The sequence below is a fragment of the Chamaea fasciata genome, unplaced genomic scaffold (assembly GCF_029207755.1).
Source record: "Chamaea fasciata isolate MVZ Bird 193981 ecotype frontalis unplaced genomic scaffold, bChaFas1.0.hap1 SCAF_3, whole genome shotgun sequence".
NCBI lineage: Eukaryota > Metazoa > Chordata > Aves > Passeriformes > Sylviidae > Chamaea > Chamaea fasciata.
The window spans coordinates 12,209,940-12,282,028 of NW_027094088.1; the positions used below are offsets into that span (position 1 = coordinate 12,209,940).

The 72,089-nt window shown below is 44.5% G+C and overlaps 1 protein-coding gene and 1 long non-coding RNA gene across 3 annotated transcripts; both read right to left on the reverse strand.

Annotated features, from left to right (window-relative positions):
• Window positions 1–7,609: 7,609 nt before the first annotated feature.
• Window positions 7,610–36,755, reverse strand: LOC136286452 (uncharacterized). 2 transcript variants are annotated; one of them, XR_010719922.1, is made up of 4 exons: window positions 36,650–36,755; window positions 11,699–11,818; window positions 11,410–11,492; window positions 7,610–10,717 (listed from the first exon to the last, which is right to left on the reverse strand). It is a non-coding gene; the product is annotated as an uncharacterized lncRNA (long non-coding RNA). The 2 variants fall into 2 exon arrangements; XR_010719921.1 differs by having other exon boundaries at window positions 11,410–11,818.
• Window positions 36,756–41,368: 4,613 nt separating this feature from the next.
• On the reverse strand, window positions 41,369–43,691 carry LOC136286456 (cystatin-like). The gene is made up of 3 exons (XM_066178045.1): window positions 43,392–43,691; window positions 42,804–42,917; window positions 41,369–41,773 (listed from the first exon to the last, which is right to left on the reverse strand). The coding sequence occupies exons 1-3, from the start codon at window positions 43,668–43,670 to the stop codon at window positions 41,696–41,698; spliced, it is 471 nt and encodes a 156-aa protein (XP_066034142.1). The 5' UTR covers window positions 43,671–43,691; the 3' UTR covers window positions 41,369–41,695.
• Between the last annotated feature and the right edge of the window lie 28,398 nt (window positions 43,692–72,089).

Consider the following 72,089-nt stretch of genomic DNA (forward strand, 5'->3'; position numbering starts at 1 on the left):
ATTCTGCTGACCTGAGATATTCTAGAATACATGGTTTTATTGCAAGGGTCGTGGATAAAGAGGGCCTTGCCTTCAGCCATCAGCCTCGGCTGAAGGGAAGTCCCAGAAAGAGAGGGAGAAAGAACAAGAGGGTAAAAGTTAAGAGAGAGAGGAGCGAGGGATAGAGAGGAAGAAGAGAGCGAGGTCCTTCTTACAATGCATTATATCTCTTTTTGTGATGAATATTCTACTTTACAGTGACCAACCAATACAAGACACAAAATCCTTTAGAATCTACATATAGCCTATAAGAACTACTACATTACCGTACCATCTTATATTTTAAGCTCTAAAAACTACTCTTTAGACTTTTCTGTTTTTCTGCATTGACCTTTGGTTTCTTAGCCAGCAGAAAGGTATCGTTCCTTTAAAAGGAATTCTTCTTCAGGTAGCTAGGCTATTGTTTTCAGGTTATATAGCAACTAAGACTCGGTATCCCACAACTCAGAGTAAGCTTCCATTTCTATTTCGATTCCAGGTTTCATATTTTCAGAATCTTTTGCTAAACAATCATATTTATAAGGTTTCCCTGATTCATCTTCCCCACAAATCTGGTTTCATAAATACCTTTGTAACCCAGCCTTTTTTTGCCCTTCCTATAAAATGTTTTTATGATGACAACTTTATTGGTGCCAAAATTGCTCCTTTCCTGATGTTCAGATCACAAGAACTTTGTTTGCCTTTCGTGTATTATCCATTATTATTTTGTCTCCTTATCATAATGCTATCCATTATTTCCCCTTTTCTATACAGATTATTTTTCCACAGTCATGTCTCCCCTGTCTAGTGGAGGGGCATGGCTGGGGTGGTTGTGCAGTAGCAATTATAAGACCAACACACCTCAGCCTCATCCCTGAGGAAGAGGTAATAGCATAGGGTTAAAATGTTTCTAAAATCGTGGCAAGTGCATACAATAGATTCAGGGGAGGTGGTAAAAGGTTGGGCCTGGATAGGCCTGGGAAGAGAACCAAAACTATGTAGGCCCTGAAAACAAAGGTAAGGTTTTGTCTTTACTAGATCATGTACAGAAGAAACTGCACCTGCATAATCATCATATGATCAGTGATATGATTGCTAACTGTAATGATCGGTGATAGAATATGATTATTAACTTAAACAAAAATCCTGAGAAACTATATTTGGGGGGTCTAATGGAAACTACAAGAATCCATGCTTGGATAAGATCAATATATTCAATTGAACAATATGGGTTTAATAATTAATATGTAGCTATATAACGAAAGGGTATAAAAACATTTCCATTTGGAATCCATGTCGGAGTCAGATTTGGGTCTGTATCCTGTACCCCTGATTCCCAGAGCTCTTCAATAAAAGCACCTGAACATAATCATTCTGTGAGTATGTGTTTCAACGGTAACAGAGGTGATGAGCTGCTGGGACCATCCCTTCCAGGATCTTTGTCTGATATCAGTTGATATAAAAGGTCTGTTTGTTTTGGGGCAGCTCCATAGGTGCCACCACCAATACATCAATGAAGCTGCTTTTTTGTCCAATGTGTTTCTTTTTTTCCTTCCTGACCTTTCCTTTGGAACCGTTGTGTTGGAAATCAGTGGCAAGTTTTATGTTCTGGTTTTTTAGCTTTGGTGTCACAGCCCAAAATTGGCAAGAGAGGGAAAACAGACAAAAGCCTTAAGAGGCAAAACAAAATTAACCCATGTGTTGTTTTTTAAAAAAATCTCACAAGCCATTTTGTGGCAGAAGTCTGGGCTCATATTACTGCTCTGGTAGTTTATTAAATTGCTCCTGTAAGCAGTGAGCTTCCCTCTGTATTTAGTGTGACGTGGTTGAAATCACAGAACGGAAACCAAGCAGAGGTGATGCTCCAGACCCTTGTAAGGAAATGTCTGTGTGCTGCTAATACAGCTCAAGCACTTCTAAGATATTGGACATTGCTCATGTTTGGCAAGTAAGAAGAAAAGCACTTCCTGAGCCATTATCTGCCAAGCTGCTGGGTTCACATATACCAATTTTCTGTAGCTACGTCTGTGAGCAGTTCTGACATCTCTTTCCTGTCTCCAGTATATCTCCTTGATCACATCTTTAAGAGACCCAAGGAATGCTTAAAAAGCGAATGTGACTGTGTCTCATCTCAGATTTTGGGCATCGTTGTGCTCAAATCATTAGCAGATAAGGAAGCTGTTTGCATCCCCTTTGGCAGTAAGGGATCAGTCTTTTCCAGCAGCTTCTTTGTGAGTGTACTAGTTGAGAGGTTGGAAGAGAATTATTCCTATTTAGGGCAGTATAGGTGCTTAGTGCACATTTTCCAAAGAAATAGCACTGCAAACCAAAATAGGAAAAGACCTGGTTAAAGAATATTTAGAGAAGTTATGACATCCTGAGGAATAGCTGAAGTTTTTCCTCCTGCACTTTATAGTCAGGTGAGAAGATCCCTACACCTTTAGAAGTTATCTCTGTAAATTCTCTGTGCCTGAGGAATTGAGGAAGGCAAGAAGAGGAGTTCATCTTTCATGAAAGAATGTAGAACCAAGGAAATTGCAGTAATATAATACCCAGAAAGCAAGGAGATAAAATTACTAAACAATATCTTAGTAGTCATCTAGGGAATAAACTAATAAAAACAGCCTGCATGGATTACTCAAGAACCTACTTTCTCAAACCATTTCTAATTTCATTCCTTGTCAGAGCAACCAGCCAAGTGGATAAAGAGGAGACAGCAGATGAGATATGTCTTGAATTTATTAAGAGTATGACATTGTCTTGCATGACATTCTCTTAAGGAAAGAGAGAAATATGGTCCAGTGGGTGCACTCATAAAACTTGTGGATGGCTCTGTGTTGAGAACAGCACTAAGAGCTTTGGAAGACAGGATTAGCAAACACTGGATTAGCTGGAAAAATAGTAGAAATCAGTGTAGATGACTTCAGTAAAGATAAGAGCAAAGGAATTCAGGCAGCTGTGAATGATTTCTTCGGGGGTATCTACCACTGCAACATGAGAGTTTTTTGCCATAGGAGTTCTTTAGAAAATGTTTGCCCTTCACCAAAATGAATTGTGTACTTTCTTTCCATGAGGGTCACTGGAAAAGTAAAAAGGTATCATTTCTCAAAACAAGCTGAAATTTTCCATGCAGGTTTGCTCCTCAGTTATTCCGGCCCCAAACTGACCACTGACCAATTCTTAGTTTAGATGGTGTATTCAGACATCTAGGTCTGTTATTTTTCAGCTAGACAGACTTCATGGAAAAGAGCACCACTAACAAAACCCACATTTCCTGTGGCAGAGGAAAAGATGTTCCCTTGGGATTAATCTTTTGGAGTAATTAATTAATTAACCATAGCTTTCTTCAGTGCTGACTCCCCAGTTCTGATTGAAAAGTAGAGGAAAGAGCACTGCTGTGGAGTTAAATGCTTTGGCTTTATATTGCAGTGGATATTACCTTTACCCTTTATGAGGGATGCAGCTGAACAGTACTACTGGAATAAAGGATGTTGTGAAATTAATATAGCAGATAATAACAAATTGCTTGGATTGAGTAGTATGTGCCAAAGCATGTGCCAAAGCATATACCAAAGACTTTTCATTCCAAAAACACTAAGCTGCTACCAAAGCTGTATAACCTCTTATTAAAACATGCTACAAGAGTTTAGGATATCTAAGAAAAATCCAAACCAAATCTGCTAGATTTGGTTATCAGTAATGCAGGGACCATCTTGCCCTGTTTCAACAGCAGGAGTTACCACAGCATGAAGTGAGCCTAGGGTCAGGGACAGGGAACAACAATCACAGACTCATCCCTTTCTTCACTTTATATATATGTAACATAGCTCACACATGAAATACACCACTGATGTTTACAGAGATAGAAGACAAAAAAAAATAGAATTGATTGGAGGAATTGATACTTTTTGAGGAAATACTTAGGTAGAAATTATTTTTTTTTTCATTACATGTTGAGCACAGCAGGAAGGAGAGAGGAGAAAGAGTACTGGGGAAAAAAAACTGCATGAAAACTCGTTGTTTGGTGTTCAGTATATATTCGTTCACTGACATTAAAAAAAATTAAAAATATAAGTAAGAAAGCCTAATTAAATCAAAACCCATTTTCCACTAAAAAATACCAAGTAATTCTTCAAGAAAGTAACAATGCCTTAACTGAAGAGTTTTTCTGTGAGGTCTGCAGGGTTCATTTCCATGTTGTCCAATGCAGACATACATTTTGGTCACTGCACTACCACATGCTCTTAGCTTTTCTTTTGCAGGGAAGGTAAAAGCCCTGAAAATTGATAGTACAGCAGTATAGATAACCCTTGCAATCCAACGCGGAAATGTTCTGTGCTAACCACTTACAAACAGTCTGAAAAGCATGAAAATCAAGTTGTGTTTCAAGACAACGTTTAGATACAAAACCTGAGAGCACATTTATGCATTTCCAAGAAATGTGTATCCTGGAGCTCAGGTTAAACACAAACTTTGCCTGTTATTTCTAGTATAAATTATAAACTTGCTTTTGTCTTTTTCCCTTGAGGGCCTTTGCAAAATTGATTGTCCCTGACTCCTTGCCAGCATTACCTCAGAAAATACAATAAATGTGCATTGGCAAATGCCTTGCACTGTGCACGTGTCAATTTTAATAGATCAATAAATTATTTTCCTGTAATCTCCAATCTAAGATATATTCTACAGAGTTTGCAGAGAGCATATCACTCTATGGAGGTGCTGATGTATCACCACATCTATAAACATATTAAAATATTCAGAAAGATGTAAAAATATTTTTAGCTGGATAGACTTCTGTATTGGCTGTCTCTGGTAAAGGTGGATGACTTCTTTCCTCAGGAACTCTGTCCAAGGCATGGCTAGTTGTGTTTCCCAGACAAAGAAAAGCACATTGTTATAAATGATTAGCCAAATGCATAAAATAAAATATTAATAAATATTTATTAAGAATTTACAAATAGAAAAACCCAGATAAAACCACAACCAAAGTACAGTTCTGATCCTGGGAATCGGCACTGGATGAACTGCAGATCCTGCCCCCTATGGCACAGAATCCTCCTCTGGTTCATAAATTCAGAGCGTGCAGGGGCCATTTTTATACAGTTTTTGGTCTTGTGCAACCAATTACTTCATCGATTCTTTGTGTATATGGTCCTTGATTCACATTCGTCTGGTTTCTTTTCTGGATGAATTTCTGGTGAGTTCGGTGAATAGTTTTTCAGGGGAGACATAAGCATATGTCTGGGTTTACTGGAACCAGGTATTGAGATGTATGTCCTTGATGAGATTGGGATGATAGATATGGGGTGCCGAGTGCTCGGCCGGCCGATGGTCGATGGTCGGATGGTCGCTGATGGCGGTGCTCAGCTCCATCACCCATGGGTGGCACTCTCCTTTCTTTCGAAGATGGGTGATTTTCTTCTTCTTGGCAGAGGATTGTCTTTCTGGAACCCTGCATTCCTTAGGCTTAAGAATGTTATTCAGTAAAACACGAACTAACTCTCAAACCACTCTTACATAGGCTTATAAAGAAATATAAAAAGAAAAAAAACACGAATTAATCTTACAATATTTATCACAACATCATAAGCTTAGTGCAGTTATTTCCTCTGGATCTTGAGGTGCACTGTCTCTCCCAGGCAGAAATTCCACTGTACAGCCCAAGCTACACAGCCATTTGTTTCTTGACTTCCAACTGTGTGCTCATTTCATCACACTCCACACCCTGTCAGGAGTGTCCTAGGGTCTCCAGCTGCTTTCCCATAGTAGGCTAGAGCAGTAACATCCTTCAAGTCTTTAATATCAGTGCCTGTATCATCACAGGCTCACTCCAATGTAAGTCAGAAGATAACTTGATCCATTGCAAAATTATGGCTGACTTAGATCATAATTTCTCCCTTTCACAGCTGCATTCATTGCTCCTTCCCATTTGTCAGTTTTGCAATTTCTTTGCCAAAATTCTCTACCCATTTTGAGGTCAGAAGTTTCCCACTACTGTGGCAGGGGTTTTGGGTCCAATTAGAGTTGAATTGCTCATCAGAAAGATGTCATAATTACTGAAGCGCAATTAACCCTTTTTGTTTCCAGTGGCAGGACAGGTCTTACCAACCCTAGGTGAAATCCCTTCACTCTGTAAATCCCAGTTATGCTCACATTTGCTGTTGTAAATATGTGCAGCCTGATAGATGCACATATTTAGCCTGATTTTTCTTAGCCTATGTGCAATCTCCATTTGCATGGTAATGAGGCCTTCCAAAGGTATTCAGCAGGTGAGATGGGAGATTAACTCCTTCCATCAGCACCCCTGTATTGTCAACAGCAGTGGTTTTCAGGAACAGGAAAAGCTCCAAGGGAGCTGTGCCTGAGCTTAAAGCTAACACTTGCCACCACCAGTGAGGGGACAAGCTGCTGCCAAATCTGCTCATGGCATAACCAGCCATATTTTAAGATACACTAATTTATATACACCTTTATCATAATACTGGATTTTAAAAGTGTACAGGAGACAAGGAATAATAATTTGACCAAGTTCTGGTGGGCTCTAACCCCATTTCCTAATGAAGCTGAGTTTTCACACTGCACAGCACCATTCATCTTCGTCTCTACCTTTTGATGACTAACACTGAGGCTGCTGTACAATTTAAACCTAATCAGGTTCAACTTGAGCTCTGGAAGATAATTAAATTCCCTGGGTACTGCCCCTTCTCCAGCTGTTTTCTCCTGGTGTATCTTTGCCATAGTTCACCTCGTGCATTCACATGAGCCTGTCTTCTCCAGCCTTCCCTTAACCCCTGAATTTTCTCCATCACTATATTTCCAGGCTGATCAGTCCTAACCTGCTCATCCACAGTTTTCTTGTCTGAAAGCTGTGACAGACTCCCACTCTCACCATTGGAATTTGTTGAAGCATGTCCCAAAGACCCTCCTGAGGTGACCAGACAGGAGACAGATTTGTTCCACCCTGTCCAGGCTGTGGGCTGAGAGCAACCTCCTCCCACAGCCATGACAATATTCTCCAACACCTTCTCCAACCCTTCTCTATTGATTCCAAACAACAGATTTGTTTTTCCCCACAGGTGGTATTTATCCAGGCACCCACCATCTGTTTTCACAAGTTTCCTGGCACAGGTACTGTTCACTGGGTAAGCTGTTCCCTCCTGCTGGGATGGTGCAGAAAACCAGGTCCCAGCTGTTTTTTTCCTGGTGCCTGGTAGTTTGTCTGAGCTCACTATTCCCATGCATTCCCACTATTTCATTGCATTATCTTGTGAGTTATATAAAGGTAATGTTGTACAGAAACCCCTTTGCCCAGACAGTGATTGAATTTTGCTTATGTCATTAAAGGATTTGTTCCTCTGTTCTCTGTAACAGCAAGTTATTCCCATTAAATATTAAGTAATTGATTTGCCATATTTTTCTAGGGGCTTTTATTTTTTTTAAGTAATTGATTGATTTAGTCATTGGAATTACCGTAAAACAGCTAACTAAAAATAATGCCAAATAATTAATTTACTTAGTATTTAAATATTACAAATTGTCATAGATGACTGCAAATTACTTGCATACAGAGAAAAGTTTCTTATCACTTGCAGGAAATGGAATGACTAATTTCCAAATGTTATTTATGTATGCTGTTTTTTGGTGCTTTGCCATTTTGACTAGTGAGCAATGCACAGGAAAATCTAGTTACTGAGGCTGATCCCAAAGCACTGCGATCCCTGACATTCCTCTCTCAGCTAAATGAGGCAGTGTATAGAGAGATTAACAAAACCTAATTACACTTATGTGAGAGTCTGAGCACCTTGCTAACAAGTTTAATCTATAATCTAAGGATTTTCTGTTGTCTAATAAGGCTTAAGTTTCTGTTGTTTCACTCACATGAAACATGAACATTCTGGCAATGCCTCCCTTATGTGGCCACCTCTTTGAGGAGAGGGGAAGCCCTGTATGAACTTACAATCTTTGCAATTTCTCAGCTACTGGTAAATCTGGTGAAAACTACCAAAAACAGCAAAAAGGGATGGAGAAAACAGTAAGGGAGACAGATACTGATTAAAAGAAAAAAATCACAGTACTTTTGTTTCTGTAGGAAACCATGTGAATAAATAGGTTTCATGCCTTTCATCCACTAAGATGCCAAAGTATTTCTGGGCTGCTGAAAGTGGGATTAAGTCAGACCCCCTCCATTCTCTGCTGCAACAGAGCTTTTTTCCTCTGAAAACTCAGTGCTGAGGATGCTAAACATTCAGCCTAATTAGATTCAATCCACAAAACAGTGGGCTGTCTTGGGAGTTCCACTTTGTGGAGTCCCTGGAACCCCTCAGGACAATTCCCAGGGTCCTTGCTGTGGAAGGACAGACCATACAGTCTTCCCTACCTAGCCTGAAAGAGAGGATCTTCCCCATGGTGCTTTGCACACTGTGATCTGCCCTGGTCTGTCCTCTCCCCCTGCCCCTGGCTTTCGTGGTTTCTCCTTTCCCTGTTTCCCTGTTGATGGTGGCATCCTGGGTGGCCAGCCCCATTTTCCCTCTAGGTCACTGACCTCTGCCCTGCCCCTTCTACTGCCCCCAGGCCCTCAGGTCATTGGCCACTGACCTCATACTTTAGCCTGTAATAGATGCAGTGTATAAATTCACGTATTAAAATTGTACATGGTAAAATTATACATTGTAACTGAAACCTGGATTCTCGGTAGCAATCCCAGGGCATCTCCAAAATTCCAAAGTCCATTGTCCAAGCAGTGAAACCACGAAATTTGCAACATAAACAGTGGAGATAACGTGGAGACGGCTCATTAATCAAGAGTGGGCCGCATTTTCACAGCTTCCCAAAGGAAAATCTAGCAGATGACTTCATCATGGGCCCCAAAAGAAGATTCAGTGACTCTTTTTGGACTTCTTTTCAATTCTTCAGGAAATCCTTTCAAAACATCCCTTGGGGAGTGAAGAACGTTGAAGCAGTCGTGCACTGCCTCCGGGCAAAAAAACTGTATAAAATCCCTGCCCTGAAACTCCAAATTTTTGGGCAATACCGGAGAGCACCCTTGTTGTTGCCCGGTTGTCCACCCAGCATTCAATCGATGTTGTCCTGATTTATCGTGGCATTTCAAAATTAATTTTTGAAATTGCTAAATAAATCTTTGGATTTTGAATTGGCTCATGATCATTTATAACAAGCCTGTGTACAGCACATGGCCCGGTCTTTGTTCCTGATCTCCCCTTCAGCGCTGGAAATAAAACTTGCTGGAATTGATTTCATACGAAGGCCCTTCTTGCCTCTCTTCACTGAACATAGCCATGGCGTGTGTGGATATGTAAGCTTGACTCCTTTGCCTGAATTCTCCCCAAGCAGCTTTTCCACTGGACATGCTTATTGGGATATAGGTAGCAGCTACACCATCTTAAAAGAACAATGCTACGCCACTTCTTTCCTCTGTCCTTTATGTATTTATTTTGAAGCATTAGTCAAATGTCCTTGTCTTCTTGTCACAGCCCCTGTGGGAGCAAAGCAAGTACAGAGAGGAAGGGGTTTGGGAGAGCCCCAGATCGGATTCTACAAGCTCACCCCTAAAACGCACTCAGGAATTTGCTCAGTTATAAAGCATGTGATCAAAGAGTCATAGAACTGTTTGGGTTGGTGTCCTAGGTTACAATGTAAAATGTGCCCAAAGTATGTATTCTATCACCATCATCATGATCTGTTGAAACCAGGTGGGGCAGTGTTTTCCCAGGCCCCCTCCCTCTGGTCTATCTTCTGTAATGGGCCCATCAATGCCTTGCCGCATGACTCATAGGTAACTCCCTCTGGGAGCTATCTCTGTTTAATGTGCCGTCAAGGACCCACTGCATGACTCACAGAATGACATCAGCCTATTGTGAGATGCTCCGCCCAGGTAGAGGAGCCAAGCATTCCCACGTGGATATAATCTGGGATTTGGGGCAGCACAGGGAGCCCTTACCCACTGGATTCCCAGAGGGCAAGAGCTACCAGGCCTTTCTACGGGATCACTGCTTCGACAAGACCACTTCATCTGGACTGCTACCACCACCCTAACTAACAGGGTGTCAGGGTGTATTCTGACTCCGTCAGGAGTCTTTTGTACTATTGCTTTATTTTATTTTATTTTATTTTATTTTATTTTATTTTATTTTATTTTATTTTATTTTATTTTATTTTATTTTATTTTATTTTACTTTATTTTATTTTACCTTTTTTTCTTTCCCCTCCTATTAAATTGTATTTCTGACTTGGAATCTCTCACTGGTTTTGCTTTCAAACCAGTACAGTTGGAAAGGACTTTAAAGATCTGTAGGCAAAGATGGCACTCACTAGGTCAGGTTGCTGTGGGCCTCATCCACCATGCCTTGAACACTTCCGGAGGGGAAGTGGTACAGCTGATTTTGAATGTGCACACAGGGATTACAATCCAAGATAGGACCTCACATTTGATAAAATCCGCCTGCTATCCCTCTCACTGAGCTTTGGGCCACATTTGGAATCTGCAAGAGATGTTTTTCATACAAACCTGAACAGAAGATGTGCTCTAGGAACATAACTTATGGTGACTAAGGGGGCATCATTCTGTCAAGGACTTGAAGTCCTCGGTGCCAATTGCTTTACACCATGGGACGAAAACCTTGTTTCTGTCTCCTTTTCTTCTTCTGTTAGGCTGAGTTTTTTCATTCAGTCAGTGGTTAAACTTGAAAACAGAAGTTAAGAGACATGAGATAATTTCATCCTTGGAAATACTAAAAACTTGAACAGATTCAGCACAGAGCAACCTGCTCCTCCTAGCCTTACTCTGAGCAGAGGGAACAGACCAGAGGTCCAGTGCTTCCCTTGCTTGCATCCCATACTAAATACATTCTGTCTGAAAGGGCCTATAGTTGGTATCTTAATGATGTCTCTCAAAACTTCCTATCACACACAAAATAGACTTGCAGGATTTCTTCCTCTTCATTTCACCCTTGGTATGCTTATGTGAGTGTTGAAAATCGCTTCAGAATGTTTAATTAATTCTAATTGAACCATTCTAATTTTCTCACCGATCTCACTCCATAAATTTGCCATCCCTGAAGTTTTGGTTTCAGACCCAGTCTCAGGTTTGAGAGGAATTTCCAGAGCAGGAACAAATAACTAATAATGCCATAATATTTACTCTTGCATTGCTGGCACTTGAAATTTAGAAGTATATTCAGACCCCTCGTTATTCAGAATAGTTTTAATATTTCCAACAAATACCAAAATGTTTCTCTGAGTTCAGAAAGAAGAAATAGGGAACAGATTATTTATTTTGCATAACCTTTTTTTTTCACATTTTTTATAAAAAAGGAACAATGTTTGCAATGAGTCTTTTATTTCCAAATACCCAGAGGGAAATTCTCTTCTTACCTTGCTTGTTTTCCTTCTGATAGGGTTAACTTGGCAAAAGGAGTTCCTCAAGTATGGCAGCACTGAGGAATTTGTTTTTCACCCTGGAGGAAAAAAGTTTCAGCTGCAAAGCTGTGGCAGAGCTTGACTCCAAAAAGCTCCCAGTGGCTTCTGTTGCCTTTGCTTGCTTCCTACCTCCCCTCCATCCCTCTACGTCATATATAATCCACAGGACACTCCTCCAAAAGCTTCCCAGACCATCTTCCATCTGTCTTTTCACCAGGTGGTCATAAATCAGCTGCTTTTTTACCTTCTCCTTGGCATTCCCTGCTCCAGTGGGTCTCTCCATCACCATGCTTGCCATACTTCCCTGTTCCTCCTTGGCTTGCCTTCAAGTAAATTTCCCTTTATCATAGTCCAATTTTCAGTCCTGTAGGAGACAAGGGGAAAAAAAAAAACTATTAAGTGAAAAGAATTCAATAGACTGTACAATTGTAAGCATATTTGCAGGTTAGAACAGGACTGAGTTGTTAATGAAAATGAAGGATAAAATTGTAACAAGCGCAGGGGTTGGGGTTTTTTTCAGTTAAAAAAAAAAAGCTTTTCTTTTTTTTTTATTTTTTTTTTTTTCAATTGAAAATATTTCCAGCTTGGAGGTAAGAATAATCATTTCATTATTTCTGAAAAGACCTGGCAGGAGTCCAGGCACGGAATTTGATAGTGTTGAGAACTGAGGTAAGCATAAAAGAGTTATTTCTATCTCAATGAGATTTGATGTTCCACTTAAAATCAGCAGATCCCCTGCTGGTGTTAATTGGTGTCAGAGAAATGTTTCTTCTGGAGCAGCTCAAAGAGACACCAGCAGAGAAACTGCCTTGTTCTATTTCCATGTTTCCCTTCCTTCCCTTTGCCTCTCAAGGGAAAAAAAAAGCCCATCTGAAGTACGAATACAATTGAGAAGCCCGGAAGTTACTGCTCCTCAACTCTTGTAGAGACCCAAGTGAGAAGAAATTGTTCCAAAGGCCCCAGTTTGCAGGGCATTTAGGCATTTGTGCTCGTTCAAGCATTCCCTTTCCTGAACTGAGCCTGGAGTATTCCCATCCCTTCAGCTGATGAGCCTGGGGAGGGCTCAGCATCAGGGATTTTAAATGCTGCAGTGCAATGCCCCCCTCACTCAGAGATTTCTGGTGGGTGAAATGTTTTTCACAATGTGGACAAAAGAATGGTTTTTTTGCAGAGTGGCTCATTACTATGGCCACCAGCAGTGAGCTCCCCTTGCCCTGCAACACTGATTTCAGAGATCGGGGAGACATTTTGGCTGAGTGTGTACATCACTTCCCACTCAGCTGTAGTGGCTGTGCAGACAATCCTGAAAGAAGAGTTAAAAGGAAACTCAATTAATCAACGTGTCTCACAAAACCAAACATCTGGCTGTAGCAACTACTGGGCTGCCTAATAACTAGGAGGTGACAATGGTCTAGAAGAGGTTTTTCATCCCTGTATGGTGATGGCAAACAACTGGCCTTTGACACAAGCTAGAGTTATGTACACTGTACAAAACCAGGGGAAGTTTGGAGCGGCACCTTTACAATTTGGGGAGGGGCAGAGAAAATGAGAGGCTGAGCTTGGAAAATGTCGTGTTTCCCAGGCTGTGCAGGAGGTTAACTTTACATTCAGGGCAATATAAGCTTCTAAGAAAAATTACTTTCTTCCATATCTGTAAGAATGCAATTTGATCTGTTTTTAAGAGAGAAAACTGTTTTCTCCTTCATTTCCAGTAATTACCTAACAGTTGCCAGGCAAAACAAACAGAAGGCAGAGAAATAGTTTCAATCTAGGCAGTCACACCCACAGCAGCATTTAGTTTTTGCAAAGTGTGCTGCAGTTTTAACCTGCTCTTTTTTCAACAAGAGCAGCCACAAAGGAACCATTTGCTCACTCTTTCATCCTGTTGTCAGAGGGTTGATGTTGGTCCACCAGCACCGGCAGCTTCTGCGCTTAGAGAAACAGCTCTAATGAATGCCTGCTCATTTTCCTGTTGTGCAGACAGTCCCTTCCCACAAAACCTGCAAGGTGATTACCTCCCACAGATGTTCCTGGTGCCTATCCTGATGTTACTTGTTCCTTGCACTACTTTTCCCAGAGACCTCTCTGAGATCACTTATTCCCTGGATACCAAGAGAAGACAACCTTATGGCAGAGATGGTGCAGTCAGGGAGAATGGTGGGACAATCACAGGGCTGGGAAATACAAGTGCTGAAACTCAGAAATCTTAGCTGTTATAAAGGATTAATCAATCCAGTCAGACTGTTCTATCACAAGCTGTTTGCACCTTGCCACTCTCCAAGCTCTTGCCACAACCCTCAACAGGCATTAGCCTTCAAGAAAGTACAAGGCAAAAAAAATTGCACCAAGACGTTAAGTCAGTTCCTAATTTCAAACCCACTGCAGCCAGAGGACAAATTCTGCACACTCACCCTGCTTCAACCAATCTTGCCAAAAAATTGGTAATGGGGGACTTCAGCAAGCTTTGCACTGTCCTTTTCTATCTCCTCCTGTGGCACACACATGCCTCATTCTCTTGCTGCACGCTCTCATGGCTTCCGCAGACATGCAATTCTCCATGCAGAACCCGTCTGCATTGCTTTGGCACTGCCAGGGGACTGGGCATAGCGTTGCGGTTAAAATCCAGCAGTAACAGGTGGGAAAACACCACACAGTCCCTGGAAACTCTGCTTTCCCATTGCTGATTTGACTGCAACTGACTCCCCTCAGATGTCCCAGATGAGGACTGTGTTTTTGCAAGAGAGAGAGCTGCATTCAGATTGGATGTGAAAAGATGTGATTTTTGTTGTGTTGGACCACATTCTCATCTGGTAGGTGTCAGCATGCCAGAATTGCTGGGACCATCCTAGTATCTATCCGTCTGTCCTTATTGGTCATCACACTTGAAATACTGCAGATGAATAAAGCAAAAGTCAAAATTATTCTGCTCAACAGCTGCACACTGTGCTGATTTCCTAAAAGGAAGGGGGAGTGGAGGAGTCTGTCTTCATGTGGTCACTCAACCCTGTTAGTGTGGCTATCTACAACTCCACCATCTCCCTCCAGCTTTCAAACCCATCAGCTCAAGGCCTCGGGACACAAAGGATGAGCAGTTAAGTTGGGCATCACTCGTTTTTCTTGCTCCTGGAGGGTCAGATCACAGCTGCTGCCAGCACAATGTACACAGCTCCAGGCAGTGACAGATTTGGAGCCCCATCCCTCTATATCATTAGGATCAAAGAGGCCCTGACTCAGCATCCAACACCCCAATGAAAACAGAGAGGTTGGACTCAGGTCAGTTCAGGGGAGAAGTGAAACCTCACTGCAGTCTGCATCAATCCAGCCAGAGGCAAAGAGGGACTGGGTGACAGCTGGCAATATAGGGTGTAAAAACACAGGTAAATGGGCAAGAAAAGGCAGGGAGGAAAGAGGAAGGTCTCAGCACTGAAAAACAAATGAGCAGTATTTAATTTCAGCCCTGCTCTCTGTACTCAAAATACAGGCTATCTCACAGGAAACATAAGCTGTAGCCTGGAAAATTTACCTCCTGAGAGGCTCCACACCTGGCACTGGCTAAATGCACCAGTATTTTGTGCAGCATGACCTGCCACTCATTGGTCAGAGTCTGGCTGGCATAAGTCCCACTGATGGCTACCATGTGGCAGATGAACATGCCATGGGCAGGACTCAGACACTTCCAGGTAATACCGTAGTTACTGTGGTGCTTTGGATCTCTAATAATCTGATTGATCAGAGCAAGACTGACCACAGACCATGACTACCTTGTGTGCACAATTCAAGTTCCAAACACACTTCAGCATTTAGAATCTCCAGAGGTTTAGGACTACGGTTTAAAAATGTTAAGGGTCACATCTCTACATGCACCTTCCTTGTATGTTCTTATGAGATTTTTACAAAGCACAAACACATCCTAGTTACACCTTACAATATCAGCCTAGTGCAGCTGATGTCCAAACCCAGTCACAGCCAGAGCTTTCTGAGTCAGAGAAGGATTCTGTCAACACCCATTTCTCTATTGCCTGTTTCAGTCTCTGCTGTCCCTCTTTGATTCAGTGGCTCAGACATTCTCCAACTTCTGTCCTTTCATGACAGATCTTCAGCCACAGACAGGTGAGAGAAGGAACACATTACAGGGACTAGCATTTGGAAGAGCCTGCCTTCCCTCATCCCACACTTGACTGGACATTGCCATGGGGCGTATTGAGAGTTCTGTCAGGGTTCCTGTGGAGGGATTTCATTGTTAGAGAGTGTTTGCTCTCTAACTCATAGTACTGGGAGACCACGGTAAGCATAAATCACATCTGCATATGCCCAAAATCCTTCCTTAAGCATCAATTCATTCTGCAGCAGTGATCCCTTTTCTGTTCATGCCAGCTGATCAGTGCTGGGGACTGAGCTGGTAATGCTGCATTTTCAGGCTCAGAACTCAGAGGGCAAGTAAGAGGAACACCCATTTATCACCTTCTACAAGACAACGAGGTTTGTGCCCATCTTACAAGTTTGGGGAATTGTCTCCTGCTCTTGAACTCACAAGCTTGACATTGGTATGGTAAAAGCAAGTAGATTTTAAAAATTCAGTGGTCCAGGCTCTTTCCAGAATCTGTCACTCATTCTTTCCCCAGAGAGACAAGAAACCAAGATGAATGTCTCTGCTGGAGTTGTGCCACATGGATTAGTGAAGTGGGACTTTTCCCCTGTGTGCAGGTTGACTTCAATTCACCCTGGCTCTGTTTCAATCAGCCTTGTCCGAAGGCAGCCACCTGGGAAAGGAGGAAGGATAATTAACTGATGCTTTTGGGAACAGTCCTGCAATGAAGGTACAAAAAATGAGCCAAGGGCAAGGAGACATGGTGCTTACATATATGCATATTTGTGTGTGTGTGTTTTGGCAAGCAAACTTCAAACAGTGGCTGCCATCAGGGCTTTGCAGAAGAAGAAAGTCAACAACAGTAAATCTAGGAAGTAGCTGTTTGACAATCGGCCTTCAGATAAAGTTTCTTCCAGACCTGAGTCCAGCCCTGGGCTTCACAATACCCAGGCTCCTCATCTGTCTAGCTTTGACACTTAAATATGTCAAAAACACAGTAGGAGCTAGAAAAATACGTGGTCTCATTCAGATCCTATTGCAATGAATTGGCAGTGATTTTTAAGGAGAAAAAAAAAACCCAAACAAACCAGGATTCTTTGATTTGGTATCTGGCATCTCCTGCTTTTGCTCTCTGACCGATTGTTCCCATGCTCTATGGGACAGGATAGGAACCAGAGATGCTCTGCTCTGAACTTTCAAACCTCAAATCTGGTCTGCTCTTGCGGTGTGAAATTTAGGTTTACCAAATTTCTGTAAAATGGTTTGATCTACCTACGCCCTGTTCAAACCCCTTGGTCTTTCCCTGGTTTGGTCAATCACTATGTAATCCTGCCCAGAAGCCTGGAAAATTCTGGTGGGGCTCCAAGGTGATTTGGCAAGTTCTCGGTTCCCCCTCCCTCTATTATGTATGGACTGTTCTGTGCGTTGTCCCCTTTCTGGGTCACTCCCACCCTTCACTGCGATTGGTTCTAGATTGCCCCCTGCCCCTTTCCACACCCCCTGTACTTAAGCCAAAACCCAAGGGCAAGATCTCACTTTTCACGTGGGCAGCCCACTGGGTGGAGTAAAGCCTAGTTGGAACCCACGTGGGAGTCCTCCTTACTTCTTCCACGCTGCATGCCATGCTTCTGCCTGAGGCTCAGACCCACCAAATCGGAAAGGTACTGAACTGTACCCTTGAATGCGGACTCAGGGAGCAAGCTAGCCAGTAAGCAGCCCCGACCCCCCCGCATTAGTCTGCCTTTGAAATCAGAGCTTCCCATATTTAATTTTTTCTTTTTCTTCATGGATGTCTCACTTGCAAGCAGAGGCGGGTGTTTGCCTCTGCACAGCAGATACCAGGATATACCCCTTCAAGCCATTTGTGCAGCCAGATTTGGGAAGGGAAAAAATGAGCCTGGTACACCTTGTGGGGCAAAGAGTGCAGCAAAACCCCTGAGGGGCTGCTGAAGCCATGGAAGGAGCTCCGGTGGGTAGCATTTCTTCCCCCAGAAAACCAAGTTACAGCCCTAGGTCTCCCAAGCTGTTTTTTTTTCCTGTTTTTCTGACAACCATGTTCTGTCTCCTCTCCCCGTGCTGGCTACTTTTCTTCTTAAAAATCAGTGCTAAAAAGGAAATGGGGAGAATTATTTTAATAGCTTTTAAACAACTAAAAATCACTATACCCCAGAGGAACCCCTGGCAGAGTTTAGCTCCCTTCATGTGTTCTGACCTCCACTGAACACTTAATTCATGAGTTTCCATGGCATGGGGTGATCAGAAGCCAATGTTATTATTATTCATTGCATTTGCACTTTGTCTGAAGCACTTGCAGGTGAGATGAAAACACTTATTTAAATGCAGGCTCTAAAATGCTGTTCACAAATCCATCTGGGCACCAATTAAATTACAACATGAATCCAAGATGTAGCAACTTCTTTTATCTGGAGACAGCCTGAACAATGCCTGGGTGAGGAATTCTGAAAGCACATAGCTTCTGGTTACAAATTGAGGCTTTCATTAGGGAAAGATTTCATTTGGCCCTTCTTTAGTGTTTTTTTCATCTTTTGCTGGAAGTCCTTGAATGATTTTTTCTCCTGGCTGATCCTGACAGCTCTTTTTAAAACATGATTGATGGACCATTGTCAGTAGCCATCATGCTCTTGTCAGAGAAATGGGAGACATGAAATAATTTGGTTTTCAATAATTGAAGTGATGTTGCTAAGTTTGGGAAACAGACACTGGGAGGAATGAGAGCATGAAAGAACTTTTTTGGGGGAAAATAATTAAGGGCTTGTCACTGAGTTTTAATTTGATCAACAGTGTAGTGGCATCAATAAATTTGTATTCCAAACGTTGCTCTACTACCAGTTTGAGTAGTAATCACACAGAGAAAATAATCACACGGAGAACACATTACATATTATCTAATATCTTTTCCACAAGAGTTTTAGGTATATTTAGTCTTTTAGTTCTCTTCTGTTGTTCCTGAGTCCACCTTAGACTGTTGGGAAAAGAGCAGACATCAGCCCATGAACACGTCCACAAGGTTCACCCCAGGACTGATTCCTTCCCTGCACAGAGATGTGCTCCTGTACCCAAAGGGCAATGGAAACAGACTTCATGCTGCAGTTCCCTTCCCTGTCCATCAATAACATTTTACTTTCCAGCTGGTACCTGCGGAGTCCTGAGCTGCAGGGCCAAGTCCAGCATTTGAACAGACTACTGATAGATGTTTTAAAACCAGTGAACGTAGGAAGTAAACTTTAAGAGATGGAAAAAGACCCCCCAAAAACCCATTAGCATGTCTTTCTCAGTTGAATTTATTAGTCTCTTAGCAGCTGACATTGTCCCTCCTGGAGGTAATTATACAATGTAATCAAGCCACCAGATAACCTCCTTGTGCAGCATTTATGTGTTACCACTCAGTAATGCTACTGCTTGGCTCTTCCCTGCTCACCCTCTCCAAATTCTGTTCCAAGACAGGGCAGGACACTATGCCTGCAGCAAGCTACAGTAAAGCACCAAAGGCTAGAAAGGGTCATCTCTGTCTCAAAATCTCCCCTCATTGTGAACACCTAGAAAATCTCTTTCTGCCTCTGAGAGATAAGTGATTTTTAATCACTGGTGGATATACAATCACAGAATGGCCTGGATTGGAAGGGACCTCAAAGATCATCACCATGGACAGGGTCACCTTGCACTAGATTGTGGGAATTCAAGGCACCGAAAGTTCTCAAAACCTCATGCATGCAGGCCCAAATACAGCAGAGAATACAGGATTCGACTTGAGGCCTTGGAAAAGGCTTCCAGCTTTAGAGACCATAAGCAAGAATGTGGATTTGTAGTTTAAGCCGGAACATATTAAGCTAGGTAGTGAAAAGTTTTAAGGTTTTAAAGTTAAGATATAGAAGTAATTACAAAGGTAATAGGTTTTAAGGTGTAGTTCTGTAGAATTGTGTGATACTATATGATTGGATAAAATTGTCCACATTGTGGCAGGATGTGTGATACAGTTTGATTAGCCATTGGTGTGAAAGTTAGTTGCCTAATAAATCTTTAAAACCTCTTATAACCTGTGGTCTTGTGACCACTGGCCATGAACTCCTGGCATATGTGGTGAAGACGTTCTCACCCCTCATGAGACTATAGAAGACGAGCAAAAAATCATGTTTTAAGACGTCTCCTAGTGGTCCCGTCTCTTGAACACTCCCAGGGATGGGGCATACATAAGTTCTCTGGGCAACCTGTTGCAGGTGGTCACCACTCACACAGTAAAGATTTTTTTTTTCTCTTCTTTAACCTAACACCCTACTGTTCTGCCAAATTCTGCTGAAATCAGGCTCAGAGTTACAGGTCTGAGACACACAGTTCTGCTTGTGCCAGTACACAAACACATCATCATGAGCTAGCTCTCATTCCATAGGAAACTAACCTAATCTTTTCACTAAAACCCTAGAGCTGAGTTCTGGCCTTGGAAGACAGAGCCATGCAAGCCTAGCAAGAGTTTAATTAAGATCACCGACATCTAGCTGAGGTCCAGGTCTCCAAATGGATATCTTAGGGAAGAAGCAGTCCTTCTCCTGTTCTCCTAACTTATGCAGGGCTATCTTAGAATGGAGCAATCCAAACAACATCCATATAATTGGAAGAAAGCTGATCTCATTTACCACGAGGAGTCAAAGCTGGTGCCTGATAGCTTCTCTGTTACAGGTCATGCCTATATATGGAATAAGAAAAAAGAAAAAATTTTAAAAAAAGAGAAATATCAATATAATAAATTTACTCTTCACGGTTCACTGCTCTCATTCCACTTTGGTGATGGACAGAAGAATGAGCAACAAAGTGACTGGAATTTCAAGTGGCAACATGAAAATTTAGCCAGCTGTCTCCTCTTCAGATCCCACTTTTCTCCCACCATTTTGTCTCCTTCTACCCCAGTTTTAGAAGTTCCTTTCCTAAGAGTCCCAGGGGCTTGAGAGATGTTGGAAGGGCCCCCAGTCCCTCCCCCTGTACAGGAACCCCCTTTCAAGCTAGACCCTGTTCCCAAGCCACTCTCCTCACAGCTCCAAGGAGTTTGGCTCCAGGAGAAGAGCACCTCTATGTTTAATAGTCCACAATCAACTTTTCTTCTCCCAAATTGCCTGAGCACTTTTTGAACCCAAGCCCACACATACTGGCCACCACACCAAGCAGCAAGAGGAAAAAAAAGATGATTTTCCAGAAAATTTTGACCACTATGTGGTGCCTGTGACTGTCAAGAACACAATCAGCACTTCCAGCCTCCAACAGCTATGAGAATGAGTAGACCATGATGCTTGCAGAGCACAACCATCATCAACTGGCCCCAAAGAAAGCTGCCAATTAGAAGTTGGGAGCACCCTGCTGATAAGAAAGCCAAATCTGTAGAAATCCTTTTTTCCATTCCATTTTTTTGAGTGAAATTCTGAATATCACTTTCATGACACATAAAGTTCTCAATAAATTTCTCTTTAAGCTAATTGTTGAGTTCTCCACAGATGTCAAAATGAAACAACTCCTTAATGTGTGGAAGATTGAGCAGGATTAAAAGACACCACAATGAAAATGAAATTTCTCCTTCACAGACCAAAACAAAGGACATTTAAGGCCAGAAAGTGCAGCATGAATACACTGCATTGTTTTTAAAAAAAAAAAGGCAAATCCAAAATCATTCACTGCAATTTTTTCTCCATTAAATATATAAATCAAAGCCACCATATTCTCATAAAAGAATTTGTTTTCAAAAACATGGCAATTCCTGATGGCAAAATCTGCTGTCTGGAAAGTTTCCTATTTAGCTGCAGATGGAATGCACTGTGAGATGCTGCATTCTGGAAGTGGTGACAGAAAATAACCTGGTTTCTGCTCTCTTCCTCCCTTACATACAACATGCTGATCTGTGCTTGACCTCTTTCAGGAACTGTGGGATCATTTAGGAGAGGGTTACACAGATTCCCATGATGATTCTTTTTATTGATTTCGTCAACTAAGAAACTCAGCTATTTCCTCAGGAGCAGTAGAAGAGGTAGGTGATAACACAGTGAACACCACTGAGCAGTTTTATCAGGCACAACAACATCTAGGTTGTGGAGTCAGTATTTTGCAGGGGAGGTTGATGGAGTACGTCCTCCTTTCTTTTTCCTAGAATGTTCTCTGCTCAGAACTGAGGGGCAGAAGTCCTCCACTCTTCAGAGCCCATGTAATTTCCCCTTGTGATGAACCCAAAATTTGTATTCCCTACCTCCCAGTTTAATTTTCCTCCAGGTGCAAACACTGTGGGTGAATAATACAGGTGTGTGCTGGACCTTAAGGGTCAGTAATTAAGAGGCATTAAGGGATGCAATCTGAAATGCTAAACTTGCAGTCTCTGCTGGCAAACATTGCCCCTAACTCATGTTGGTACAAAATACCACTAAACCAGTGGTATTTACTGTAAAAATTGTCTTTTTGTGGTCAGGCATCCAAATTTTGTTCTTCCTTGATTGATATCCACCAAATAGGTCTTTTAATTTTTGACAGAAGGAAAAATGGGAGCATTCAGGACATCTCTGCATAGTGGAGCTATACAGATTTAATCAGCTCCCAGCATCTGAGCAGCACGGCTTCTACCAAGGACCCAAATGGTGCAGACTGCATCGTTGTGCTTATTAAAGAGCCTGAGTTGGCCTTCATTAGGATTAGTGGGGAGACTATCAAAGACACCTAAATAATTTAGCAGTATGGGTCATTAAGGCCTGGGCCGGAAATTTCCTTCTGGCAAACCTGAGGCACTTCTGAAAAATCCCACTGAAGATTATTAAGTCCACTGCCCCAGACAGGGCAGTTCTGCTGTGTCCCATGAAGAATTTTTTTTTTTAAACTGTGTATTCCCAAAGGCTATTCAGTCATGCTGTTGAATCACTCCTCCCTGACTGCCTGAATGAAGTATTCCTAATTTTTTTTTAACAAACCATCTGGTTTCACAACTGTGCATTGCTCCATAAACACAGTGATGTGCACATAAATGCTAGGAATGGTCACAAATGCTGCAATTGGTCAGGAGATGTTTTCTGACTTACAAACATGCAGTGGTGTTGAAATGAGTGCCATGCCATCATCAGCCACTGGGAGCCAAGGGATGATGGACACACTTTGCTCTGACCCTCCAGAGCACAGAGGGAAGAACAAAGGCACTTAAGGAGAGATGCCAAATCTCCTCTTTCAGGGTTCCTAATTTAGAGGAAACAAGGCACCATCCTTTTGCTGTCAGAGTGATGGGGTTTCAGGCAGAGTAGCTGGGAAAAGAAATTTTCTGACGGTAAGGAGCTGAGTGTCTCATACAGCTGATTTTTCTGTGTTACTGGGTGCTGCTCTGACCCCTGTCCATACAGGGAGAGCTCCAGCAATGATCAATCAGCTGCTTAGCTGGGCATAAAAGGGAACATTAGCGTGGCCTCGGGGATGTGAAGGAAAATTACCCTAGGAAATAAATGTTGCAAAGAAAGCAATTCTACCTGCTGCTAAAGTAACCCTGGCAGTAGAAAGGAGCCTTGCGTCATTCGGGGACTCCTGAATTTCTTCCAGGGTGCCTTGCAACAGTGGTAGTAGATGGAAGGAACAATCTGTGCCTAGCAGAATTATTTCCTTCCTGTCTGCTTTGGCAAGGCATAAATCTCTTCCCTATTACCTGAGGTATGTCTCATTGAATCAGAGAGCCCTTCAATTCAACAGCAACATTTGTTTACTCTCCGTTTCCATGTGTCTGGTACATGGGAAGCAGAACAGCCGGGAGCTGCAGTGGCAGTCCCAGGTCAGGGTGAGCTGTTCCTGTCAGCAGTTCCCACCTCTAGAGACTTGGGCTGCCAAAGGAGATGCCTATTCTCTGTACCACCTTCCTGGATTAAGCTAAAGGGCTCCTTATCCATCAGGGCACAGCATCAAACGGAATCTAGTCTGGTATTTCCACAAAGCACTGTGAGAAGAGGGAAAACGGTAATCACACCCTCCCCATCCCTCACCTTTCTCGCCTTCTGTCTGTCCTGTTCTCCAGCACCTTCACCTTCCTCAACAAATCCTGCCTAGCATGTCCAGTGGAAATCTTTTCCCTAAGGGAAGATGGGATACACTCCCTGAGGATGTCCAGTGTCTCTGGCAGCACGAGTTTCTCTCCTCAGCCTATTCCTGAGAGCCTGGAGAGGTCCCTTAGCTTAGGGCCTCTTCATTGTCAGAGGTAATCTCTCCCTCCCCATAGCCCTGAGTTTGGGGGGCTGATTTATTCTCTGGAGATTTGGTTCAGTCCAGCCCAAACAACGAGACAAAAAAATTCCTGTGCTAGAGTATTGCTAGGGAAGAAATCTGATTGGATTAACAAATTACCTGTGCAAATTTTTCTGATGCTGCCCAGAGGATGGGTAGTAGCAAGTGATCTTGTGAATTCCTGCCAGCCCTGTTCTATGTGATTTACCTGCTGCTGGTACCCAGGGCCAGTATTAGTGGCCACCAGCATGGCACTGGTCTACCTGGTCCTGAAAGGCATGGGCAGGGGGAAAAGGAGAGGAATGAAAGGCTGTGCTTAAATTGCCAGAGGGTCTTTCTTTGTCCTCCTCTGCAAGTGTGGGCACTGAAGAGTTTGCCAGGAGGAGTCCTGTCAGGTACATTCTTAGCAGGTGGGAGTGTGAACACGGAAAGGGATAATTTTCCTTTCAGCACCTGGACCTACTGGTTTTCCAGTGAATGTTAAATTATGTTGCTGCCTAGCAAAGTTTTTTTTAACTTACCTGAAAGATTTCAATGCAATACAAGAGAAGTAAATCCTCCTCTCCTTCCAACCTTTTCTTTTCTTTAGCATTTCCAAGTTTCTGTGCACTGCTTCCTCATACAACTGTATTAGGTGCTTCAGTTACCCCCAGGGTGAAAGATGCTCCTCTTTTTATAAACCTTTTAGATTGTTTAAGCAATTTGTTCCAAAGGCTTAATGCAGTGAGTGAGATTTTGTTTCTTGTCCTCTTTCCTGGTGGTGCTTTAATCATCCTTTTCATAAACTAATTTCTTGGTTCAAATGAAGTGAAATGACACGGGAAATAAGCTGGGATCTTTACATTGTTTATAATTGATTTGATACAAATATTTGATAGTTCTGAAACTCAGTCGTTTGAGCAGATTGCAGAGTATTTCTCAATACTCACACAGAAACTGATTTTTTTTTCCTTCAGAACTGCCCCTCTTGAGAGCCTTCACTCCTAAAGTTTTAGCAAATTGACACAAAACTTTCAGAACATGACTTAGCAGAGTGGGTTTTTTCATCTATTTTTTCATCTAGGCTGTCTTTCAAGACTTGAATTTCTCATTAAATGATTTAGGACTTTTGTCAAGATCCACTTTTTTGAAGAAATGTTATTTGTTTATTCTGTTCTGTTGAATGGGTTTGTTGCTGGTTGGTGAGGGGAGAACGGCACTAACTAGGACTTCAAAATAAATATTTTTTGCCAATGATTTCCCAATAGAAATGATTTGACAAGGGAGTCTGACTTATGAGGGAATTAGACATATTCTCTGAAGGACAGCTCCCATGTGACTCTCTGTCAATTTCACCAAATAATTGTATTTCCATGTACTCCTACAAAAATAAAAATTTTAATTTCACCAACATTCTCCATTTTTGGGCAATTTTCATTGCAACAGTTTCCAAAAGGAGAAAAAAAAAATCAACACTTCCTGTGGGCAAGCCAAACAAGAAATTTTTGAGTGGCTTTGAGGCAACACAGCAGACATGCAAGAAATTAATGTGAAATATTCTTGTGACAGGCAGGAATTATTGTCAGCTCACTGGTCCTCCAGTTAGGTGGTCACTACCTTGCTGTTGGTTAAGTCAAAAGAAGATATACCTCTGGGAGAAAGTGGCCTCTGTGGCCACATAAATTTTTCAACTCACAACAATCTATTAAGTAGGGTAATATTTTACAATACATATATTTTATATATAATGTTTATGTTGTAAAATAACAACATGTGGCTATACATATAACAATCTTGAAATTATCTCTCTTGGTGGGGATTTACTTCAAATTAAGGAAAGCTAAAAATTTAAATGCACATTTAGCCGCTGTGGATGCTGGTCCAGAGTCTGGAGTTGCTGGTGATTGTTGTGAAACTACAAGAGAGATTTCCTGCTCTGAAAACCTTTCACGCAAACTGTGCATGGAACCCTGAATATTGTATGAAGTGTCATCATTGTGACATCATTAGAGATGAGAAATGTCAACACAGGGAGGTGATGTGACCAGGAATACACCAAAATTCAGTGGCAAAGTAGTGACCCTGGCCCAAAGACAAACCAGCACACCCCCATTATCCACCAGAAGGCTGCTGGAGGCAGAGCCCCACTTCATCCTGGTCCATAGAAACAACAGAAATTAGCTGAAATTATAGATTCTAGCTGTATTTAAGGGAAAATACTTTATTTTAGGGATATTCAAGCACTGGAGTTGGTTGTTCAGAGAGCTGGTAAAATTTCTGTTCATAGAGAACTTCAAATCCCAACAGGTCAAAGTCCAAAACACCTTGGTTTGAATTCACAGTTGACCCATTCTGCTCCAGAGGTTTCCACCAAACTGAATAAGCCTCTGATCTTGTGCAGCATGTTAACCTCACTGCTCTCCTGGTTTTTCCCTCAATTTTCCTTGTGTCTGTGCTCTTCTCTCTGCCTGTGCTTGGGTTCCTAGACAGTGATCAATACAGGTCAAGAGCTGGGCCAACAGCTCCATGCAGAAAGAAGAAATATTTGCTTATTTCTGCTGCAGCTGAGACCACATTATAACACAGTTCCCCTTTCATTAATAATTTAAGAAGATACTGCACCAGGTACACAAAACGGGTGAGTTGGTGAACAAGCTGCTCTCAAATGGATTTGTAGTATTGGTAATTATGGTTGTGACTGATGAGTTGAATGAATTCTGCTTGTAAAATTGAGACAACTTCTGTTAAGCGCATCACAGGCATGTCATCACCTTCTGCACTATACAGAGTGTTACGACCAGCAGCAAAGGTAAGCTGTACACCACTGCTCAGAAAAAGGGCTTGACTTGCATGAAGCCAGGAAACCAGAAAAGAAGGAAAATGTCATTCTACTGGAATAAAACCAGAGAGAAGAGGAGCTAGAGAAGATGCCCATACTATGCATCTCTGCAACACAGCATTGAAGAGCTGACACCACCCACAGTGGCAAAACAGCCTCAGAGCCATGGTCCTGGTGCTCATTACCCCTCATAGCCAAGGAGGGCACAGAGGAAGCCTCCTGAGGCTGGTAAGGTCACAGGGCACAAAATGGCTTTAAAATGAAGCAGGATCAACTTGGATTAGAAAGAATGAAGTTTTTTATGATGAGGCTGGTGAAACACTGAAACAGGTAGAGGTTGTACCTGCCCTGTCTCTGGAAACATTCATGGTCAATCTGGGCAGGGCTCTGAGCAACCTCCTCTCAGTGAAGATGTCCCTGCTTATTGCAGGGGTGTTTAGATACATAGTCCTTAAAGGTCCCTTCCAACCCAGACTGCTCTATAATTCTGTAATGAAGTCACTTGCCAGAAACTCTTCGCTTGATAAAAATCCTCTCTCAAGAGGATTTACCCCTTGCAAGAGGGAAATGGCACTGGAAAGGCATCACCATCCCAAATTATCTTCAGTCACCTTGATGATGTAGTGATGCATCCTTTTGTAGCCAGCTCCTCCAGCACAGTCTACTGTAAACACCCTCCTCATGTGCAGCTCAGAGCCTGACTTCTGCTCCCCGATCTGTGCCACTTCTCAGGCCAGCACACTGAATCCTGAAATTAAACAGATCACTCCCAACTCACTTTCTGAGGAATAGCCGTGCTTAAATTGGCTCTCCCTGAGTGTTCAGTCCAGCATGCTGCTGGCTTATGCAGGAAATGAGCCGAAACCAATTCCTGGTATGTTGAAATGCAATCCAGCTTTGGAAGGTCCTCACCCACACAAACATCCTTGACCTTCCAGTGGATGGCTGAATGATCCAATTTGCAGTGAGAATGTAATTCATTAGAAACAGGAAGGAAAAAGGATGCATCGTCAATTTGATGGAAATAACATGGTTTTGAGGGTGCTGACATAAATCACAAATTGCATAAAATTTGTGCAGTAGAACTGGGTAGGCCAGAGTGATTCAGATGTTTCATTTCACCTTTTATTTATGCAAGTGCATCCATTCTTCTCTTTGAAGAGACTTTTATTTCATATTTTAAAAGAATAATAGAAAGAGCTAAATACCTGGAATTTATATAAACTATTTTATCAAGAGAAATCCAAGGGGTCCAAGGTATAATGAGCACTTGAATACCAGCATAAAGCACTTATTTTACTTCAGCAGTGACCCCAACACACCAGGTTCCCCAGAGCAACATGGGCCAGAGCCCTGGAGGACTCTGTCCTGCAGAAAATGTTGTGGGTTTTGCCAATAAAATAAGAGAATTAGTGCACGAAGCTTGCAGAGATGGAGCAAAAATCTCTCAAAAGGATGAATGTTGCATGACATCCAGAGGCAGAACAAAATCTCATTCCCTATTCATCACTATGGGTCTATTTTCTATGAGCTAATGCTGGTTCAGGGATTAATTAAAGGAGGTGGGAGGGACAAAAAAGCTTCCTCTTCTTCCCCTTCATAAAGTAAAGAAGTTTATGAATTATGGGATGTCTTTTTGTAACAAAAGTGGCACCTTGGGCTTGTGATCATCTCTAGACAGTTTTCATTTTGAAAACTAATTAAGCAGAAAACTTTTATCATTGCTAATCATTTATTTGCAATTAATACATCAAGGATGTTTTTCATTTCAATGTCTCACTTCGGAACAAAAAGCAATTGCAAACCATCTGCCTTCCACTTGAAGCTCTTGGAAAAAAACTCCCCTAGGCCTTAGAGGAGCAATGTTTACAAACCCATCTTAGCTGACACCCTGATACATTCTGCACTGGGCAGAATTAAGAACGCCACCATCCAAATGCCAAATGTTTTCATCAAGATGAGAATTAAATAATGTGAAATCAATACCACACTGTCAAACTTCTGCCTCCAAGAAGATTTCTGCCAGGTCCAACCTACACTGGCCAGGGGTTCACTCCTCAAAGACACCTGCACTTAACACCTGCATAGGGCATTATTTAACTTCCTTCCTGAACAACGTGATGGGGACATCCACAATTTCCCCAAAGCAGTTATTCATGATCCCATCTCTCTTACTGCAGCTGCTCAGGAGTGATATGCAGCCAAAAAGGAGGAGAGAGGGAAAAGCAAGAGGCAGAAAGTTTGTGAATTCCTGTTGGGTTATGTTTTCCAGCAGTCCTGATTGAAAAGTAATTTCTCACCATAAATGGGAAGCACAATTGTGCTGGGAAGGATGTCTTCAGAAAGAAAAGCCAGTGTCAGAGACCTTGAACCACACTGTTGTGGGTTTTGTAAAGAACATGTTATTCTATTCCATCTGGGTGGAGCAGAATTGCTTATCTTTGCCCAAATGGGTCAGTGTCGCTTATCAGATGGTGGAGTGCCACTTATCTCTCTTCATTGTTTCACTACTCCCATGGGAATATCTTCTGCTAATGGACCATTAAGAGCTCATCAATGACATGACACATTACACTGCACTATTGTAAGCTGCTCCACACAGGGAGGAGGAGCCAAACCATCTTAACCTACATAAAAAGAAGCCACAGTCCCACTAGGTATCCAGTTTTCCACCGGATCCCTGGAGGACGACCGGACCCATCTCACCATTACTGGACCCTTTTTCTTCAACGAGACCATCTCTACTCCAACAGAACCACATCTGCCACTCCAGGAGGGCTTACTTTGGACTGCTTCCAACACCCTGACCAACAGGGTGGCAGGTTGTATTTCTAATTCTGTCAAGGTTTTCTAGAATTTCTTGTTTGTTTGCTTGCTTGCTTATTCTTCCGTACTCCAACATCTGTATTTTTATATCCCTAATAAAGAACTGTTATACCTATTCCCAAAATCTTTGCCTGACAGCCTTTTAATTGCAAATTTATAATAATTTAGAAAAGGGGGAAAGGGCTTACATTTCCAGAGAGACCCCAACCCTCCCTGGCAGATACCTGTCTATCTAAACCAAGACACACACTCATTTTTCAACAATTTCTTCATCTGATAGTCTCCAGAATCAATCAGAAAAACAAACAAACAACAACAAAACAAAAAACAAAACAAAAAAACAAAAAAAAAAAAACCAACAACAAAAAAAAAAACCACAAAAAAACCCCACCAAAACCAAAAACCAAAACATTTCAGCTCCAGCTTTTCTCTGCACAAATGTCTCTAAAATTTCTGCCAACCATCAGCATGTCTGGCTCATCAAGGAAAAGCAGAAAAACTTCTAAGCAAAGAGATCAAGTGATCCAATTCCTTGAATGTTTAACTCCTCTGATTAAACACTCAAGGCTGAGGCTCTGAGGGTTTATTTATCCTGGGGTGGAGCAGCCAATTAAACATCTGATGCTTCTGCAGCCTGTCAGGGAGGCGTCACTCCCAGTGCTGGCCTCAGTTGCCAGCATTTGTAGCCGAAAAAAGGAATTAAAAATGCACTCTTTGAAAAGCAAGCAAGAAAATGATAGGTGGCGAGGAAGCCAGGAGGATGCAGGTAGGAAACAGCATCAACCTGCCCTCTCTACCTATCTGCACAGGGCTGCAAAAAAATGGGGATGGAGTGACACTGGCTCTCCTGGAAGGGGATTGCCAGCCCCATGAGCAGCAGTGGGTGTGGCAGGAGATGACAGCTCTTGACTTGCCCTGATTTTCACTCCTGCTTTCATCCCCAGTGTAGCCAGGCCCTTTACTGGGCTGCAGCCTGAAACCCTGAGCCCCTAGCTACCAGCCCCTGGCTGAGACTCAGCTGTGTAGCAGAAAACAGGCCAAGGTCTTGCACCATCTGAGAGACATCCATCCTGGTGTTACACTCACATGGCTCTTCCCTGGAAGATTTGTGTGGATCCATTTTGGATACACCATCTATGGGTGCCAAGAGGATGGAGCCAGGCTCTGCTTGGTGATGCTGAGCAACAGGATGAGAGGCAAAAGGCAGTAATTTGAATGCAGGAAGTTCTGAACATGAGGAAGAACAGGTTGTCCAGAGAGGTCGTGGAGTCTCCCTCACTAAAATATTTGAAAAATATTCAAGAACTGTCTGGAGGCAATCCTGTGCAATGCGTTAGAGGATGAACTTTCTTGAGCAGCGAGGTTGGACCAGATGATTCATTGTGGTCCCTTCCAACCTGTCCCATTCCATGATTCTATTTGTCTGCCCCTCTAAGACACATCTGGGTGTTGCTTTGTTGTCCCCCCATGTCATGGGTTTTGCAAAAAGCATATTATTCTATTCCATCTGGGTGGAGCAGAATTGCTTATCTTTGCTCAAATGAGTCAGTGTCACTTATCAGATAGTAGAGTGCTACTCATCTCTCTTCATTGTTTCAGTGCTTCCATGAGAATGTCTTCTGTTAATGGACCATTAAGAGCTCACCAATGACATGACACATTACACTGCACTATTGTAAGCTGCTCCACACAAGGAGGAGGAGCCAAACCATCTTAACCTACATAAAAAGGAGCCACAGTCCCACTAGGTACCCAGTTTTTCCACCAGATCCCTGGAAGAAGAATGGACCCTTCTCACCATTACTAGACCCTTTTTTTCAACGAGACCATCTCTACTCCAACAGAACCACATCTGCCACTCCAGGAGGGCTTACTTTGGACTGCTTCCAACACCCTGACCAACAGGGTGTCAAGTTGTATTTCTGACTCTGTCAAGGTTTTCTAAAATTTCTTGTTTGTTTATTTGTTCGCTTATTCTTCTGTACTCCAACATCTGTATTTTTATATCCCTAGTAAAGAACTGCTATACCTATTCCCAAAATCTTTGCCTGACAGCCTTTTAATTGCAAATTTATGATAAATTGGAAAAAGGGGGAGAAAGGCTTACATTTTAAGGGAGACTCCAACCCTCCCTGGCAAATACCTGTCTGTCTAAACCAAGACACCCCCACAGCATCTCCTGACTGGAGGAACCTTCTGAAAACAGTACTAGCATCCAAACCAGATCAAGAGGAATGTTAATCCTCACTGGCTCTTATTGGCTCCTCACTACTCAAACCTCCTTAGAGCAAGTTTGTAAAAGCACAGAAGAAATAATTAATTGCACATTCTCATGTGCACAGCAGATGCTAGTAAATTTTTTAGTGTAAAACTTTTAAATAAAACAAAACTGCAACCAAAAAAAAAATAAATCCTGCATCTGTTTGTGGAAAGTAAGAGTCCTACCCTGCCTGAAATTATTATTATTTTTCTCTAAGGGGAACGAATAAAGCCCATCCTAAATCATTTTTTTTAACTCACGAGGAAAGTATCTCAGCAATTTATAGTCAGACATTCATTGGAAATTGCTGAGGCATAAGCAGCACTACCTAACAAAAACAATCCTAACATTTCATCAAAGTGTGTAGGTGGAAAGATGCAGATATTGTACAGCACAATTAATTTCTCCAAGTAGTAAAATGACCCATGTTTCATAAGGGTCAGATTGAGAAAGTTAGGAAATGTTTCTCTGCAAACCCTGAAAATTATATTACGATGAGGCAGTTTATTCTGCAGTTGCCAGAACAAAGTAAAAGTTACATATTGACAAAATTGCTCTGACAAATAAGAGCTCAGCTCCTGTGTAACCACAGCAGTGAATATTTACATCTACCAGCGGGTCCCAAATGAGAGATTATTATTTTGGGTGAGAGAGGAGCACCACATTATCACAGAATCACAGAATGGGATTTTGGGTTGGAAGGAACTTTGAAGGCCATCTAGTCCAACCCCATGCAATAAGCAGGGACATCTCCCCCTAGATCAGGCTGCTCAGAGCCCCATCCAGCCTGACTTTGAATTATTATAACTTCTTCATCTGATAGTCTCCAGAATCAATCAGAAATAAAACATTTCAGCTCCAGCTTTTCTCTGCACAAATATCTCTAAGATTTCAGCCAACTGTCAGCATGTCTGGCTTATCAAGGAGAAGCAGAAGAGGAAGGCTAAGGAAACTGAGGCACGGAAAGATGAAGGAACTTGCCCAAAGTCACCCAAAAGGCAAGTCGCAGATCCAGAAAACAAGTCTGTTTGGATCCAGTCCTGGTTTCTGGGGCACTCTGTTCCCTCTGGGAAGCAGTTTGGCTCCCTGTTGCCTACACCAAAGGCTCTCTTCCAAGCTGAGAACACCCACAGGCCAACCTTGCCGAGGTGTAAATCTCAGCACCAACAAAGGACCTCCCAAAACCTGCAGTGGACCCCCTGCAACAGATAGGGATTCATGGACCTGGGTGTTTGCCTTCTGGGTGAATATGGAGAAGTTGGACATGGGTGTCCAAAATTTCATCTTGAAGGTCACCAACTCTGAACACCCACTGGGACTCAGGGGAGCAGTGGCAGTCACACAACAGCCTGAAGCCTGCAACAGGAGAACCACAGCATCCACTGTCACATCCTCAGAAGTGTCACAGATTGATGCAGACCTCTCTGTACTACTGGGAATCTGCTCTTAGGTCCTCTTGTGCCATCCATTCTCCAGGCTGAGCCTCTCAGGGGAATGCCCCAGCCCAATCACCTCTCCTGTGTACAAAGTCTGGGGCACTTCAGAAACGTGGAGAAGACACAATGCTTCCCCAGCACAAAAGGGGCGAGCCACAATTTGTCCTGGCCCATGAACACCTCTGTGCATGCAATCCATTTTCTCCTGATCCATCCGCCACCCCAACCATTCCAGTTACTATGCAGCAGCCAGATTAGTGTGGAGCACGTTTCCCTCCAGGATCAGCAATTCATCTTTCCTTAGCAGCCTCTCAGCTTCTGAAAAAACACTTTGTTCAGGCCTGCAGGGCTGGGAGTTTGAAGAAATGTTACTTCAGCTCTAGCACAGCCTAGTAAATGTGATTTGTGCCATTGCGGTAAAAAGCCACAGGCTTTCCACTGCCCTTTCTACTGCCCTGACAGCGCAAGAGCACAGGGCATGTTAATACAGGAGGAAATGCACTAACAATAACACCACCATTTTGTGGCATTTGGGTAATTGGTTTAATGAAGGGCTATAAATAAACACAGTTCAGGCAGAAGTTTGCACATCCTTGCAGGAACGGTGTCAGTTGATCAAGGAGAAAAAGTGGCACTGCCAGCCTTGCCCTAAACACCACCAAATTTGTGTAAACATCCCCAGAACCTCCTTTTCCATCCATCGCAGCCTGAGATAACCCTTCAAACAAGGTGTCATTTTGATAAGATGGCTTCTGCCTTGGGAGCTACTGGTATCTGTGCTGAGTTCTGCCTTGCAAGGGAGAAAGGAGCTTAGAAGAACCAAGTAACCACACACCATCCTTAGACATCTTTCATTTTCAAAGCTATTAGGTTTTGGTGCAGTCTGAAAGTCTTATCCACCTTTTATGGTACTCCGTAATAATAAAAATTGAGCATACCAGCAAAACTGACCTATAAAAATAACCCTAAACTGATTAAAAGTAAGACATAATGATAAAAGTCAAGTTACTTCTGAGATGAACTAAAATTAGTGAAGTGTTCTCTCAGATCTCAAAATCCTCAAAAAATAGTAGCTGGTAAACGAATCCAGATGAAAAGGACAAAAACCTCACACCTGAATGTGAAAAAATTCCTCTGCTTTGGCAATGATCTCAAAGCACAGAGTTAGCTCTGACCAAGGGTTGAACCATTCTGTATTACGCACAGAAACCAAAAGGCTTCCTTCAGTCTCACTGTTATTTTCACCTTAAATTGAAGAGTAGGAAATAATAATCATGAGTTTGTCTGTGCTCTTACTGAAGGTTTCTTTCCAAACTCAGTAACTGAGGACTGAGATGCAGCTGGTGACAAGACAAGCATGACTACAAATTTTCTGCTGTTCAGTAGCTGCTCAGCAGCTCTTTAGTAGCTGTTTTGCCTTCAGAGAAGTAAGAGATTTAGCCTTCCACCACCCCAAGCAAGCACTGAAGAGAGGGGATCTTGGGCAGAGCTCTCTGGGGACTCCAAAAAGGAAAAAGGCTTTCTGAACAGCCCACAGGAGGGTTTGGAGGGGACATCCTGGTTCCCCCAGACATGACCCTCATAACACCACAGCTGGAACTGGGTCATGCTATCAAGAGCCCCTATCCTTTACTCAACACTTTGTCTTCACACACATCCACCTCATTAAACTCTGGCTGTTAGCAGAAAACAAGAATTTTAGCCATGCCTGACCTGGGCACAGGCAGGATCATCCCCAGCGAGGCACTCCCAAATAATATTTGCCCCTTCCTAACCTTTACCATTTGATAAGAGACAATTTACAGTTTTTCCAGTTTTGCATCAAACTGACTTTCACCTTTGCAGGGAATGAGCTCTTAACTGATGGCACAACATCCCAGGAGTGAGTAAGCAAGCAGCAAGCAAAGAAAAAAATGATCCTGATTTTCATTTCTTCTGCACGAGAATCCCAATTATGCCATATATCACATCATTTGCATTGCCACAACACAGCCTTGTATATCTGCTTGAGTTGCTAGCTATTTAATCTCAGTCCACCTTTTTTAAAAAGACTTGTAGAAAACTACATGCTTGCTTTATGCTGATACAGTTAAGGGAGCTAATTTCAATTCCAAAGCAAACGAGATTTATGCAAGTCAATAGACTGAGGGGTCCAAAAGCCAACTAGAATAAGGCTCTTGTTTTGTTTTAATAACCCGTGGGATAGTCCCAGGAATTTAAATAAACTGAATTCTCCAGAGGTCATCTAGTTTGGGGCAGTAATTTCCTAGGGTTTGGTGGACATTCACCACTGATTTCAGAAGTGCACATACAACTTTTGCTGGCTTTGCACGTGGCCCTGAAACATATTTGGGGTAGCATAAAGACAGTTTCCCACCTGGTGCTTGTTTGCCAGGATTAAATGCCACTGGGATCAAAAAAAGGGCAATTTCAGTGTCTGCAGGCACTGGTTTACCTGCTCATGGCAGAATGTGCCTGTGTTTGGGAGCTCCAATATTTACAAGCGGACATGTGTCAGCAGCTGGTTTTGGGAAGGCCATGCAAAGTTCTACAAATGCAAAATAGGTTGCATTTCAATTAGACCAGAGATCTGAAGAGTCACTAAATTAATCTGTCCTTAATCTATTATAACATCCAGTTTCTGCTTCTTTTCTTACAGCAGCATACTGAAAAACATCTGATTATTTCACCAAAAAAAAGTTAATATTTTTCTATCTGATCCTGGTTTTCCTGAAGAGCTAAATGTAAAGAGGTATCTTCAGTGTAACATTTTCAGCAGAGCTCAGAAAAGTTCACAGTCTTTCCCTGCACCACATTTATGTTGGGACTAGTTTAAAATTTGTAGCTTCCACAAATAGAGTTTGTCAGTCTCTGGATTACGCTGCTTCTCCAGGCACCTGCCGGGTACAAAAGTAGTGTGAAGGACTAGTGGTCAACAATGCTCGTATTTCAATATCCCAATTCTCACACTTGCTTACAGCCTCAGGATTTCTGTTTGCAGGGACACAACTAACGGAATCTCTCCAACTGTTTCCATCACATCTGAGCTATTGAGAAAAACACATTTTCTATTACAGAGTGAATAGAAATCCCATAGCAACAAAACCAGTATTATCATGATCTCAGAGAACATTGTAAACACTCCTCCACCTAGGGGCAGATACATTTGGGTTTGCTCATCGCACATACACAAACAATTCTCTTCAGAAGCAGGAAAAGAAGATGGGGTAAAATCAGAGCAACTTGCTTCAGTTTGCATAACACCTGGACACGACTGAGAGGTGTCTGCTGGCACTGGAAATACCCAGGCAAAGAGCTGCAAAAATGGGTGCTGATCCTGCAAGAGAGCATCTATTGGGGACATCCAGGAATCTGAAGGGATGATTGATGTAGTTCCCTCAGTCTCCCTGACTGACCAGGGGACACTGACCAATCCCTGCTAGTGTCCTTTTGCCTAGGTGATCAACGCAAGCTCCAGACAGGCTGGTTCAGACCTTCCTGCAGCAAGCACGTGGAAGTAGATGGACGATTACCTCAGGGATAATGAACATCTGTGGCAGATGCTTGGTGCTGCCTTCCTTTTGCTGAGGGTGAGAAACCGGCCTGTCTTCCATTCCGGTGCATCTCCTGTAAGATGCTGGCCCCCTGTGGAAAGATTTTATGTTACATGTACGAAGCTACAAGAGTTGAGAAAGGAAAGCTTGACTAAGTCCCAGGGATCTGAGGGACCCAAAGACCACGTTTCCATGCTGGAAATTCATCCAATACTGTTGGTTGCCCTGCTCCTCCCTGCTAACCATACCATGTGCAGTAGCAGTACCTTTTTCTCTCTTCCTGGGAGGCACAAGTGTGATAGTCAGACATCTGTGTTTCAGGAAGACTTGTGAAACTGTATCTTCCACAAGGTAATACAAATGCCTCAGTAAAATTCAGATACTAATGATTCATCCCAGGGAAGAGCAGTCCAGAGGGATGTCTGGTAACATCTGCAGTTTCAGTGCTGGTTTCAGGTGCCATCACACAGCATCTTCCCCAATGGTAGGGGTTCCCTCAACATTCTCAGTAAAAATAAAAAAGTAAAACTAAATATATAAACCTTGCTTGCCTGTGTCAGTATTTCAGACCAAGTCCAGTGGAATGTGACCAAAACATGTCAGTCTGGAGCCGGCGTTTAATTCCACACTCTCTGCTCACTCTCACTATTTCCCAATTGAACTGGCTCTGTTGATAGATGGAGGATGCTCAGTGGAGCACCTGAAAACTGGTCAGGCATTTTTCCTCCCACCTCTCCCCCCATTATTAGCTGAGAAGCTCTGCAGTTAGCACTGAGCTGACACTCTTTGTGACCAAGTGGAAAATTTGGTTTATAGCAGGTCTCTTCCCTGGTGAATCTGACCCTTCCAGACCCCTCGTCCTCTAATATCTGAATTCCTTGCTCTCCTAGCACAAGCATCTGCAAGAAGCATTTCCTACATCTGGAAAGTAGTTTACAGACTACAGAGCAAGTAAGTTTCTTGTCAGTTCTCCAATTTCCTATCAAACTGGGATCCCAGATAGTTTTGTTCATGCAAGCAGCTGGGCAAAAAGCGTCAGAGCTGCAGAAACATCATGTTTCATTCTCTCAACATCTCACAGAAGAAATCATTTCCACTGAACCATATGGGGTGTGCAGAAGACACTGAAAATGTCAGATTAAATAGCATGCCCAGCTAAGGCATGCTCAGAGGCCCAAAGCTGATTTCATTTTATAGGCTATGGCTTGTCTTGAGAGAAGCTTGTTCCTGAAAAGTTCTCACATACCACTTCTGGAACCAGCTCTGCGACCCCCAATCTCACCAAACTGTGATTCTGCACAGATGGGGCTTGGTACATCCAATGTCACCCAGGTGAGCTACCACGCGGTATCTGAAGAGCATCTGTCCCACTGGCTCTGAACATGCTCAGAACAGCACGGCTGCATTTGTGAACCAAAGTGACCCTTAAAGCCCAGCCAATCTTTTCTCCAGCCTCCTCCTGCTTTTAGCCAGCTCTGGCACTTGGAGAAGGTCATTTTCCTCCAGGGATGTCAGGGCTTCCCTCCTTGGCCCCACAAGAAGGAAAAAAACCCCACTACACACCTGTACAGATGGAGAGACCAGGTGGGACAAGGGAAAGGGGCATGCTTGGTGTAAGCATCACTATTTCACTGAAACAACTCTTCTCTTGCTAGCTTTTATACTCAAGATATAAAATCCATTCCTTGACCTGGCCTGAGTCCCAATTTGTTCTGCAGCTGGATGCTGAAAAGTGGTGGAGTTGGCAGGGCATGAGGTATGAAGTTTCTCAGCTCATGGGGAAGAGAGGACAGTGCCTCCCAGCAAGGCATGGTACAGTGAGGGCATTGTGAACCACTGGGAGTTCTTCTCCAGCTGGAAACAGGGAAAGGTTTTCTCCATCATCAACCCTATGCTCTCACACACCCATATCTGCCTCCAGAAAGCTTAAAAATAGTGTCCAGCACATGCCTCAGCTTATCACAGGGATGAGCAGCTGAGCTTCTCCTTTTCTGCCCTGCTGCAAAATCCTACCAGCAGGAGCCCACTAGCTCATGGAGGTTGGGCAATGCCCTGTGAGTGAGCAATGACAGAGAAGAGAGGCTTTAGCATGTGTCACCTCAAGCCCTGGGTCCTGCCCCAGGGTCTGCCGTCCCAGTGAGCCATGACCCATGCCAGAGGATCAGCAGGGAGACACTCAGAAGGGATTTGCACTGGGGAGCCTACAGGTTTGCTGCTCTTCTCACTCAAGGAGAGTCCTCCTCCTCACCCGTCCTTGCCCAGCTGGGATGATGCTGCCCAGAGGACAACAGCACCTGCCCTCCCACCTTCTCACCTGCAGGTCACCACCAAAGCTGAGTGACAAGAGTCACAGAAAGGTTCAGCATTGCCAGCAGCGATCCAACTAAGGACACTTTCCTACTCAACCCGGCAGAAATTATCTCCAGGTATTATTGCATCCCACGAGGAAAGGGATATGAAGTCTTCCCTCTCCTGTGTCAAGAGATAAAGCATGAAGATTCAAAACTGGATGTGTGTTTGATTGCTAAATTTGACCTTCTGAGGGATCCACACTAGGGATTCTAAGGCATTGCATGTTAACAATGAATACAAGCAACCAAGCATCTTTAAACACTTACTGAGAGGTCTCCATGCTTTAGGCTAAGGAATACATCCTGAGTGCATTCCCATCAGCAACAGCACTGGGTGGCCCAGACTGAGGGCTGCAGGGCGACCCAAATCCTCACTGGTCATTTCCTTCCATAATTGCAGGAAATTGCCATTTCAGCTGTGTGCACAGGGAAGTGTCCATACCTGGCAGGAATGCTGATGCAACTTCAAGAATCTCATAAAAACCCTGTAGGGCCATGACCCAGGGAGCAGAATGAGCAGGGAACAATGACCCAGGAGCTGGGAGCCACAAGTCCATGTGAGCACACGCCTGGAAGTGCAGGCACTGGTAAGGAGAGCTACACTTCTCACATGGTTGGCCCTAAATCTGTCCCTGAGAATCAGAGCCAGAAAAAAGCCTTGTGTTCATGAGCTGCAGCAGCAGCAAAGCTGACCCTAATAAATTTCAGGAAGAATGTCCCCAGAATTAATGTATCAGATGCAAGCAAACCAAAGCAAGAGACTACATGAAACTAGCACTTCCTGGTCATTTCTTCACATCCAACACCAACATTTGAAAAAGTCAGGCAGAGAATGCAGCTAAAAATGAGGGCTCAATGTTCATCTGGCCCAGTCCCTACCAGCCAGCCAAGCAAAAAGACCTAGAGCAAAATGCTCTTGGCAGGGAACTTCCACTAATGCTCTTAGCCTGTTGCAATGCAAAGTAACACAGACCACAGTAGAAGGTGTTTAAATTAGGTCAGGCTTTTTTTGGCATCTCTCCAGGTGGGATAATCACCAAGGCTGACACTCCGCAGCTTGTGAGCATGGGGTAATCTGTACCATTCATTCCTGCCCTTAGTCACTGGCATTTCAATAGGAAAATGCAACACCTCTGGATTCAGGAGCTCCTAACACTCAAACTCTCACCTCCTCTGGCACAGCCACACTCTTTTTCCCCCATGCTGTTCTGAGCTGCTGGTTAATAAATACAACAAAGCACTGGAAATGCCTTATTGTATATATATCTGCACCTTAATTTCTTTCCTAGACTTTTTTGAAGGAGACCTGTGCCAATTACCCATCCTCAAACCAAGAGGATAGAAGATAAACAGAGGCAAATTCACCTAGAGCATAAGGGAATCCCTTCACCACTGCTCTGTGCCTGTGCAGATAGAAGCCAGGCAATAAGCACGTATGAACTGACGGGTTAGAGAAGGACAGCTGAGGACACCTGAGCAGCCTGACCCAGGATTTCCAGGGTCAGCAGATGGAAACACGCAGTCACTGACCTGGGTGGCAAGAAAAAACAGGCCACCTTCACACAGAGCACTAAGAATGGGATGATGAGGAGGGAAAACAGGGATTTATTCCTATTGGCTCTGAGCACAACCCAGATGCAGATCTTTGGTGCCAGGCAACCAGCTCATCCTCCCAACAACATGAATCAAGGTGTTGCCTATTGTTCACAGCAAGCTTGGCAAACCCTGGCAATGACAGGAAGTAGCATTTCCCTTGGGAGGAAGAACAACCCACAGAAGATGCACTCCTAAGGAGCTGGACTCACTGTATCCATGGGTGAGATTTACACCAAAAGGAAAAGGATTACTTCAAAACACAGAAAAGCAAAAACACATGATAGAGCATTTCCTACTTTATCAGGACTGTGAAAAAACAAGAAGCACCTCCACTGTTCACCTCAGTACCTTCACCCACTCCCATGACTCTCTCTTGACCTGGCACCTTCCCCTACTACCTGAAAATGTCATTTTTTCAAGGGGAGCCTCCTCCTTCTTACAGCCTTGGAAAAGAACAGTATAGCAGCCAGGATCCCAGACCACTACAAGTCTCAGGACCAGCTTCAGCTAATCTTCCCAAGATCAAGAGTTTTCTAAAGCAGAATTCCTTCAGTGAAAACAGCTGAGGCTTCCATCTTTGACTCAAAACCAGTGGCCAGGCTAGGGGACAAGCAGGCATGGTTTGTCTCCTCTGTGATCAGAACCCAATAGTCCTTCTCTTCCCATTCTTTGGGCAGGATAGCATAGGTGACAACTAAAAGCAAACCCTCCCTCCAAGACAGCATTTGATCAAAGAAAATCACACATCATGGCAATTATTAATTAAGTTTTTATGTTTATAGTAGTCACACAACATGGATACCAAGGGGTTTTAATAGGAATTTTGATGCTGGAGTGAATTCATTGGGAAAGATGTAGAAGACCAAAACAGCTCCTCTAAAATAGTAATTCCGAGAAGAAAAAGTTGAGATCGTACTGTGCTTTAAAAGTGAAGTTACATGGTTTAATTTGCATAGCACAAGCATACGTCAGTAGCCAAGTTACAGGCGTTGATAAAGCCCATCTCAATTTGTGTTATTGCCTTTTTCTTTTAAATCTGAACAACTGGTTGCTCGTCTCTGCTGGAATGTAGGTAGGCTTACTGGCACTTGCTCTCCAGCAGCTCCACTTGGTTTCGCCAAGGAACATTCAACACTACGAAGTTGCAAATGGTGTGCTAAGGAGAGAAAGAAAAAAGTAGTTAGAAGAATAAAAACATGAAACAGCGTCATTTACCACTGTTCTACACTCCTGTGGCGCTCTAGATTTGCCCTCTCCATACAAGTATTCTGGAGCAGCAATCTCGTGCTCAGAGTGAGTCACATCTCTTAAATAAACCCTAAGAAATAAAGCTGAACAGTCAGCACTGCTTGAGGATCAGGTTATCTCCTTTATCCACTCACAGAGGAAAGCTTTCAGCATGGATAATACTCAAACATAAGCCCACAGGCACAGCTAAGCCATGTGGACCTGTGTCAAATCATTGCAGTTGCCATAATGGTACACACCAGTTTTGTGTTTACCTTACATACAGATATACCTCTCATACATGCTGGAACAAAGGGCACATACATTCTCTTGCTGCCATCAACAGAAGAAATGAAGCACTATGGAAAAACTCAGGCCAGATGAAGGCAGACGTGTTTAGTGCTCCCACCCAAAAAGCTCAGTTACTCATTACAAAATACCTGTGTAACTGCTCGATGGGCACAGAGAGGTGGAGTGATCTGCTTCTTTTGGGCAGTGCTTTGCCCAAAGCTCTATTCACAGTAATACAAGTACCACAAGAAAGTATGCCAAGCATGTTTATATCACCACGGGAAAGAAGAGATAAGAATTAGACAGGCACTGAAGACCCTGGACTGAGACCCAAGAGGCCTGTAGGCTTAGCAGAGTTTCCTTCACATACCCTTCTGATCCCAGACCATGACTACTTCTTAAGAGGACTGAGACACATGCACTGCTCCAGCCTGAGCCCCACTTACAAAACGGCCAAAAGGCCTTGCCTTCTCTGACACCAACTGGCAAGACAAGTTCTGCAAGGACAAAATTTGCTTTGCCTTGTTAAATATAAAGGCATAAGATCTCTGATGTCGGCTGAGGCAGACAGGGTACACTGACCCCAGCCATCTGTACAAAGCCAGCCAGTGGGATGGGGTTGGAAACAGGGAGGGCTGGGCATCAGTAGGCTGTGCCCTAGAGCCTACCTTGGCCATCTGGGGCTCCTCATGGAAAGCACAGTGCTGAATATCAGTTGCTGGTTTTGTGCAGGTTGTCCGGGCAATCTCCACTTCCATTATGTACTTGACTCCAGCCACGATCTGCAACAAGACAAGTCGGCAGAAGCAACTTTACTCACAGCACACGGAGAAGGGCTTTCTACCGAGAGAAGTCTGGCAGAGAGGTAGACAGTGTTACTGTTACATAATGGAAAACAGACTCTGAAAGTACAGAGAGAACTGCATGTGGAAACCTCCATGAAAGAAGCACTTGGCAACCCCTCAGAAACAAGAAACAAAATCCAAGTAAACATGCCCCACAAAGCAGTTTCCTTAGCAATAAACAGATATGTATTAACTCATGAACAGCTCAGGGAAGCCACTGGCTCCTTTCATAGCCTGCAGCACTCAAGGTCACTCAGACCGAGGGAAGCCAAGACATTAAAAAGGGCTTTTATTCGCCCTCTGTGGGGGAAAAAAACCCGACAGCCTGCAGGTCTGCCCTTCCTCCAAAGGAATCCGGCCGGCCTCATGCCCAGCCCCCCTAACAGAGAGTGCAGCCCCCCGGTCGCTCACCTGCCTCTTGGCGCTGATGATCCGCACCACCCGGCTGGAGTACATATCGTTGCTGGCCCTGTTGTACGCCGTCATGGCAAACTGCAGAGCCCGCTCCAGTCCCTCATCATTCTCGGGGTCGTCAATGGTCTGCGGGGCGCCCACCAGCCGCGGGCGGAACTCGCCGCCTCGCACGGCTCCGGCGAAGAAGAGCAGGGTCGCCGCCAGCGTCACCACCACACACACCCTATCAGTCGCCATGGCTGCGCTCTGCCAGCTCCCACTCACGACCGCCGCCATTTTAAGGCCGCGGGGCGGGGCGCACCGGGCAGTGTTTTGGGCCGAGCCCCGGCCCAACCCAGGCCGCCACGGACCCTTAGGCCCCGGTGGCGTTTGCCGAGCACTGCCACAGGCTCAGGGAGAAGGGGGGCAAAGTGGAGGAGGAGGAGGAGGAGGAGGAGGAGGGGGGGGGGATGATTTCCCGCACAGGCAGGGGAAGTTAGAGGCTTTTTCCAGACTCTGCCTTGTCGTGGGTTATTCTTGTGCTTATTTTCCTTTACTGCGACGGGAAAATAAAAGCCACAGAGCATTTTAAGTTACCGGTGTTGCTCCCAGCACAAAACACCTTGAGTAATTTTCTACCTCTGCCTCTGCAGCGCTGCTGTTGCCTCACCTAAGTTTCGAGGGGCCGACGCGGCTTCTCAGATGGATGGTTTCGCTTTCCGGCTGCTCCCATAAATACCAACATTATCTCCCTCTCCCTATCAGGAACCCTAAGTTTGGAAAGACAGGAGTTAATATAGCATGAGGGAGCCAGCTCCAGTGAGATTTAAGGCCTCATGAAGTAGTCAGGCTGAGGTTTTGCACCTGAATATCCACAGCTTGCCTTGTAATTGAAAGAGCTTGTCTGCTGATGGGAAAGGCTGTCTGCATGCCAGCAATGTCCAGCATCGAAAAATCCCTGCAGTTGGCAACAAGCTGAGCTATCAACACTGGCAGGACATTAGGGTCGTTCTTGTAGTGAGAGAAATAATCACAGAATGGCTTGGGCTAGAAGGGACCTCAGAGATCATTTCATTCCAACCCCTCTGCTATGCATAGGGATACCTTCCACTAGACCAGGCTGCTCAAAGCCCCAGAATGAACACCTGCAGACATCCAAACAGAAACAAGCTGCATTTGTTGACTACTGCCAGTCCAAACCCCACAAAATCAGAACTTGAAACAAAGCCATTATAAGGAGAAAAAAAGGCTTGGCAAAAAAAAATTATGTTCTACAGCTGATGAATCCAGGGGACCTGGTTCATTAAATAAAGCTGCATTTTGTCCTTCTGTTTTGAAGGGTGCAACAATCGTGCTCTATCAGAGGAGCTTTTTTAAAAATATAAACCAGAAATTCATGAATAACCAGAAAAACAAGGAAGTTGGTAATTAAAGAACTTAAAAGCAGCAGAAGACTTATGATAACATTGCAAAAATCTGTAATACTATGTGCCATCAGTATGACTAGAAAAGTAGTGGTTTAGCATCTTCCTTTGTGGCTGATACTTGAGCAATATCTAGCATATTTTCATCTGCCTTTTTGTCTATGTTTCAATTTCACTCAGGACTGGTGAGCTTTTTATGATACCATGCTTACTAATTTCTCCAAATAACTGCTACATCCCTTGCCTTTTCTCTTGATGTCCCTCATCTCTCTTTCACCATTCAAAAATAGAGTTGTCAAATATGAAGGTTTTACTTTTACAACTCTAGCCATTACAATATGTGCAGAAAATCCTTCAAATAAATATTCTGTAGCCTCCAGCCAAAGCTTCTTGCCACCTGTATGAGCACAGAGGTCCTGTGAAATACAGCCAGCCAGGCCACTGTCCAGCTGGAGAGTTGTATGGACAGCTCTGTGTCTGTGGGACTGAAAGATAAATTGCCTCATTTTGAATTCTTTGGTAAGGTTTGTAGGATCAAGCCCATAAAGACAGGGACAACAGAAACAGCAGACGGAAGTTGGATGGCCCACATCAATGGGTAGTGTTGCTGTGGGCCATGTCCCCAGGGTAGTTTTCATGGCACAAAAATTAACTCAGGGGCTCGTGTTCTTAACGGAAAGAGTGTCTTTAAATGTGGAGATTTCTCAACTTTTCAATTCCCAACACGTGCACAGGGCAATTCTCTGAACACACTTCCAGAATTTGGTTGAACTTCCCAGAAAAATCTCCATAGTGGCAGCCCCTCACACATTATCTGAGTACCTCCTGTCCAGGCCGGCTATCTGCATTTGTCTAAAGATAACAGCCTTTGGCTGGTTCCTGCAGGGCTGCAAAGCACAGCCTGCAGAGCTCTAATCTCTGCATGGCTCTCGCACAGAAACAGGGCCGCAGGAGGAACAATGGCTTTTGTTGTCACTCAGTAATGAGATAGCAAACCTCAGATCCTGAAAAGTAATCATGCTCCCTACAGGTAGGAGATTTCCTTTGAAATATCTCAAACCCATTACACTCTAAATATCTTTTTAATCTGCTTTTTTGACTCCTTTTTAAAATACATCAATCATAAATTAAGCTTAGATTTCCCAGTTTTCCTCTGTCAAACTAGAAGCCAGAAACAAATGCAGGGTTTGCATATGCTCACATGAGTCCCATGGGCTTACAAAAAAAAGGCCTCTTGAGCAAGACAGCAGTTTATGCGATGGGTCTGAAAGTGATTCAATACCAAAGGCAAAACTATTTCACTGCAGTAGTAGAAGAGTGTCCTCTGCTTATAGAAATGAACCCATCCGATATCAGCCTTTTCAGTGATGGTGAAAGAAATAGTCTCTGCCTGTCTTTGTGGGTCTTGGTCACCACTCCCTGCACTGGCATGCAGAGGTGTTCTTTTTCAGGAGAGGAATGGAGGCAATGCCATAACTTGTCCATGCAAAGAAAACTAGGTCTCTGTCTTGTCTCTCAGCTTCAAAAGGGTGGCCTCTGAAATCCAGACAGCTGATCTGAAAATGCCCAATGAAACAGGACACAGCCATATCTCTTCTGCATGTACACACACCCTCACATTTTGGAAAGCTCTTGCCACAAGCCAAAAGTCAGTAGTGGCTTTTCTGGATAGGCTGTAAGGCTGAAAAATAGGCTGCTCAGCTGAAAGACAGTAAATGCCAAGAGAGGCTTCAAGGGCACCAAAGGGCTGCTGCTCTGAACACATTTCAGTGCTGGCAGTACAACTGGATTAGTAAAGACCACCCCCCACCCGCCCACCGTCAAGTTCAAAGACTGCCTAAATCAGCTTAGCTCCTAGTGCTGAGTGCACCTTCCGGGCAACTCAGTGGGAACAAAACTATTGGGAAACACAGGCTCACAGTGTGGGTGTTAAGCTCGCTTGAAAGCACAGCCTTAGATTTCCTGAAAACAGAAAAAACAATTAACAGAAAAGTGCAGGTAGCAGTGAAGGCTATTCTGTCACTGGTGGTCATTTTCAGGAATTAAGTGCCAAACATCTCTCAGCACTGATCTCAACTAGATCAATGATTATCACCCTGCAGAAGGTGATTCAGGACCTACACAGCCCTCTGCTGAGCCCCAGGCTGCTCACATCACTTGTGGGATGACAGTAGCACCTGCTTTGAATACCTTTCCCTTATGCCAGTACAGAAGATAATCTGACTCCAAGAACTGGGTATTCACTTGCAGACATCTGCTTAGGAATTACTGCTGTTAATCTGCCTTTATGCCCATACGGAGAGGAATTATTGTTTACACACAAGCAGTAAACAAAGTAGTTTGCAGTAGGGAAAGCTGCATTTCAAATAACTGCATGCAATCAGTTATGGTCAGATTGTGCAACTGAAACAGTGAAGCCACAGTACTAAAGGTGGGTGCTGGTTTAAGTGAAGTACTGGTGCACTTGGGATTCTAGCAGAAAATCCCTCTGCCAGTAGCATCCTTTTTTTTACTCTGAGAAATATAAATGCTGGCACAGCAATATCATATATTCAAAATTATCACCAGAGATTTTCTGCCTTTGATGGCTACATTAGTTTGTATTTACTAAGAATAATTCAGCCAGTCTCTTTTCCCTTGTATTCTTCATCTTATGTATTTGTTTGCCTCAGCCTGCAGGAGAAATGGCTTTGCTGTGTAAGATTTGTGTTCATTAGTCCTTATTACATGTTGGGTTTTTTTTACTTCCCCAGGAATTGTTTGGTTCAGAGCAGACAAGAAAATTAGTTCTGTCCTTGGTCTCCAATCCAGTCCAAAGCACAGAGTTGTCCTGGGTTGTAGTGTAGGATGTGCACAAAGTATTTTATCACCATCTTCATGAAGTGTTGAATCCAGGTGGGGCAGTGTTTTCCCAGACCCCCTCCCTCTGGGCCATTATCTTCTGTTAATGGCCCATCAAATGCCTTGCACATGACTCATAGATAACTCCCTCCAGGAGTTATCTCTGTTTAATGGGCCATCAAGGACCCCCTGCATGATTCATCATCCCATTGTGAGATGCTGCGCCCAGGGGGAGGAACCAAGCATTCTCAACTGGATATAATCTGGGGTTTGGGATGGTACAAGGGGCCCTTACTCACTGGATTCCCAGAGGACCAGAGCTACCAGACCTTTCTACAGGATCACTGCTTCAGGAAGACCACCTCATTTGGACTGCTTCCATCACCCTGCTCAGGTTGTATTCTGACTCTGTCAGTGGTCTTTTGTATTATTGCATCTATTTTATTTTACTTTCTTTCCTTTCTTCCTGTTAAATTGTGTCTCTGACTTGGAGCCTCTCATTTGTTTTGCTTTCAAACCACTACAAGAGTGCATGTTTAAGCTTAGCTTCTGAGGAACACCAGTGACTTTACATGACTAAGAAGAAGCCTTAAATGAAGTTTATGTTTGTGTGCTGTGCTGGAAGTGGCCCTCCAGCAGCCTGCTGGGATACTAGACTGGGATACAAAGAGTAGAGCTCTGAGGCTCTGCAGATTCCTGGAAGCCCAGAGGGGAAAGCAGTTCCTTTGTAGTGGCACTGTGCCACGCAGTTCCCCCAAGCTCCCCAGGAGTTGGTTCAGTTACACCACTCTTGTCACTCCATAAATCGAATTATTTCTCTCCTCCCTCGGCAGCAGCTTGTAGTGTAACTTCACTACTTCAAAGTCCAAGGGCTTCAGGGCATAGCACAAATCTGAGTGTTCACTCAGCATGGTATCATATTTTAACTGCACATATTTATGATGAAGGCCCTTTTTCAAGAGCAAGGCTACAAATCCCTAATCCTTGCAAGAATACACAAATTAAAAGGCCATCCAGGACCTCAAGTTTTCATTTGCTCAAGTCAGCTCCTCTGCTATGATCCCAGCAGAGCCAAGCCAAATGCCAGACTGCTTTGGATTGCATAACACTGCACAGACAGGCAGAACTGCTTTGGTTTTTTTTCATTCTGGGGTTGGGGAGGTGCATTTCATTTTTTGGTTGGTTGTGTTGTTTTGTTTTTAAGAGACAGCTGTTGTGCTCTCAAATGAAAGATTTCTTATTGGAAAACTAGTCAGCAGTGCATAGCCTGGATATTTTCACAATCCCCATATACAACCAAAGGTATAATGTCTGTTTTAAGTTTTGAAGTGGTTACAGTTCCTGTCTGCCCACCATTTCAGAACAGAAAACTCTGCCTGGTTAAGGCTTTGTTGTGGGGAATGGGGAAGCAAGACTTCGATGTATATCCAAGTGCAGAGAACAGTCTTCTCAAGGGGCTGACTTGCCAGCAGGATTCCTCACTGCTTCTTTTAAGGAAGGACTTAAACTCTTTTCTACACTGAGCTTGTTAGATGTGAAGCATGGGAAGGGGCAGGGACGCCTACTGCATTTAACAGTTGCAAGAGAGGAATAATCAAGGTAGCTTGCAAACAAAACCAGTCGCTCATACCAGACAAACTGGGATACTGGGCCATTAAGATTTTTCCCTCAAGAAGGAAGTGAAATTGTGAATAACCTCAAAATTCACCTCACCCGCTGCTCACTCACTGCTCTATACATGCACATTCAGCAAAAAGACTAGCCCACTCCAAAACATGAAAGGGTTCAGAAGAGTATGTATTGTCACAAATAAGATTACTGCATCAATGATCATTATTTAATTAACATACAATTAATCGACAGGCCATGCTACAGCCCTCATTTATAGATAGCCATCCTTCAGGTTTCAGCAAGCTCAAGTGCACAAGACTCACTTTCAGAGCAGTATTTTTACTCAAAGAAGTGGTTATTTGTGAGTGGGACAACTGCTTCATATCCAGTAGCTGCTGTCAGTTTGCTCCAGTTCAAAAGTTTCAGTCATCCAAGCAAGGAGACAAAGCCACAGCAGATCACTGCACCTAACACAGTGGATGATACAGAGCTGTAAAATGTCAGCAGCACAAGCCTTAAAAAGGAATCTTAAGAGGGTGGAGGGAATAGCAAAGAGTGGGTTCACCACCTAAGGGGGCAACATTTACCAATGGAGCTGTTCACAAAGACTTGCACAACATTCTCCCAGCAATCTTATGTAAGATATGTCTGTAAAAAACACACCTAATGGACTAGATTAATTTGAACAGGAATAATTAAAATATGTAGATATGAGGAGAAAAAATAAAATAGTGAATATTGAAAAAATATAATTCCTTCTCAGATTCCCAGCTGGCTCATAATTAGGCTTTGATGAACATGACAGCAGGGCAAAGACAAGGAAGCTTTTGTTTCTCTGCAGTTTATTGGGGATTTGTGTCCAGCTCCTGTAGGAATAGCTGCATGGATCAGGTGTTTCATTGTTAAGAGCTCAGCCACAGTGCTGTGATGTTGAGGGACCGAGTTCAGAATCCCAGGATGCGTCAGCTTGGAAGGAACTGGTGGATCATGCAGTCCAATGTCCCTGCTCAAGCAGGGTCATCTAGAGCACATGGCACAGGAGTATGTCCAGACTGCTCTTGAGTATCTCCAGTGAGGGAGACTCCACAAACATTGGCACCTGCTCTCCCTTTGGCAATTCCCAACATGTGCACACTCCCACACTCAGGGCAATTCTCTGAACACACTTCCAGAATTTGGTTGAACTTCCCAGAAAAATCTCCATAGTGGCAGCCCCTCACACATTATCTGAGTACCTCCTGTCCAGGCCGGCTATCTGCATTTGTCTAAAGATAACAACCTTTGGCTGGTTCCTGCAGGGCTGCAAAGCACAGCCTGCAGAGCTCTAATCTCTGCATGGCTCTCACACAGAAACAGGGCCGCAGGAGGAACAATGGCTTTTGTCGTCACTCATGAGATAGCAAACCTCAGATCCTGAAAAGTAATCATGCTCCCTACAGGTAGGAGATTTCCTTTGAAATATCTCAACCCAAATACACTCTAAATATCTTTTTAATCTGCTTTTTTACTCCTTTTTAAAATACATCAATCATAAATCAAGCTTAGATTTCCCAGTTTTCCTCTGTCAAACTGGAAGCCAGATCATAAGGTAGTATAATGAATAGCAAAGTTTGCATATGTTCACATGAGTCCCAGGGGATTGAACCTGAAAAAACCCCTGCAACTTATTGTGAGATGTCTGAAGGGAAACAAAATCCATAAGGCTGTGATGATACATCACTGCACCAGCCCAGCAGCAACACGTCATATGCAGAGATAGCTTTTTTATTAGACTAAGAGTAAACTAATAAAACCATCCACATACAAACACACACAAACACCTATCAAATAAACAAAATCCTACATGAGTGATAGCAGGAGGGGGAATAAAAATTATTCATGCTCCTGTATCCTTGAGAGATTTTTAAAAGCCCTAACGCCACTCAGCTGTTTGAGCATTACTTTTTGATTAGGTAGGCAATCTCATTTGGATAATGCACTGACACTAAGCATTCAGCCCTTCCTCTTTTCTGATGCTGGGGACCTCCAAAATCAGAGAGGACAGAATGAAGTTAGGCAACTGGATATGGAATTAGGTAACTACATTGGTATTTGGTATTTTCTTTCCAGTTATTCTAAATCATTTGGTGTGAGGCTGAAGTATTCCATAGGGCACTTGCATACTGGCAGTTAAGCTTCAGGACCCCAGCTGATCAGTTTTTTAAGTCGTAGGAAATCACACAACAACAAAAAGACCGAATTACCATGGCTGCACTTCACTGGGAAAATAGAGAGCAGCTGAACATGCCTTGAGGCAGTCATTACAAGGACATCACAGCCACTTCAGCATCAAGCAGCATTTCCCACCTACAAGTCCTGCTGTGCTGAGCAAAGCAAAAGCGTCACTGTGTCTGGCTGGTACAAGGGAAGAACCCTGGAGGGTTCACAGCCCAGCACTTCAGTTCTGGGTTCGAAAACACACAGGCAGCACATAATACCATCCTCTCAGGTGAGGTAATGCTTTCTTGATGCAAACAGCAGAAGCAGGAGTAACACTTTAGCCATGCTTAACTTTCAACAATGAGGACATGCCTCCTGAACCCTTTGTTGGCTTCCCAGGAAAAAAATTGAATTCTCCCCCAAAATACTAATCTAAACTACTCACAAAGACATCCTGTCTTTTTCCTTCAAATTCCAGGATAAAACTTTGCTTGGATGAAAAACTAAAGCAGTGGACAGGAATGCAGTGCACTAAATCCATATCCTTCTGCTGCTTGCCCCGCTGTCTAGATCTTGCTGTTCCTGCTATACAATGAGTTGAAACTCAGAGCAGGTAGAAGAGCTGCTGCTTCCTCCTACGCTGGGGCATTTGCAGACACCGACAAGGATTTCAGTGTTTCCATGCCACAACCCCAGAAATCATTTGGAGTCCATGGGACTGAAGTCAGCTCATGCTGGGTGAGGACTGTCCTGTTGGATCTTTCTACATTGTTCTTGAAGGTCCAATCCTTGGAGAAGTAAACTGTAAATTTGGGGAGCTGTCAATATGGCCATTAACTGAACTTATAGTACAACTGATAGCTTGTAAAACCAGTACAAGGAAGGTTGTTTTCCAGGAACACACAAAATAACTGAATATGTTGAATCAGATTTGACTCAAGGCACAGAATCAGGAGAAAGAGATTGAAAATATGCCGTAATAGCTCTCATTTAATCACATTAGTATTTATTTATTTATTTCTTCCCTCAGCATATTTTCTTTAAGACACAGGGGGAGGGTCCCTCCAGGAGGTCAGTGCTAATCAACTGAAAGGTGTATTTCATGTACATCTGACTGATCAACATCAAGAACTCTATCCATGCATGCAATAATCCAGCCTCACATGTAACTCACAATGTCCACTTTAATAATAGTCAGGAATGCAGGCTCTCTTCCCCCCACCTCAAAGGATTTTGGCTGTAAAAGGGCTCAATATTTCAAGGTCACCTCAACAGTCTAAAGTTTGGATGTAATTCACTCCTTTGTTGACACAGCCTTGCACATGGTTAAGAGGTGTTTTAATTCAGGTAAACACCAGGCTACCCTCTCCTCAGCCAGATGAAGGCAGCTGCTAGCGCCCCAGTTTCCAGAATCACAAGAGAAACTAAAACAGTCTTACCTTTCCTATTATGAATACTGGCCTGCAGGTTGCTTTAAAAGAGAAAAAGAAGGTTGCAGACCTCTTACAATCATAGAGATTATTGCAGAAAAAATGCAGAAAACATCTATATGATACCTCACCTGCCTGAAACTCAGGGACTGCAACACCTGCTTCAACAAGTCCTAAAGAGAACTTAGAAACTCCATCTGCTTCATCTGAGCAACACTAGGACTCTTCTAAGGGGTTTCTACAGCCAAGGGCAGGTAGAATGATGTGGGTGGTTAGTGAATCAGTCTCCTTAAGACACAATGCTGTGTAACTGGACATTCCCAAGAAGATTTGGGGAAGAAAGAGCACAAGGATTCTTACTGTGAGAGAAACAATACCGGGGAAGTACAGCCCTTTGCATGAAGCAGAAGCTGAGGTTTGCTGGGAATCCACAGAATAGAAGGTTGAGAGAGAAGCCAAAGAATCATGAGAACCCCCTGTTTTGCTCCCTTTCTGATTCCAGACTGGGGATCTGGCAGGGTCCAGAGATGCCTTCAGCTCTGACCCCTTGCTGTTCTCCCTTCTCTAACCCTAACCCGAGCCAAATCATCTTAGTCACTATGCGTGAACCAGGGCTGGGGCAAGTTGAAGCCTGTGGCAGAAGGGAGATCCCACTGAAGACAGAGGCATCTGCAGAACCTTACATGAAAGCCATTTCTCCAAAACCCTCTCACACATGCTCAAGAGAACAGCCCAACCAGTCCCCTCAACAAGCCATCCTCTGTTGTGAAGCCCATACTCTTGGATTTAGATGGCAGAAGTATCCTGCACTGTAGGAGTCATGCAGCCACCAAAGAGCTGCGATTAGAGATTCTGGAAAGAAAAACAAACAAACAAACAACAACAAAAACAAACAAACAAAAAAACAAACAACAAAAAACCCAACAACAACAAAAAACCCCCACCCACAAATAGTAGTAAACTAACAGGTGTTCTCAACTGAGTTACAGGTTAGGAAGAAAGAAATTAAATTATTTACATAGAGTTCTCAAGCAATCATTAGCAGGGCCAAGACCAATGTCTCAATCCCAGCCTCATGCATTTCTAACTCTTGGTCCTGGTAAACAAGTAACTCTTGTTTCTGCAGCTGCTGCTTTTAGGCTGGAAGCAGTTCTCATCTATCTCTCCACATGTGTCTGTTCCCATTAACACCAATTTTAAAAGAACCTTGCTGCTTTTCCACTGCCATCCTCGCTGCCAGCCATGTGCCATTAAACAGAAAAATTAAGAGGCTTTAGCTGTAATTATGGTTTTGCCTTTTTTGTAGAGAAGGCATCCCATGAAGACTGACACAGGTGAATACCTGCCCAAGCACACCAACTCTCTCAGCAGGAGTTTTCAGAGGGAAGAATTACATTGTAGCTGTATAATACATTGAGCAGACAATGCCAGTGATTATCCAACAAAATGACATCAAAAAGCACCAGCAGTGCTGACTTCCAACTGGGCATAAAACATTCTAAAGAGTTATCCTGCAAAGGATGACAAGGCCCTTCAAGAACCACACGTATTTTGTCCCTTTTACTCTTTGGCTTCTTTGTGAGACCTTTAGGGCCAAACCAGTCCTATAAAACACTGGACACCTCACATTTTCTTTCAGGTAGACATACTCCACACAAGCTGGCAAGTGCCTCCTTTCCCAAGCCACAAAAACTCTGGCCAACCTCCCAGTTCTGTCCTCTGACTGCATGACAAGGGAGTACTTCTTAGAACTCCACTGTCCAAGTGTCCCACTGAATGGAAGTCTGTCATTCTGCTTTCCCAAAATCCTAGGTATTTTCTCTACAATTCACAGCATTGTAATTGAAATTCGCAGCCAGAAAATTGCTTTCTTTCCCTTCTTGCCCTCCCTAGCAGTCATGCAACCCTCCTGGATGTTGCAAGTGGCCACTTACAGTAGGATAAGTAAGCCCTGTGACTCAGGCAGACTCAGTGCACCCTCTCAGCAGGGTCAGGCTGAGCAAGCCCACCCCACAGACAGTCCCTAGAATGCATTTTATTTATGTGGAGTAAAAGCCCACAGTGAGGACTGTGGTGTCAGCCAAGGCAAGAAGGAAGCAGTGGCTCTGCAGCAATAAACACTAATCAGGAAACATGGCAACCAGCCACACGCTGACTTAGGGCGTGGCTGTGAGGAAGTGCAGAAATGTTCTCCAGTGAGGTATCTTTGCAACACAACATCCTCAATGCCAAGTGCAGAGGAGTCAGGACAAACCAGGCACAGAACAGGCAGTGCAGAGAGATGCCAAATTCTGTAAAGGCATCTGGGGTCACATTGCTTGCAAATCCCCACAGCCACGGAGCTGTCTGCAACTGTGCCAAGGCCAATGCTTTCCAAACCTCTCCTTGACACCTGTTGGAAAACTAGGGAACACAGGACCCACATTTCTCCTTTATCTGGGGAGCATCTTTTTTACTTTTCTGGATGCTTCAGGGATATACCTCCAAAAATAGATGTGCACTGGAGGCTACCAGGAGACATAAAAGCCAGCAAGCCATCTGCTCTTTTCCAAGCTTCCTTCCCATCTGGCCTGACACATCTAGACAAGAGTTCAGTGCTGTTCCTGTGTTCTCACTGGGTTCCTTTCATTTGAGTCGTTGAATTCACACATCTCAGGATGCATGCAAAGGTAGTCTTCCTTTTCTTCCAAACCTGCCCCTTCTACTTGCTCCAGGAAGAATTCTGAGTCCCACCAGCCCCATTCTATGGTCATGCTTTATATGAAGTCCTCACTTGGGAATTTGAAGTGGCAACTCAAAAATCAGTGTTTTGAAAAGGCCTAGCTGGTTGCTCTGGAGACCAGCAAGCACTACAGATCCTTACAGACCTGGCCATGCCACCTCCAACTCCGTCTCTCTTTTGTGTGCTCAAGTGCTTCTAATCACCATAAACCACCCAACGACTTCCTCTGAAATGTGTGTGCTCACCACTTATTAAAGGCTGGCAAACAGAGAAGTGTTTTGAGGCATAACCTGATCTATGACTCAAAGGAATATCGGTTTAAAAGAGGAGTGAATCTACCCTTGCCCCTACCTTTCTGGCATCCTGACATTTTTATGACAGGTTTAATGTATGGTTTAGCCCTTACCTTGCATCCAGCCCAAACAGGCCCATATGAGGTAATTAATACTGGGGAAAGCGTGAATTAGATGGAATGTAAGTGCTTGACTGCTAATTATCCGTATGAGCTCGAAGCCTTGGACAGCCAGGGGTCTAGTTCAGGTTAAACTACAGGATGATACATAGACTTAAGCTCTGAAAACAAGGACTCTGATAAGTAAGATCTAGCCAGCCTGTCTATGGTTAAGACATTTCTATCTCATGTATATGATGCCCAAAGCTGCAGATCTTACCTTAACAAAGTAACAAAAAAAACTGGGAAAGAAAAATCACACTAGTACTTTGAATATCCTAAGCAATGAATGATCCAGGTCTAAACACAGTGGGGGACAGAGAGAATGTTTTTCATCCTCCAACTACTTTCACACCACGACACTGCATCACCAGGAGTGAGGCCACAAACTTTGCCATTACAGACCCTCAGGGCCAGTTCTGCTTGGAGAACTCTAATTCCATCTCTGTGAATTCCTGCACTGTGTATGTCTTTCACCAAGAATTCAGTCATCTCCTTTGGGAAAACAAAACAATGCAGCAGCTTTCCCAGTCATGAGAAGATGAGCTCAAATGTGACTTGGGAGGGGCTGCACTGAGCCACTTGGAAACATCCCATGTTCAGCGGGTAAAAAGCAACATCCAGGTGGAACATCACCCACCACCCAAGTTGGAATTTTACAGCATCTGCTCAAAACAGCTGGAAAGCAAAGAGCAGGGTGACAAGCCAAAATGAGGGATGGAAGAAAGCACCAAATCTGAGGTCAGCATCTGTCTTGGTTTAGGAAGACAGGTATCTGCTAGGTAAAATTACAATCAGAGGCTCTTTGGCAAAGATTTGGGAAATAGGAATAGCAGTTCTTTACTAGTATGTAATACAAAGCAAACAAACACAAAAAAAACTCCCCCCCCACCAAACAACTACAGCATTAATGACAAACGACAACAGTACCAAGAACCTTGAGGGCTTTGTTTCACAAAACCCAGGGCAGTTTGGTTTCGGTGTCCCTGCAGGATCCTCAGAGCACCAAGCTGGAACAGTGGAAAAGTCCCGGGCTGGTAGCTGGGATGGCAGGGTGTCCCGGCAGGCAGGGGCAGGATGTCCCGGCAGCGCAGGGGGTGCAGGGTCACGCTGCAGCAAGAGGAGCAGTGCCGAAGGAGCCGAAGGCGAGGCAGAAAAGCGGCCCAGCTTCTGCTCGGCGTGCTTTGCGGCGGCTGAGATCCTCGAGGAGCGGCCGACACGCGTCTCCCGAACGCCGGAAGCAGAAAAGCACGCCGCTGCCTCAAGCTGTGTCTTTTACCTGCGTTATCTCCCCCTTCCACCTTTTGTCCATCTCTTTGTTTCAGCCAAGCACTCTCAAGTATCCAACACCCGGTCCCCTTGGCAACCCGTGGGGAAAAAATTCCCCAGAGAAAGAAGGAACAAACCCAACCCCCAACATTATCCACCCCGAATTTTTTTCCCATACAAACATATTACATTGAGTTTTAACTATTAAAAATACATATACATATATGCAAATATGGATGCAGCCACATTGTCATGGGTAGTTCACCCCAAAACAAGGTCCCCTTGAGGTATGCATCGGGTCTCTCCATCCTTTTGCATCACCCACCAGGTGCAACCTGGTCCCTGAGCGAAGACAACCCCACGGATGGGATTGTCTTTGCTGGAGGCAGGATTAATCCAAACAGTTTTTCCCAGCATACCTCTCATGTGTACCACTGGAACCTTATCTCCGTCTGTCTTTTGCAAGGGCTCAGATTGGGCAGGACCTGCTCGGTTGATGGAACCTCGAGTGTTCACCAACCAGGTGGCCTTTGCTAAATTAGTATCCCAATTCTTAAAGGTTCCCCCACCCAGTGCTTTCAAGGTAGTTTTAAGCAGGCCATTGCACCGTTCAACTTTCCCGGCCGCTGGTGCATGATAAGGAATATGGTACACCCACTCAATGCCATGTTCTCTAGCCGAGGTGCTTATAAGACTATTCTTGAAATGAGTCCCATTGTCCGACTCGATTCTCTCAGGGGTGCCATGTCTCCACAGGACTTGTTTTTCCAGGCCCAGGATGGTGTTCCGGGCAGTAGCATGAGGCACAGGGTAGGTCTCCAACCATCCAGTGGTGGCTTCCACTATGGTTAGCACATAACGCTTGCCCTGGCGGGTTTGGGGAAGGGTGATGTAGTCAATCTGCCAGGCTTCCCCATATTTATATTTGGACCACCGCCCACCATACCATAAGGGCTTCACCCGCTTGGCTTGCTTAATTGCAGCACATGTCTCACAGTCATGGATAACCTGAGAAATACTGTCCATGGTTAAATCCACCCCTCGGTCTCGGGCCCACTTATAGGTGGCATCTCTGCCCCGATGACCCGAGGCATCATGGGCCCATCGAGCTAGGAACAACTCTCCCTTGTGTTGCCAATCTAAATCTATCTTTGACACTTCTATCTTGGCAGCCTGATCTACCTGCTTGTTGTTTTGGTGTTCCTCATTAGCCCGACTCTTGGGAACATGGGCATCTACATGGCGGACTTTCACAGGCAGCTTCTCTACACGAGTGGCAACGTCCTTCCATTCATCAGCAGCCCAGATTGGTTTTCCTCTACGCTGCCAGTTGGCCTTTTTCCACCTTTCCAGCCAGCCCCACAGAGCATTGGCTACCATCCACGAATCAGTGTAGAGGTAGAGCTTTGGCCACTTCTCTCTTTCAGCAATGTCAAGGGCTAATTGAACAGCTTTGAGTTCAGCAAGCTGACTTGATCCCCCGTCTCCTTCAGTGGCTTCTGCAACCTGTCGTGTGGGGCTCCATACGGCTGCTTTCCACTTACGGTTCATTCCCACGATGCGACAGGAACCATCAGTGAAAAGAGCGTAGTGTGTTTCTTCTGCTGGCAGTTGGTTGTATGGAGGAGCTTCTTCAGCTCGTGTCACTTGCTCCTCTTCGTCCGTGAAACCGAAGTTTTCTCCTTCCGGCCAGTTTGTAATTATCTCCAAAATCCCAGGGCGATTTGGGTTTCCAATACGGGCACGCTGTGTGATGAGGGCAGTCCATTTGCTCCATGTGGCATCGGTGGCATGGTGCGTGGAGGGAGCCTTTCCTTTAAACATCCACCCCAGCACTGGTAGTCGGGGTGCCAAGAGGAGTTGTGCTTCTGTGCCAATCACTTCTGAGGCGGCTTGAACTCCTTCATAGGCGGCCAAGATCTCCTTCTCTGTGGGAGTGTAGTTGGCTTCAGATCCTCTGTAACTTCGACTCCAGAATCCCAGTGGTCGGCCTCGGGTCTCCCCTTGCACCTTCTGCCAAAGGCTCCAGGACAAACCGTTGTTCCCGGCTGCAGAATAAAGCACATTCTTCACATCTGGTCCCGTCCTGACTGGGCCAAGGGCTACTGCATGAGCAATCTCCTGCTTGATCTGGGCAAAGGCTTGTTGCTGTTCAGGGCCCCAGTGGAAATTGTTTTTCTTGCGGGTAACCAGGTAGAGAGGGCTCACGATCTGACTGTACTCAGGAATGTGCATCCTCCAAAAACCTATGGCTCCTAGGAAAGCTTGTGTTTCCTTTTTGCTGGTCGGTGGAGACATTGCTGTGATCTTATCAATGACCTCAGTGGGGATCTGCCGCCGTCCATCTTGCCACTTTACTCCCAGGAACTGGATCTCTCTGGCAGGTCCCTTGACTTTGCTCTTCTTGATGGCAAACCCGGCTTTCAGCAAAATCTGGATGATCCTCTCTCCTTTCTCGAACACTTCAGCTGCAGTCTTTCCCCACACAATGATGTCATCAATGTACTGTAGATGTTCCGGAGCCTCACCTTTCTCCAGTGCAGCCTGGATCAGCCCATGGCAGATGGTGGGGCTGTGTTTCCACCCCTGGGGCAGCCGGTCCCAGGTGTACTGCACGCCCCTCCAGGTGAAAGCAAACTGAGGCCTGCATTCTGCAGCCAGAGGAATGGAGAAAAATGCATTGGCAATGTCAATAGTGGCATACCACCTCGCTGCCTTGGACTCCAGCTCGTACTGAAGTTCCAGCATGTCCGGCACAGCAGCGCTCAGCGGTGGAGTCACTTCATTCAATGCACGATAGTCCACAGTCAGTCTCCATTCTCCATCAGACTTGCGCACAGGCCAGATGGGGCTGTTGAAGGGTGAGTGGGTTTTGCTGACCACCCCTTGGCTCTCCAGCTCACGGATCATCTTGTGGATGGGGATCACGGCGTCCCGATTTGTCCGATACTGCCGACGGTGCACTGTCGAGGTGGCAACAGGTACTTGTTGTTCTTCTACCTTCAGGAGTCCCACTGCAGATGGGTTCTCTGATAGTCCCGGCAAGGTGTTCAACTGCTTAATGTTCTCTGTCTCCACAGCAGCTATTCCAAAAGCCCATCTGAGTCCTTTAGGGTCTTTATAATATCCATTCCTGAGGAAGTCTATGCCCAGAATACATGGAGCCTCTGGGCCGGTCACAATCGGAAGTTTCTGCCACTCCTTCCCGGTCAGGCTCACCTCGGCTTCAACCAGAGTCAGTTCCTGTGATCCCCCCGTCACCCCGGCAATGGAAATCGGTTCTGCCCCCACATGTCCTGATGGCATTAGAGTACACTGCGACCCAGTATCTACTAAAGCTTCATATTTTTGTGGCTCTGATGTGCCAGGCCATCGAATCCACACAGTCCAAAAAACACGATTTTCCCGTGCCTCTTCCTGGCTAGAGGCAGGGCCCCTCTAGCACTGGTTATTATTCCCTTCTTGGACATACATGGTAGAGGTTCCTTCGAGGGAATCTGACACAGCATTCCCACCTCCGTAATACCTGGCAGCTTGCTCATGGGAGGCTGAGGCTACCTTCATTCTAGTGGAACTCCCTCTGTTAGCGTTTCTCTCCTTGAGCTCACGTACCCGTGCTGCCAGGACAGAAGTAGGTTTCCCATGCCACGCTCCCATGTCCTCCCCATGGTCCCGCAGATAAAACCACAGGTCAGCTCGAGGGGTGTACCCTCTCTCTCTCGCTGGGGGATGTTGGGCTCTGATTCTGGGGCCTGTGACTCGCACTGGTGCTACATGGGAACTGTTCCTTCTCATCTCCTCTCTCACCTCCTTTATCTCCTCTTTGAGTTCCTTCACCACCGCAGAGACATGAGCCTGCATTGGGCCACTGATCATACTTTCATAATTTCTGAGCTTGTTGGCAACAGAACCCACTGTCTCTCGGTTATCCTCGGCATTAATTGTTGCGATGAATGTGGCGTATTGGGATGGTCCATGAGTTGCCAGATTCCACAACATGTGCCCTGTGCATTTAACCTTGTCGGGGTCATTATCATGCTGTCCGGTCCTCCCAAAAAGTACTTCCAATACTGCCACTTCTCTCAACTGTTGGATTCCTTCCTCAAGGGTCTTCCATCGCATTCGATTGTTGTGCTCTTGCATTCTGTCTCTGTGGACAAATCTCTCTCTCACACTCATCAGAAGTCGTTCCCAAAGGGGAAGGGGCCTTTGCTCTCTTACAAATACCTGATTTATACCTGAGTCCTGGGTCAAGGGTCCCAAATTCCTTGCTTCAGCACTATCCAGTTGCACACCTGTACCCATAAGGTCCCAGACTCGAAGTAGCCAGGCTGTATAAGCCTCACGTCCTCGTCGTTCAATATCTTTTTGCAGATTACGTAGACTTTCATATGTCAGGGACTCAGTGATGATCTCAACCTGTGGCTCTTCTGTGGGCTGTGAGGACCCTCCTTTCTTACCCTTAATATCAGGATCTGACGATTTCACTTTACACCTCCTTGTTTCCACAGGGGCGACTGCTGCTGGCTGTGGCTGCCCTTGTGGTTCAGCTGGAACCTGGACAGTTGTAACATCTGTGGGTTCCACTGCTGCACTATCAGTCTCTGCCTTCTCGGGGCAGGGGGAGGGTTTTTCATGAGCTGGGGAAATGTACTCTTTCAGCATTTGGCCTATCTCTTTTACCAGAACCTCAACCCAATCCGGGTGGGTCCTTTCTGAGGCAGGCTGTGGGGCAGAGTCAGGCTCTGGGGTATCATCCCTATTCTGTGGGGTAGGTATCAGGGTGGTTATCCAGGTCAATCTTCCCTTATCTCTGAATGCTAAATAGAATATGCCTATTAGCAGCACCAGCCATTGTATGATATCATTAGCATTCAGAGAGGATTTAAACCCTTCAAAAACTGGTGGGGCAGACCCAAAGAGATGGGTAAAGGGTTGGGAAAAAGAAACTTCCCCCGGTGTCATTTCCTCACAGTAGGTACCATTGTTAAAGTAACTCCAAAAACACACAGTTAGTGTACGATAGCCCTGAATCCATGTGCCTGCCTTCCAGAGGAAATTAAAAATCCATGAGTTCTTCACCTTATTAAGCCATAAAATAAACTGGATGACAGTCACAGTAGCCTTAGTTATAGGGCCCATGTTTAGATAAGGGCCTGCAAATGGAAGGAATACAGCCACAACCACATGCCACCCAAACCAGGCTAAGTTAGACCACATGATGCAGCCTAATGAGGTTTTTATATCCAACGCACACAAAAGAAAGTACTAGGTTAGTTAAGAACTGCTATTTCTCTTCCCTTTTCTTTTCTCAGTGCCCTCAAGCCCCACACTTGGGCGCCAAAATCTGTCTTGGTTTAGGAAGACAGGTATCTGCTAGGTAAAATTACAATCAGAGGCTCTTTGGCAAAGATTTGGGAAATAGGAATAGCAGTTCTTTACTAGTATGTAATACAAAGCAAACAAACACAAAAAAAACTCCCCCCCCACCAAACAACTACAGCATTAATGACAAACGACAACAGTACCAAGAACCTTGAGGGCTTTGTTTCACAAAACCCAGGGCAGTTTGGTTTCGGTGTCCCTGCAGGATCCTCAGAGCACCAAGCTGGAACAGTGGAAAAGTCCCGGGCTGGTAGCTGGGATGGCAGGGTGTCCCGGCAGGCAGGGGCAGGATGTCCCGGCAGCGCAGGGGGTGCAGGGTCACGCTGCAGCAAGAGGAGCAGCGCCGAAGGAGCCGAAGGCGAGGCAGAAAAGCGGCCCAGCTTCTGCTCGGCGTGCTTTGCGGCGGCTGAGATCCTCGAGGAGCGGCCAACACGCGTCTCCCGAACGCCGGAAGCAGAAAAGCACGCCGCTGCCTCAAGCTGTGTCTTTTACCTGCGTTATCTCCCCCTTCCACCTTTTGTCCATCTCTTTGTTTCAGCCAAGCACTCTCAAGTATCCAACACCCGGTCCCCTTGGCAACCCGTGGGGAAAAAATTCCCCAGAGAAAGAAGGAACAAACCCAACCCCCAACAGCATCAAAACCTAACCAAATGGAAATCTCCAGATAGAAACATTAAATGCCAGAAGGAAAGAAGAATGAATCAAAAAAGTTACAGGATGAAATTCTCAACTCAGAAGAGAATAAAATTAGTTGAGGAACAAAACAAGAGACAAAAAGGCACTCAAGTAAGGCTAAAGAAAGTTTGGAAAAAGAAGTGTTCTCACCAGAGAAATATTTTTTTAAAATTTTTTTTTTACAGAAGTATTTACTTTTTATGAAAGTCAATATTGTCTAACGAAAAAGAGACTAAACTCTGATTCTAAAAATCACATGTGCCCTCACGCCTGCAGTCAGGTTCCAAAAGTCAGACATTGATACATTTCCAAACTGCAGAATTTCTAAGCCAATCTAAGGCTGTTTGTTCGCTGTCTGGAGTATAAAGCTATGAACCAGGTTTTCCATCCTGTTTGGTTGGGATTTCAACATCCTATCTGGAACATTCAGCTCATGTTTTCATGTTTTTTTCTAAGCAACCATGAAGGTTAGATTTTTTTTTTTTAATTAGAAAATGGAGTTTCTTATGCAATGTCTTTCTTCCAGCAACTCTTAAGAAAAAAAAAATACATCCTAAGACTGCTGAGAAAGCTATAAGGCTTAGTAACCACTGCAATTTGCCATAAAAAATGCTTTTCATTTCCCCTCCACACAACTCCCTTATTTACTGTCAGTCAGTCTCTATTCCAAAGGTTTTACTGCAGTATTTACTGAACCACTGTACTACAATGAACTATTTTTAACTTCTTTAAGGAGTTTTCATTAAAGCATGACTTAGATGGCTCAACAAGCAGATATCATTGATACTATACCTGTCATAGACAAACAAACATCCGTGCTTGGATGGGATCAAGACACAGTTTTATGGAGAAGCAGTGTTCCCAAGACCACCACAAAGTCACCTGGTGCCCATGAGTGCCAGATTTTAAGTTCACATCTCAAAGGAAACTCAAATAAGTGGTAAAATCACAAGTAGACACAAAGCCCTTCAATGATTTCATCAACAGCTTATAAGAGCCCTCTGCTGTGTTTGTTCTGGCTAATACATGAAATAGCTAAGCCATTATCAAAAGGCAGGCGTAGGTGTTGAAGCAGGTAAATAAATTATGAAGCAAGTTCTCACACTTTAGGAGAGCTTTGGCTTTTTTTGTCCATGGATATTCCCACACAGATGCATGCCAGCATATGCTGATCTTCCAACATAGGTCCCTAAACTCACCCTAACTTGAAATATTTCCCCTTGTCTCCTCTGGACAGCAAACTCCAACCAGAGTCAGAAGGAAGCCACATTGGACTGAAAAGTGCCAGAGCTGTGTCCTTGGTTTCCTGAAGAAAAATTGTTCTCCTGGGAACTACCTAGATTTCAAAGGACTTTCTTCTCTTCTCTGGCATGATGTGACTCATCTGCAACAGACAGTGCACATGACCTTTGTGGATCCATGACAGGAAAGAGTCTAGGCCTAAAATGCAGAGACTTGCCAGGCAGGTCTCTAGAGATGTCCTTCCACCCTTCTGTCTTGTGTACTACAGAAACCTTTGCTGAGGATGCCCTTTCACAGACTATCTGGGGACAGGAATTACACCATTTTTCATGCTGCTTTTTAAGAACCTCCAAGAAAGAACATTAATTTCTTGCCCAAGTAATTTGGTCTACTGCTTCGCTATCCTCATCCTTGAAAATATTTTTCTGGTTCGAAACTCTGATGTCCCTTGCTGTGCTCCAATGCTAATACAGCTAGCAGGATCACAGAGAACATGTTACTCTGCCGCAGCTAACCTCACATCAGTCCCCAAAAAGGAGCACAGTAATTTTTCCAAACTCACTGTAGTGTTCCAACTACTAATTTTTCACCAATTATTAATTAATCATTATTCAATTATACAACCTGTGTTTCAACTATACCAATTATCTTTTCCTCTAAGTATGAAAAACTTGTCTCCTCAGCAAAGTAGGAATATGGCAGGTTGAAATTTGTGTTTGTGAAAGTACCACATAAGAGCAGGAAAGAATCCAGGCATTGGAAGGCAGAAGAGTAGATGGAAAAGGTCAGAATTACATTGTCTGGGGGTAAACTACTGCATGTGCCAACACACTTTCTAGAAGCTCAAGTGCCATGTTCATCTCTGTAGGTCAAGTAACAGCAAGGGCATAGCTGCAGGCAGACCCTCTCCAGCTCTGCTATTCTATTAGCAACTGTCCAAAACCACCAGAGTGAAGGATTATGTATTGCTGTCACCACATTTCTACCTGCTCACTGTGTTTTCTATCATTAGAGAGCCTCAATGTTCTCCTATTCCTAAGAAACCTGCCATAAAAGGGCAAAACTCATCCAAGGACTAAAATAATATTGTTTTAAAGCCAGAGCAAGCATCAGAGTCCTACCCTTATACAAGAGCTGAGGTCTAGTGGAGACTGTTTTTTGGGGCTTTTTGCCACATTGGCCTCTGTTTTCTCACCATAGGACTGGTATAAGGAATAGGAGCTCCCTGGTAGCAAAATGTGAATTTGCAAAGATAGACTTTGAGTGGCCCCACGCTTTTCCCTGCTCACCTGGAAGTCTCAGGATAACAGGAACGCAGTCCTGAGCTGCCCTCTCCCAGGGTACTGGGACCAGTCAGACCTGAACACAATGGTGTCTAGTGAAGAGGTGCCTGTTTCAGAGGCCAGCACAACTCCCAGCTCCTCCTCACAAGCCCAGCATCCCTTTCTCCAGCCCAGGCATGCAAGCTGTGCTGGGGCACACACTCACAGGCCAGGACATACCTGTGTTTAGTTAACAGCAAAATCAACAGCAACCTGGTTACTGTCACCCATCCAAGTTTTTTGACACTCCAAAACAGAAGTAGGACCCAGCCAAAATCCAATGGAATTTGGGTGAAAAGGAGCTTGGACTGCCATGACATGATTTTCACAAAACAAGAGGCCTCCACTTTTTCCTACCTGATTTTTAGCACTGCCTTCTTAGGCTATAGTCCCAATCAAATGCCCATCAGCCCTCAAATATTGCAGCAGACCTCTCATTAGGGGTAGAAATGAGCCAAGACACAGACTCTTATTTAACAACATAAAAAGGAACCCAGCTCATTCTTCTTTACAGCTCACTTATCCTGACTCCAACTATTCACTGACTCTGGCTGCAGCAAACTCCTGCTGTAGGGTCCAACCGCAAACTCTGACTGCTGGTTATTTCCTGCTAGAATACGACTACAAGTATTTCCTTACTGCCTCTGACTGCAGGTTTTGCCTAGCTCAATTATGACTGCAGGCTCCAACCCCATCAGACCCAGACTAACCGCATAGCAGATCTTTTACAGCAGCAACTCTTCCTTGTTTCATTCTTGTGGATCATTCTTCCTTCCTCAGGGCTTCTCTACCTCCTCGATGTCCTCTTCCTTCAGTATCTCCTTCTTCAAAATCCTCCCTCTAACTAGCTAAACCCACCCCTTTTATCACACTTACCCTTACTAGTCACAGCTGCAACCCATTAAGGGCAAGGCCAGTTCCTCTTCTTTGGTAATTAGTACAATTGTGATGCATAAAGGGTGAGGTTGCCTATAATCCTTTCTTCTACACCTATACCTAAATAGTTAGGGTTGCAGGGGATCTGGAGGAACCAAACCACTGCATCTCACATAGACAGTTCACATATGAAGTTTGCTCCTTAAGGCCTACCTTGACATCTGGTTCTGAGCTGAGTGCCACTGTTCCACTCTGTCTGAAGATCAGCAGACCCACAATCTGGACACTCCTGGCATATCTAGTGCCTCCAAGGGACCTGGAAAAGAGAGCCAACAATGACATATCACCAGTCTTTTCTGGCTTGTGCTCTGCCCTGCAACCCCAGCGTGCAGATGAATGATGCTCATGCAACTTTGGGCAGTTCTTTATACCCCCAGTCCAAGGCAGAGGTCTCCTGCAGGTTTTCTGCACCTCCAGCAGGTGTAGCAAAGGCCAGGACTCTTCACATCCCAGTTGATGATGAGCCAAAACCAGAAGGGATGAAATCCAAAGGTTATTAAGAGTAGAGGCACAATGCCAAATTCAGGACATTCCTGCCTGCACATGGGAGGCTGGCAGACTATCTAGATGATCTCCTGCTGCCAGCTGACTGCCTTTGTCTATCCTCCCCAGGTATCTTCTGCGAGGAAGAGGACATCAGGCTAGACAGACCTCTGATCTGACCCAGGATTGCTCTAATGGGAGCAGAGCTGTCACATCTCAGGCCGTAGCAACCTGCCCTTGGGCAGTGCCCTCTGCAGCTCCCTAACGCTTCTTCTCAGGCTGAGAAATTGCACCATGCTCCAGGAATAACCCAGAGCTGGACAAGTTTGTCTCTGTAAGAAATAGTCACAGCAGCTGGGGATAAACAAGAACATAGGACAGGTGGACAAAGCCACAGAGGGGCTCAAAGCCTCAGAAGAGGGGAGTGAGGGAAAAGAGAGGAAAATAATAAGGAGACAAAAAATAGTTGGAAACTGCTAGTTTGCATCTGGTTGAGAAAGTCGGGACTGCTCTCTGACAGACAAATTCCTTTCGTGCCACCAGATGGTGCCGTGCCTTCAGTCACCAGCAGGCAGCTGCTCTGGTACAACAGCCCTCCCTCCGCTCCAGCGCTGTCCATGGGCACTGCCCTCGAACTGCTGGGAAAAGGGAAGAGACAGCCTCGCTCTGCTCCAGGGCCTGACCTCTCCCCAGCGGGACATCTCCCAGCTTCAGGGCCACTTCCACCTTGAGCCGGGGCGGGGCTGATGCTGAATCTGGGCCTGAGACAGTCGGGATCCGGGAGAGGAGGGGAAATGAGCCTGGAAGCCCGTGTAACTGGAGGGAAGGTCAGGAGCACCATCTTGAGCACTGCAAGAGCAAAGCATCATATGTTGGGAGAAAGACTTCTGTGATGGGCAGTCTGGCTAGGGAAACATTGGCCAGAAGTTGTTTTGGTTACATTCAAGTGTTTTTGAACCAGCAAAGGTGCCAGAGCCCTAAGGAAGGATTATAGGGTAGCCTCCTCAGGGAAGAAGTTGCTCTTGCTGGCCAGATTCAGCCCATACACCATTGACTGGCTAGCTGTGCTTCCTGGCCCCCTTCAGAAATGCAGCTGTAATCATGCTCCTTCCCAGGACTCACATGCAGCTTGTTGGGTGACCACCCAGAAATGTAAGCTGTGCCACTCAGGCAATGCAAAGGCTCAGAAGGAGACCACTGCTTGCTGAAGACTGGGAATACACAGGCTCACTCAGCTGGTCCATGCCCCCACACCAGCCAGCCTTTCTACACTCTGTGTGCCAGAAGAGAGCCAGCACACCAAGCACAGGCCACCAGTACAGCTTCAGGCACACATATCTAAAGAGGGTGGTGGGAAAGGAATGCTCCACTCACACTACCCTGTTTTTCACTGGAGACTTCCCACAGCCACTTCCCTGGACAAGACCAACGACAGCAAGTATATATAGTGCACCATGACCCTGCTGTCAACCCAGAGCTATAAATACAGCTAGAGCAGAGATACAGCTATCAAGCCACTCTTGACTCCATTCATAGTATGTCCACATCCTGGAAGCCCACAACACAGATAGGAGAGAGGTAAAGGAAACTGTCAGAGATTCCCATCCACTGCACACTTGCAGGAAACACAGCCAAGACTCTCTTCTTTCCCAGAGTGTCTCTCTGCAATGTCCTCCTACTCCTCCACCTCACCTGGCACAGCCCAAGTGGCAGTAGTGGTAGGAGTATTATCCATCCATGTGTGAGGCTCAGGTTCACCAGGAAAGCAAAGTCCTTTTTGAGACTACCCGATGCATTGTAAGGCAAAAACCCTCATATGCCTGCTCTCCCCAGCACCACCCATATCACTGCTGGCACTGCCAGCTCCCATAGCACTCAGACCCATCCAGACCCAGGCTGTGGGCAGATTTGTCCTGCAGCCCATCCCAGTTGAGCTCCACAGGTACTGCCAGTGCTGTAGCTTCTCTCCAGTGTCACAGCAGCCATGGCTGTTGTTGGGAAATGAGTGCTTACCTCTCCATACCCACCTCTCCAACTCCAGTAACCACCCTGGATTCTCAGAGCACTCCCCAGAAATCATACTCCATGCTACTTAATTATCTTCTGACAATTTTGAAGGGCCTTTCACTACCCTCTAGCAAATCCTCCACAGCTATAAGGCTGCTGCTGATGAACATCCATCATGCTGACAAATATGTCTCATTGCTTCCTGTTTCATTACCCCATGCATTTCTTATGGCTAGAAAGTAAGCAGGTTAGGGGTGGGGATTTTCCAGTCTATGCCTGTACATCACCTTGTCCTATACATGGGGTAGGGCTAATTCACCTCCCATCAAATCTTACCCACAGAAGCCCTCCATAAAACAAACCCCCAATCTTAACAAGAGCCAAGCTCCCTCCATTCCAGAGAGCCAAACCCAGACATGTTCAATAAGTGGCCACAGCCTTGACAAACATAGACAGGCCTGCAGTTCCCAAGCCAAAATAAGGGGCCATCCTGCACAAGCAACACACCTCTAAAAGGTTTTGTTATTCTGATGCAACTGAGCACAAACCCTGCCATAAGAAAACTAAACTGCTACAACAACCTTCTTTCTGGGTTACAGATTGTGAGGAGTGGGGGTTCACTAACTCAGGAAATAAAATCATTAATGGCATTGCAGGTAGCAATTACTAATGGCATCAGCAGCAACCAACTTCACACCTGGAACAAAGCCCACATAAGCCACAAATGCTTATTCTCCAAGAAATGCCTGCAGTCGTGCCGCATTCAGTGTAGCAGCACTATCATCTTACATGCGCAGAGCAGAGATGGCCGGAAGGGTCGGGCGTTACCCTATAAAGGCAGCAAAGAACTCATCACACTTGCCACAAATTTCCTGCCTGAGGCTGTGAGAGCCGTGTAGCCTCTCTGGGATCAGCCTCCCCTCTCTCTAAAAGGGGCTGCACACACAGTCCTGTCTCACGGTAAAAGCTCTTGAGCACACAGGGAACACTGGAAAGCGTTCGGATCATGCAGGCAGAGATGTTGCTTAAAGCTTATTGGCCTTACTGTACTCAACACAAGCCTCCCTTCTCAGACTGACTCGGATTTAAGATCCAATTCCAGTGTATGCAGGGAAAACACATCATTGTAAGTTTTGTACATTGCCTGTTTTGAGGATTTAAGCAAGAGTTGAGCAGTGGCCAGCCCTTAAGCTGATTTTAGAGCAAGATGCATTTCATTCTCACCATAAAAAGTATTTCAGACAGGCTTTAGTGGCAACAAAACCAAAGGGAAAAAAAGAAAAAAGCCAGGTAGGAGAGTAGCTTAATGACATTCTTGTTTACTTAAATTAATATGAAGCCGTTCCACTGCTGAGCTGCCTTCTTGTGTTATTTCCTCCTTTGTTTTTCTAGTGGAGAAAATGTGCGGGGTAATGAAGCACTGAGCTAACTTCCCCATCCCGCTCAATCCAGACCAATTTTGATGAGGCTGATAAAATTCATCCAGTTTTACAGCAGCAAGCAGGGTCAAATTTTAGTCTGGTTGCTTGTAGCCTGCAGGTTTTACCATGCGGAAGTTAGAAGAATCGCAACCTGCAGCAATTGTGGAAGCTGATAGCAAATTAAAGGGAATAGGAGTTCTGGCATTCATCTGTAGACATTTAGGAAGAGCCTTTTCATTACTCTAAAAATAGCAAGTACTGATAAGCAACATCTAGCTCTGATCTGCACTAAATCTGAAATTGCAGTACAGAAAAAGCAGGAACAAAGTTAACACTTCAAAAACAGGAAACTAATGTAAAGGGGAAAAGCAGATTGTCCAGACTCACGCCATGGACTAGAATAGGGCTTTGGACCAAATACCAGCCTCTGGTTCCTGCATCCTGTCTGCTGCACCACCTCCTCAGAAAAGGGATAGAGCATCACAGCAGTTACCAGAAATCACCCTTAGATTTTCCTGTCCCCAAATGTCCCTTTAAATTTTTACTCCAGCACACGTGCTAAGCAGAATGTTTCATCAATGCACAGTTATGGGCTCCTTGTGGGGTTTTTCCTGCCAGTGAAACAGCTATGACTGTAAGGTTTACAGAGACTTTCTGTTCCTGTCTAAAATTATCTTTGCTGATCCTTGCAATGCCAAGACCACAGAGCCAATATTCCACAAGCCCTGAGAAAAAGGGACTGTATTTCAGGCACACACAGCCAGTGTTGTTACAGCAGCATCCATCAGCCCCGACCAAAGCTCTGGGTCACCATCGTGCACGAGGGGAAACTGCCTGTTCCCTTGCTGCATCAGACAGCACAGAGTTAGGGTCTGGGTGCTCTGTGGTTGTTCAGCCAAACAGGAGCCTCTACTACAACTGCGAGATCAGGGCAAAAGTGCATGAAAAGACGGCAGGTGGATGCAGGCAGATGGGGGAAGCAGGGCTAAGAGACAACCGCAATTAGCATAAGCAGCAGCAGCCTCAGCTGACCAGCTGCTTTGCCGATTGTCTACCTCCCCGATTTCCAACAGCAAAGCAGCAATTTACCGACAAGCACAGTCAGTAGCCAAGGCTGCCCCTCAGTACTGAAACTATCAGGGAAAACAAACCATTTCCATGGTACAAAAGCATGGCTTGCAGGGCTGTGATGTAGGAGTTTGCCTAAGTAAGGCATGGAGCATGCAGCTCAAAACAGACACCAAATACTTCAGAGCGAAAGGCTAAAAAAGGAAGGTTTTAGAGGAGGAAATGAGTCA

Excerpts from the sequence above, each read along its gene's own strand:
- LOC136286456 (XM_066178045.1), bottom strand. The coding sequence starts at position 43,670 with ATGGCGGCGGTCGTGAGTGGGAGCTGGCAGAGCGCAGCCATGGCGACT. Across the intron at positions 42,918-43,391 it reads TCATCAGCGCCAAGAGGCAG|ATCGTGGCTGGAGTCAAGTA; the intron begins GTGAGCGACCGG and ends GTCTTGTTGCAG. Across the intron at positions 41,774-42,803 it reads AGGAGCCCCAGATGGCCAAG|CACACCATTTGCAACTTCGT; the intron begins GTAGGCTCTAGG and ends TTCTCTCCTTAG.